The 72,089-nt window shown below is 41.7% G+C and overlaps 1 protein-coding gene and 1 non-coding gene across 2 annotated transcripts; one reads left to right on the plus strand and one right to left on the minus strand.

Annotated features, from left to right (window-relative positions):
* Positions 1 to 15,765: 15,765 nt before the first annotated feature.
* On the plus strand, positions 15,766 to 40,439 carry AGGF1 (angiogenic factor with G-patch and FHA domains 1). The gene is made up of 14 exons (XM_030968491.1): positions 15,766 to 15,960; positions 16,965 to 17,061; positions 17,511 to 17,716; positions 19,027 to 19,173; positions 21,388 to 21,576; positions 30,251 to 30,602; positions 32,144 to 32,255; positions 33,489 to 33,540; positions 35,512 to 35,613; positions 35,963 to 36,128; positions 36,372 to 36,454; positions 37,430 to 37,557; positions 38,421 to 38,520; positions 39,341 to 40,439. The coding sequence occupies exons 1-14, from the start codon at positions 15,766 to 15,768 to the stop codon at positions 39,539 to 39,541; spliced, it is 2,130 nt and encodes a 709-aa protein (XP_030824351.1). The 3' UTR covers positions 39,542 to 40,439.
* Positions 40,440 to 41,594: 1,155 nt separating this feature from the next.
* On the minus strand, positions 41,595 to 41,719 carry LOC115915830. The gene has a single exon (XR_004061530.1). It is a non-coding gene; the product is annotated as a small nucleolar RNA SNORA47 (small nucleolar RNA).
* Positions 41,720 to 72,089: the final 30,370 nt, after the last annotated feature.

The following is a 72,089-nucleotide window of genomic DNA, read 5'->3' on the forward strand; positions in this document are numbered from 1 at the left end:
TTCTGGAAACAACTATCTGAGTCACCGGAATGAAATTTCAGCGTGAATCCCCTGTGATTTATATTTCTTTTTTTAGCCCACTGTATGGAATAATACAGATTGTTTTAACTTTGAATTGTTATTTAGAACCATAGAATCACAGAATTGTTTAGGTTGAAAAAGACCCTTAAGATAATGAAATTCAACCATTAGCCCAGCATATCTAAGTCTACCATTAAACCACACACCAAGTGCCACATCTACATGTCTTTTAAATACTTCCAGAGATTGTGACCCACCACTTCCCTGGAAAGCCTGTTTCTATATTTTACAACTCTTTCCAAGAAAAAAAATTTCTAATATCCAGTTAAACTTCCCCTGGTGCAACTTGAGGCCATTTTCTCTCATCCTATTGCCTCTTACTTGGGAGAAAGCCACCGCCCACCTGTCTACAATCTTCTTTCAGATAGTTGAAGAGAGTGATAAAGTGTCTCATGAGCCTCCTCTTCTCCAGGCTAAACAACTCTTTATATTTCTACACTTAGGAGCTGGATTTTATGCAAAGATTTCTATTACGACTACTTGCTCTCTCAGGTATTCATAAAAATGTATATTTTTTATTTATCACTAACAACTAAAGACAAAAACCTCTTCTTTAACTCCTATTAGAGAAAAACTATCCTTCCATTATTCTGGTTTTGAATGCAATTCCTCTAGATTAATTGCTTCAGGAATTGTTCCCGTTTTCCTGGATGCTGTTTCTACATTCCCTGCCTTTCTTTAGGCAATGATGACAAACACCATCTTCTTTTGCACTGTGACAAACCTACAACAGTTCTCCATACAAGCCTGCACCACGATGCAGCGAAGTTATGCAAAAGCCACCAACACAGATCAGCTCAGCCTTGGTTGTCCAAAATTGATTTTTGGGGTCTGTAGATGGATACTAAAAGTAATGGGACCATTTACAGTCATTCCTCATAAGCACAGGGACAAAAAGATTGCCTGTTAACATTACTGCGCAAAAGGATGGCAACAGCTCCGAATATTTGTGGCCTGCAGAGCGCTAATTGTTTCACAGGAGTTGTCTTGCTATCACTTCTTTTTTTCTGTGCTAAGTTATTCAACATACGTTTTTGTCTTGTCCAGACCATATTTTAATCAGTCCCAAGCAGATGGATAAGAACTGGAGTTTTGTCTCTGAAAAACGTTGAGAGCTCCCTGACATCTGGTGGAGGATAATGATTAAGACTCATGAGCTTCTTGAAATACTTTTTCACACAGGTCTGAGTCATGCTTTCAGCCCAAGATGAGAGCTTGCTTGGTAAATAGAATCTGAAGAATAGGCAAAAGAAGTTGTGTCACTGCTTTCTCCTAACTTCCAGCATTGGTAACTTCCAGCATTAACACTACTTATTTGCAAGCATCTGGCAGCCAAGTCCTTGAAGGCATCTTTGAAGCAGAAGGGGAGTGCACCCAAGCTGCTTCAGTTCGGAGCTCATTCTCCATTTTGATCAAAGATCAACTCCTGCACAGACAGGAAGGAGTAATGATGATTTGGAAATATTTCTTCTGGTATTTCATTAAAGATATATCATTCACAGAATAATAAATGGAGGTATCTCTCCAAGGTGCCTAAAAGAGTAAGATCATCTGTTTAAGATCTTTCCAAGGAAAATTAATGGTGTATTGAAATAGGGTAGCAAATTCATACAACCTTGTAATCAACTGACAAGGTGGACTGTAGTATCAACAACAGACATCTTTTATCACACACCAAAGAAAGGAAGTCTGTATTTGTGGACATGAAAAATATGTATGTGAAAGAACTGGCAAGCCAATTGAAACAGACCTATGACTAGTGTGCAACTCAGAAATATAATTCTGCTGTGTATAAAAAAATTATTTTTCTGAGACATTCCTATCATAGTGACAGCTATGTGGCAAAAATATGGCGCATTTTTGTAAATGTTTTTAATGCAGAAATTGAACGTTACTCTGTGAGAGCCTGATAATGCTGAAGAAAGACGGTCACGCAAGAATCAAAACTAAGGATGAACTGAACCAACTTAATAAGGTGTAAATAAGAGCAGAGGCATTTTGGGTTCCATTTTCCACTATTTTTCTAATATATTGTAGCAGGACTTCTACTATGGAAGAGCTTATCTGTTTTGTCTATCTCTACCATTGAAGAGCTTATCTGTTTTGTCTATCAGCTGGTACAATAACTCAGGGCATTTTCCTCCTCACATGAATCTGCTAACTGGTGAGATAACTGACTGAAGGCTGGACAGCTCTTCAGTCATGAGTTGTCTCTTGCCATGAGAGCAAATTGAAGGAAGGTAAGTCTTATGTTTCTGACTGACCAACACTTCACTTTACAAAATATAAAAGCTACACAAAACTTCCTCAAAGAAAAAGTCTTCTGCACATTCCCAAAAATGTGTGGGACCTATCCTCAAAATGAGGACACCCATCTTGAGTGACTTTCCTGGGAACTGAGTGAAAGGAAAGTCGTGTGCTCTGTCATCAATTCAGTGGTAAGTTGCACTGGTTTCCTAAGTCTGTGCTATTTCTTCGCCAGCTGTAATATAGGTACCTTCATCATGCACTGTTCATGTATGTTTTTTTGTTTATCCTGTGGTGTAAATAGTCTGTTAGAATCTTTTGTTTGTCAATCTTGTGTACATAATTCATTTTATAATAGAGCTAATTGGCCATCCTTAGGAACTTGTGAGAGCAATTTGGTGTGCATGCAGGTCGCCTCAAATAAAGCTACTGCCAGAAATCTGAGCCTAAGGTAGGAGCTCTCACTCCATTCCTAACATATATATATATATATTAAACACACATTCACATAATTTGGTGCAAACTCAGGAGACTCTCATGGAATCATTAAGGTTAGGAAAGACCTCCAAGATCATCAAGTTTAACAACCTTTCTGTAGGAGATCCTCAGATTGTGCAGGAGGAAGGAAGGTAAGGGCAAGGACCAATGGACATTGAAGTAATGTAACAAATCCTGTATAATCTGGTTTGGCCTCATTGCTGACTATGTTCTGGGCAGGAATTTGCTCTAAGGACTTCTGAAAGTCCCTTATGACTTGAATTATCCTTCAATCCCATAATCAGACACCAACTATATGGATATTATTGCTCAAAAGTGGAGATCACTACATTTTCCTGAAATTGGTCACCACAATTCATGCAATTTAAAAAATTCACTTCATTTATAATTTTGATCTCAACATTTAGTGTGTAACTCCACTTCTGAATAAGAGGGATGACTCCAGAGATGGTTATCTCAAAATACAGCATCTCTTAAGTGTTAAGAGTTGGAGTCAGATTTGCATTCAGATGCAGCTTAGCCCATTGGTACCTGTCATGGCTTGACAGAAAAGTTTTACCACATCATAGAGCTTTAGGCATGTGACTGCATTTTAAAGATTATTTTAAGAAAGCAAGACACCTACATCTGGAACCCTCTTTGTACAATATCCTAATTTAACTTTCACTTAAATTATGCAGCTGGGGATTTAACTGGAGTAATTATAAGCTACAGTGGTGGCCTACCTGTCACCCACAGCCTTGAACTCACTTGTGACGGGAAGAAAGTCTCCCCTGCTGATCTTTGATTCAAACAGACACAGCACAAATAATTTCCCTTGGTCTTCCTAAGAGAAGGCAGTTCCCAGCCTGAGCAGCTGGGGTTGGCTTTAAGCCCAAAAAAGGCTGAATGGATGGATTTAGGGACAGAGTCATAAAATGACTAATCGAAACAGCAGTGCCTAGCCCTCTCAATAGTCACATGCTGTACTGACATTTTCAGGCAGGTCAACTCCAGGTGGCCCAGTTACTCAGTGGCATTCAAATCAACCCTTACAATGTGGCCCTATTAGGTCCAATCATTAATACCCATTTTCGCCAATGCTAAAACACTTAGACGAGGCTCCAGGTGACTCTGCAAGATCTCCAGATGAGAACCAGTAATGAATGTACAACCTGCTGAGTAATGAGGCCATTTCTAGCTAGAGTTGAATGTTTTTACTTGGGACCAATCTTATGGTTCACTGCACCTGAAAACCTTCTGGATTGAAAAATGCAGATGCTGCCTTAGTGGATTCCAAGGGGAAACATCACCTAAAGAACTTTCCAAGGCTCTAAATTTTAAAAATTTTTATTTCAAAGGATTTAATAGAGCAATCACTGCAGGGAAAGACATTTACTTGATCAGATTTTCCAGGAAGAAGCATCTTATTAGCATAGTTACTTTTTGGCTATAGGGAAGCATATGTAACTTGTGGGATATTACCATGACCCTTTACCATGGTGACTGAAAAGATGAGTTACAGGCACTGATAACATCTGCTTGGAGTACTGGACATTAAAGTTTTGCAACTTCTTACACCTAAGATGGATTTCAAGCTGCCCTACCATTTTATTTGGAAAAAAACCTAAACAGTCTGGAGCTGAAATCTTACATAACAAAGACAAATGTTTTCAGTAACCTGGATACATATAGAACTGTGTGCACTGGCTTGTGTGGGCTTGTACAAAGTGTGCAATGTCTGCTCATGCCCTACACGTGTAGAGCATGCCTTCTCTCAGATAGAGACACCTTCACCCAGGACTGACGTGTCCTTCCACATCTTGTTCTGTTGGGTTCTGCCAATCTTCTGCATCTGTGGGGCATTTCAGGGGAACTGTTCCTTCTCATTTCTTGTGACCCAGAAGATCTTTTCGGACCAAAGGCCACTGACCATAAAAGTAGGAACTTCCTTTTCCCTCCAAATCCACCCTTCTCTTTTCCTCTTTCAGTCAGTGACTGGCAGATTTTCTGGCTATGATAGAAAGTACAAGCCTGACTACCAAATTACTCACCCTGTTGTGAGCCCATTTAGAACTGCAACTCCGTTTGTGCTCACAGGCCAGGGCTCACTCAGAGGGGCAAAATAAAGCTCATATCACCTTGGAAAGCCATGCTGTCAATGGCATGTGCTTGCACTGCAGTCAATCAGCACCTAACAGGATCAAAAGGTTTTTCTGAACAGAATAGAACAACCATATTTTCAACCACTGTAGTCAGGTATCTGTGAGGTATCTTAAGAATCGCCATATACTTACATACAAAAGAAGCTTCTCTTTTATTTACAGAACAACTCTGAATGCCAATCCTTTGTGAATATCACCATATTTATATATCAATTCTGTGTAGGGGTAACTTAAGGAAACAACATCCATATATGTAACTTCATGCTTCATTTGCTGTTTTGAAGAGAAGTATGCAAAACTTTTCAAAATGCACTTAAACTAGTAAGCAAAGCAGAAGGCAGACACAGTTTGTCATGTCTTCAATACTTTAGCGCTGGCTTTCTAATCTGGTTAGGGAAGCAACTGAAGGGATATCACAGCTGCTCCTGTGTGTGCTGGATGCTTTATTAGATCTGCCTCTGAAGCTTTATCTGTGCCCTAGAGTGTGTCTTGCATTAGCGATTTGCAGAGTGGTTGCTAGCAAGCAGGTTTATTTACAAAGCACAGTGCTAACCCTTCAGGTGTCTGTTACCAGTTCTGGGAGTGGCTCATCTGCGCTACTGTGATACCTGCCCAAGTCAAATTACATGTCCATACATGGACCAGATCCAAGTACATTAAAGGCACCAGCACAAGCTAGCTCTACCTTAAATCTGTCAATAAAGGATTTGAATTCCAGCTACAGGTAATGTGTTGAGTTTTCCTTGAGTGAAGACCTAGAATGAATGCATACAAGAATATGCTAATTATCTAAAGCAAGTTAGTCTCTGGTTTGTCTGCAGTGTTTTGAGGTTAAAAAGTTTGGGACATCCACTGTTCCATATGTGAAAGTTGTGGTTAGTCACAGATGATGGAGGAAGAAGAGTAGAAGAGTGACATATATTTCCTGAGTCCAAACACAAAACCATGCTGTGCTCAGGTCTGAGCTGCAATTCTTCATGGCCACCAGATCCTGCATGTCACCCTAATGATAAGATCATGCAGCTTTAAGGAGCAATACGCTTTTCTCTGAGAGACAGAACATCTCAGCAGCCCTCAAATACTCCCCCCTCCTTACAAATTTTGCTAGAAATCCCTGAAAAAAATCTCATTAATCTCAAATTCTGACCACAACATCTCAAGAAAACTAGTCTCAAGAAGGGAGAGTCACAAGAGTCTTGAAGAGTCCTCTCACATACATTCAGTATTTGCATACAGCTACGTGAGGGCAGGGAAGCACTAGGCTTGCTTGTGTAACTCCAGAAGCTGAGGAGAACCTTGTGGGGCTGAATAGTGATACACCACAGCTGCATTGCCACTAACAAATTCAAGCACCTACAGGGACAGTCCTGAGCACAATTCCCCAGGCCAGCACACTAGTACACCACGCTGGCCGTACCTGTGGCCCCCCCTGCTCCTGCATGGGAAGGAAGGACCCTACCAGCCACCCTTGTCCTGGGGTGGTGGGCAGCTGGTCGAGAAGCCAGTGCGTCTTGGCTCTGGCTGTGGCCAACGTGAGAGCATGAGGAGAACAGAACCGCCAAGGACATGCTTTTCCCCTCCCCATTCAATTTTGGCACATGCCAGAGGCACTCACAGAACTGTGCAGTGGCTGGGGGCTGGGGCTCTGTAGGATGCAGCCACTGCTGCAGCTGTGGCCTTTGCCTGCTCTGTCAGTTCTCTGCTCCTGTGAGGGGGGACTGACTTTCCTTGCAGTTTTTGTTCAGCAAATCCAGGTTTGAGGGCCCAGATTCCCAGTGGCTCCTGATGGCTTTTGAACAAGCTAGCCGCTTGCCCCAGGTACGAGCCCCGAGCCTTGCAGAAAAGATCTTTTCCATTAGCTGTAACCACCTGCAGTGAGGCCCGGCAGTCCAGCTCCCCAGCTCCTTCACATAACCTCACAGGGTATCAGAAAGCCTGGAGAGAGAGAGAAAGGATCAAAGTGGTCAGGGGGAAACTTCACCATCCCATGGAACAAAGTGGTCTGAGATGTTTGATTTTAAGGAAGAATGTTTGCGTTGTGAAATTTTCCGGTTTTCTCTGAAGAGCTGTTGGACAAGGGTGCATGTATCAAAGTCACAGACCTTTGTCACTGGCAGCCATCAGGCCCCTCCAAGACTTTTAATGGCTAGAGAATATATTTATTTCTCAGTACATCGTAGCTGTTGAAATAAGTTGCTAATTCTTGTCCAGTTTCACATCAAAATCATCCACTGTTTTTATCTCTCTGTCCCTCATGGCTACGTTGGCAAAAGATAAATTATTTGCTATTAAAGTATCCTGACAAATCTAGCTAGCACAGAGCAGATTTTTTCCCCCTCTCATCTGAAAAGCTATTAGTATGTTTCCTAGGGTAGACGTGATTAGCTTATACTGGCAATGTAGTAATAAAATCCTCTCCTTAACCCTCCCATTATGCAGAGGAAAAATATAGATGTGTGCCCCAGAGTTATGAACATCATTGGGGTTCTGACCATCATCATGAGTAGAGACTTCTAGAAGTGTTTGTGCTCCATCTGCAGTGAAAAGGAGGACTGCTAAATGACTTGGCAGAGGGAACACTAGCAGCAAGGAAGAGGAGAGAAAGAGAAGGGGGAAAAGTTAGCAGCCTCATGTATAAGTTAGACTTTAATTCAGTTTTGCTACTATTTCAAAGTTGGCTTGTCATCACCAACAGTAGCTGGATCAGGTATCAAAAAACTGTAGTAACAGTGACAAGGTTTGCTTTCTGTTGGTCTCACTTGTAGCCAGTCTCATACTCTTCAAAAACTGGGCAGGCAAACTGGCACTCTGTAGTGAGAAGTCCAAACAGTCAATTTTGGTGTGACTAATAACAAGAGGCAGCTGTTATGCCTTGCAGTTGATGGAGATCTAGACATAAATTTTGTGGTGATTTTTGTATTTGCACACGTAAATCTCAGCAGAAATTAAAGGGAATAATACAGTGGAAAACAAACAGTACAGGCTAGTCAGTATCAGGGAAAGTCTAGCAAAGGAATTTAGTGTATTTGTGCTGGCAAAGAGAGAAAAGTAGCCATTGCCACCTGAGGAACAACATTCTCCTACATGTCTCTTTACACACTTACCCTGAGGCGCCAGTTAAAAAGGGCCGGGTAAACCCAAAGGTTTCAAAGCAGCTGATTTCTAAGAATCTCCACGTGGAAAGAAAGCATTGTAATGGCATCTGGGGAAAACAAAAAGCCATGTAAATTGAGGACTGCTTTGAGACCATGGTCTGGGTGGAATTTTCACAGCCCACCTTCCTGTTTTCAAAACACAGATGCATTCCTGCTTACTTGCTGCACTTTTCTAACACACGGCAGGAAAATAACTTTTTCAGAGCTCATACTAAAAAAACACCAATTTTTGTGATTTACTGATGTTTGGGAAGCCAACTAAGCAGAGTGGTGAGAAAAGAAAGACACCAGAAGTTTCACTATCTCCCCACTTTGGCTTGTCAGTAGTGTTTTCGGAGTTGAGCTGAACCTCAGCTTGACCCACAGTACAGCATGTCCCTTGGAGAGCACAACCCTCCTAGTCATGCCCTAGTGTTTCTTCACAGTAAACACGATTCCTGATCTGGTTTAGGACTTGATGGAATATATTGGGAAAATAAGATAAGAAAACTTCTGATGAGGACTATGTGGGGGGAATAGGGTATGCCCCTTTAAACCGCTCTATTTGAATTACTCAAAAACCTCTGTAGTTTTCATTATAAAACCTCTAAATCCCCTTTGATTCTCATGTGTGTGTGTGTGTGTGTGTGTGTGTGACATGAAAGTACAAGTTAAATGCAGATACAAATTCTGACAGTATATTCACAAATACCTTTTTAAAGTTTGTACCGAAAGACCTGTTTCACATGGCAAACTGAAAATACTACAGCCTGAGTGTTCTCTTTCAGGACAAATGGGCCCCCAGAAGGAGAAACCACAGGAAAATCATAGAGGTATAATTGGGAACAGGATATCATGTTGAACATTGCTTATCTGACACAACTTTTGTTCCATTCCATAGGGATGGAAGCTGTTCTGGATGTAAGGAATGAATCAGACTCAAGAGGCTGCCAAGAATGAAAAAAGCTAAAACTCCACAATCCTCAGTGCTATTTTATCATAGAATGGAAAAGATGGTAATTTTTGCAGAAAAAACCCCAATATATTAGATAAAAATCTGATATATTGCCTATGTCAACCCAAAGACATGTAAAAATTAAAAATTTGGCTTCATATCAAAACTGTGGATAATCTGGACATTGAGTTGCATTTGGTTCTCATTTAATTATCTAATAATTAATATTAAAATTTTTGTTGTTTTAATGAGATTAAATTCCATTTGGCTCCAATTCAGATAACAAAGCTATTATAATAATTTTAACTCATCAGACTTCCAGCAGAATGTCAGGTAATTCCTATGACGTATGTCTAAAGCAGTTTTGGGATCAATACTCCAGCTACTTTTCAACAGATAATACACCTATAGAATTTTACTTGAAATACGAGTCCCTGAAGAAACCTGACAGTTTAATTAACCTGGTGATGAGTTTGCTTCCTTTGCTTCCTAGTTTCCCTCACGAAACTATCTCTTTTGCTTTTTTTTTTCATTTTCTCCACAGTTACCCAGATGGAAATCTTCTGCATTTGCAAGAAAAATTCTTGTAAAGAGAGCTTTCTAATTGTCAGCAATTTGTTTAAGCATTTCAAATTCATACCTGCACATCATCCAGTCTTTCTGTGTTCCTTTTGAGTCTTTACTAAAACCAGAACTTAAAAATTATGCAACCTGTACTGTTGCACGATGAGAGGAAGTGGGACTACTGCAACTTCCACAAATAAGTGTAATAATTAATACTATAAGTATTATGGTATTATTAGTAGCAATGTTTAAACAAGTGTTTAACAATTGCTGATCAAACAGGCACAAAATTCGCATGCTCTTACTGTGTGATGGGCCTTGGAGAGGTGGGCACACTTTCTGCCCTGCTATCACGTGATAAAAAAACCCACACAGGCAGTTTTCTTGGTCTTAGCCATCAGCTTTTAATTGACCTGTGTGATTGTTTCTCTTCCTGTAACAAGTGCTGTCATCTCTGATTCTGAGGCATGCTACAGGCAGAGAAAGGCCCTATAGGCAGTGTGCAGGCAAACCACACAATTCTTTGTCGTTGCCTGGCCATTGTTAGCCTAAGATTTGGCAGAGGCCAGGGTGAAGAGCAAGAGGAATGTCAGCACAGCTGGTGCAGACGTGCAGATGGAGCTGGATGAAGCGGGTTTGCACATGAGTACTTGGAAAGAGCACAGTGGGAAGGCGTGTTCCTTGGGTGAGAGCACATGACAGGCACTGGACACCACAGCACCACACCCAAAGAAAAGCAAGATCTCACCTGCTGCTGCACCGACAAACAGGCATGCATGACACAAGCTAACAAATCCACCATGACTGTCATGCCAGTGGGATCCTTCTGTGATGGGGATGTAGCATTGCAGAGAGGTTCACCTACAACTATTTTGGCATCATTAGCATCAGATGTTGGTTTTTTTCTGGGATCTTCACCCTGAGCCCCAGATATTGAACTCTGCTGTCTTCAGAGACCAGCCTTCATTTACCACTTTGACACTTTCCTGCATTAATCTATTTTTGCCTTTGCAACTTAGCAAAGTTGTCAAAGTTTATTCACAATCAAAGATTTCAAATATTTGGAAGCTTTTTGCCACTGAAAAAATGTTTTTAATAGCCTTTATAAAACATGTAAGCGAAGTTAGCATCAAAGCCAAAGAGCTTAGGTTGATGCTGCCCCTGTGACCTGTCTCTGCTGGCAGGTGGATGGTGAGTCACACATGCTCTGAATCTGCATGTACTGTTTGAGACAAGCTCCTCAGGGGGTAATGATAAAACGCATGCAGTATTATTTCTTGTACAGCAAGAAAGGCACATCCATATTTACTCCTCTGCACTAATAGCAAGTTCAGAAAAGAACATTCCAACTTTGGAGCAGCTCAGGTGTCTGTGCTAACATATGTGTTCACTGTACAGCACTAAGGATACAGGTATCTCCCAGCAGCAGACATTCCTAAGGAGAAGGGTAGAAAGAAGCTGTCCCTTGGAAGCAGGTGATTCACTCTCTCTAGGGTACCAATTCCTACAGACACAATGGGCAAGTCTTGCTCCTTTACTCTGCTGGCAGCCCTTAGATCATCTCAAGGAACAGCCACAAGCCAATTTCAGTGACAGTCTCCAGCAGCTGGAGGGAGGGAAAAAATCAGATTAGCAATCCATTTGGCCTAGTTAGGCAATTTTCAATACTGTATTTCAGAGCATTAAATTAAAAAAAAAAAATAGGAAAAAAATTGAAAAAAAAAGAAGAAAAACCAAACAAAACCACAAATACCACCAAACCCAATCCTTAAATGCCACCTAGTGGTAAAAGCCATTTTAACATCCCTGCTTTACAGGGGAAACACAAGTGGAAAAGGATCACTGCATGGAGTCATGGTTGGGATTTTCTGAGTTCACTTGAATGTCTCAAGGTCAGAAGTTCTAGGAATATTGGAAATATGCTCACAGAGCTCAAGCTCTGCAGTGCTGTGTGCTGTGATGTCTCACTTTCAAATGCCTCAACATGGGAGCAGTATCCCCAGCTGCAAACTGGGGAGCCTGTCCTTGCAGTAGGACAGTGGGTAGGTCTGCGACATGCAGTTAGTGTCTGTGTGAACCCAGAAACCTTAGGATGCTGTCACGGGAGACAGCCACCCACGGTGCAGGCACGAAAGGAATCTCACGTGCAAAAACTTTGAATCCTTATTAATACTGGTGTCTTAAAACTGGTTCAAAGTTGCTACAGCAAGATCGTAGCAAGTAGTTCACTGATTCTATTTGAAATCTCTGTGCGTTGCAAAACAAGCTGTCAACACTGGCTGAAAGGGTCTATATAGCATGAATTCCAGCTCAAATTACCAACTTTTTGCTGGTACCTGCAGCCTTTCACAAGCACTTCCTGGTCCTGCTTGACAAAACCCCAGTACTTATCAGAACAGAGGTCACTGACCAGCTGTCCTCTGTTTGGATACATAATCTTCTGGGGCTGTTTTTCTGCAGAAATACTCCTCGTGTCTCTGAGAAGATGCTGCTGGGACCCCGATCAGCAATCAGCTGGGACCCCAGACCAGAGCAAAGCCAAGCCAGTGATCTGTCCAAGCTATGAGGAACTGCATGAAGTTCTCTGGCATGACACATTCTGCTCTCCTGCAGTATTGACTTCACATCATGGCAAAGGATCCCTTAATACACTCACAGGCAATCAATCTGCCTTCTTCAAAGCAGCACTGTGGCAAGAGGCAGACCATGTCACTCCAGGGGATGTACTAAAGAACTTGTTCTCTGAGAAGTGCCACTCTAAACAATGTTCTCGCCTTAAAAAAAGCTTAGGACCACACCAGAGAGCTTAGATCAAGCTTGGAAGCATCCATTTTTCAAATAATGTACATCCATAAGAAAAGGAGAGTGCTGAGAGGGAAGAAAATCTCAATTCCCTGCTGAAAAGATCTGCAGCTTGATCTGCTTCAACTGGTTTTCTCTTTCCTTTCCGTGTAGCTGATTTCCCTTTAAGATATATGTGTAGGTTGCGATGTGTGCAGTAGTGCTACTATTACTTTAAATAGGGCATTGTCATTTGTCATTGCCTCATCAAATGTGATATGCTAATGAAGGAACCATTAAGTTCCAGGAAGATTTTTGAAGATTTTACTGTGAAAATCCATATCTCAAGGTATGATATCACCACCTGAAGAATGTTTTCAGAATCTCCATGTGGTTGCAAGGCTAAAAACATGTATGTGCCAAACCCATGATCACCACTTCCTAAGAAACTTCAAACCAGAAAAGAATAGCCAGAGATTTACCCCAAAACCTGAAGTGCAGTGGGGCTGGCACCCACATGGAGGAAGAGAAGACAAGACAAGAATGCAGAACTATGAGCACCAAGGTCACAAATGACAAGGAATTTTGAATCACTATATTTAAGTTCATTTTTGCAATAGACAACACATGTAATCATATTCATAGAAGCTTTTACTGTCTCAGAGGTAGGGCAATGCCTTGAAGATGTGATAGCAACGATGGCTTCAAGCACTCATCCACCTCTTTGCATTGCCCTTAGAAGGAGAAACCTGCAAAAAGGAATAGATGAGGACCACATCCTCCCCTGGGGTAGGGGAATGAGGAAACAGAGAGAGCAATCCTGGAGCCATACAAGCTGGGCTGGCCAATGTTCTGCAACTCTTGGTTGTTCCTGCATAGTATCAGTATAGGAAAAGAACAGGCAGCAACAGAGCTCTGTGTCTTCACCATTCCTTCACCACCAGGGCCTGACAGAGTTGGGCTCCTGAATTTTGCTTGTGCAGGCAGCATGCACTGTGGCATTTTCCTTCATGCATCTCTGGGCTCATGATAGCTTCTTGGTGAGGAAAGCTCTTCTGGAGATAATGCCCTTGGCCAGTTTGTGTTTCAGTAGCCTTGCTGTCCCTGCTTCCTACAAGCCACTTCGTCCTTATTCCACAGACCTCTGTCCTTTGGTGGCAAATGCCCCTGTCACCAAAGTCCTCATGTCCTTCTAATACACGAGGTGCCAGGAGCTAAGCATCTGTTTCCTGTCTAGCTGGATTGAGATGTCACCTATACTTCCAAGCACAACTACTCAATCCCAGAGGATGAAGGAGGAGTAAGGACAGGGTGGTGGCAACAGCAGTTCATCAGTCCATGTCAAGGGCCCACTAAGAGCACGGGTAGGAACATGGCATATTGCGAGGCACTGACAGATTGGTGGCAGGGATGCACGTCACCTCCACCCTCTCCGCTTCCGTCTTCTGCAATCCTTTAGGAATAGGCACTGTTTGGAGAACTGGCATCACTCTTCATCTTCTTTTCGCTGCCTAAACTGCAACAACCATTACTTTTACAATTGAATATTTAATGTACAGGTCAAAGGCCAGTCTTTTAAAAAGAAGATAGTGCCGTTCCCTAAACTTCACACAATTTAACACAGGGCAGCGAATGAAATCTGCTCTTTCAGGAAGTATCTCCCTCCAACTCAGGTCTGTTTACTTACACACATTGAGTGAAACAATCCTGATGCGAACAAAAGCCATTATCTAAAATAAAACACTTTTTGATAGAGACAATACACTAATTCTCAACTGATGAGACATACCTTTCCAATGAGGAATATTGAGGTCTGAAACTGTGATAGCTGTTTTAGTATCTCTCAGGACCTCCAGTCCACAGCTGAGCTTTACATCCTTTCACAAAATGTTTTCAAGACAAAATATATGTATTACTTTTCCTATTTCCTTTGAGTTAGGATATGGACAGAAGTAAATTTGCTTCTTGCCTGCTCTTGTAGCCCACCTTACAGAGATCAGGCATTAGATTCTGGTGGTTTTCAGTCAGAACTTGATAAACGGTGCATGACTGCATGTCTTCACAGAGAACAGTAGCATTCTTGTTAAATTAGCGCCGCCAGGTACCATGCTTTTCAAACTCAGGTGTCTTTCGACTGTATTTTTGGAAATGTAATATGGTAAAAACATATGCATGGAAATGAAATTAATACATTACCTAAAGAAACCTGAAGCGTAAAGCTGGTGCATCATTCAGGACATATCTGAAAGCAGATGCAGATGTCCATGTATGCAACACACTCACTGTTGTCAGATCTGAAAGCTATTAGGCTATGACCTAATAGCCTAGGATGATATAATTCTCATTTCTGCAGCAAGACACAAAAGCAACAAAGTGTATCACACAGTTTATTGAAAACTGAGAAGCACCGTGGTCATCAGAGACAAAGCACACTTAAAATAAGAAGCCTGCAGGGTTAGGTTTGGAAAATTATGATATTGAGATGGGGCTCAGGGGGAAAGCCCGAGAACCTTCTGCAACTGCTTCTAGAAATCTCAGGAACAGAAATTTATCCAGGGCTGCAGTACTGCAGCTCTCAGCACTGACTCTGAATGATGTGTAAATGGCTCCAACTGCAACAACCTCCAGACGCGGCAATTTCTAGCCAGGACATGGTGTGGTTTGCCACACTGCTGACTGAGAAGTCTCAAGAAGCAACCCCCTCCCCACTCTAAAACAAACAAACAAACACACACACACACAAAACCCTCAAACAAAAATCGGGCCCTACTTTTGCATGAAAGCACACGCTAGAATTACTTTTCATTTTCTTATGTGATGCAGCTGGAACCCTGGGGCCCACCACTAGCAGCAAGCTCGGCCTGACACGACCAAGCCTAGATGATGGTGGACCTCGGTAATAGACTTCGAGCACGCCCGGCGCCGAGACCGCGCCGCCTTTGGGCGTTGCTGCTTTTCCTTCATCGGATTCCCGACGCCGCCGCCGTACCACGAGCAGCACCGCCCATCCCACCTTCCGGGGTCGTCCCCGTCCCCGGGAACCCCCGCCCCGCCGCGCCCCGGCCCCGCCCCGCCGCAGCCTGTTCCCGCGCGCACGCGCACTGCCGCGTGCGCCGCTTCCGGCTGCTCTCCGTGTTTCCGGGCCCCGTTCCCGTCCCCGCCCCGCGGACGGACCCTCGCGCGCCGCGCGGGACAGCTCGGTGCGGCGACGGCGCGCGCCCCGCGCCGCTTTCTGCCCTCGCGCCCGGCGGGCGCCATGGCCGTGGACGGGGCCGGCGGGCGGGGCTGCGCGGGCGCTGCGGGGCGGGCGGAGGGCGGGCGCTGAGCTGCGGCGCAGGGGCGGGCGGGCGGGCGGCCGGCCATGGCCTCCGCGCCGAGCGCCGAGAGCCGAACGGACCTGGGCGAGCAGGAGGCGGGGGCGGCGGCGGCGGCGTTGGCGTTGCAGGCGGAACTGGGCGCGTGCCGCGAGCAGCTGGAGCGGGCGCGGCGGCGGCTGCGGCGCACGCAACGCCTGTACCGGCGGGAGCGGGAGAGCGGCGAGGCGCTCAGGAGGCAGGTAGGGCCCCCCGCCCCGGATACCGCGGCCTCCGACCCTTCCGCCCCCCGGCCGGGAGCCGCTCGGCCCGCGCTCCGCTTATCCCCTCCTCCCGATGTGCCCGTTCCACACGGTCCCTCAGCTCTCGGAGCTGGCTGGGCTCTCGTGGCCTGCGAGGGGCCAGAGCAGGTTTGAGGTCTCGAGTCAGAGCTGGGTGGTGAGAACGGTAACACTTTCTCTACCACAGGGCTAGATTTGCAGTCAGAAGGAAAAATTACATGTATCAGAGGGAAAGAAGTTTATTGAACGAAGTGTGAGTTAAAGGAAGAGTGGCAAAACTTGTCTGTGAATGCTTATGGCAAAAGGGGGAAGTTTAGGGGAGCCCTCGTTGCGGTATATAGCTTGCTTCCTTGTGAGGGGAGGCAGGCAGGCAGCACTGATTTCCTCTCTGGCAGAAGCCGAGGGAATGGCCTCAAGTTGTGTCAGGGGCGTTTTAGATTGGATATTAGAAAAAGGTTCTTCACACAGGGGATGCTTGGGCAAGGGAAGAGGTCCCGCAGAGAAGCAGTCACAGCACTAAGCCTGCCAGAGCTCACAGAGCATTTGGACAATGCCCTCAGGCACATGGCGTGACTCTTGGGGTGTCCTCAGCAGGGCCGAGAGTTGGACTCGGTGATCCTCGTGGGTTCCTTCTGGTCCAGAACATTCTGTGCTTTGTAAATGCCACAGTCATCAGTGCAGAACAGTGATCGTTGCTTGAAATCCAATTTTACGGGGTGGGCATTTAGGAATAACCTCAGTTAAGTTTCTCTGCTCCTTTGTGAGCAGAAATCATGTGTTTCTTTATGCCAACCGTTCAAGTACAAAATTGTCTCCTGCCAAACAAAATCACTTGAAACACCTGTCATGTCATTATGTTTTGTTTGAATTACGGGATGTGAAATAGACTGACTCTCTTTTCTGAGATGGCAGACCACTAAAATTGGTAGCAGTATTGTGTTTTTAACATGTAGTTTTTCTTTCAGGTAGAAGAACTCACTAAAGAAATCCATAATAGAAAGGAGAAAGATACGTCTAGTGTAGAAGTACAGACAGAGGACTGTTCTGCATGGTCACAAGCAGGTAGAGAGGGTGCTGACTGTTTAAATAGGGATATAGAACAGTATCTTGGTTTGAAAATGTTGTAATATAGAATACATTTCAAGTCTGTATCTTTTGCTGAATTAAATTTCTTAACCTGACATTATCTTTCAGACCGTTTGGTATTCATTCAAGGCATTAATTCAGGATAAAACGTAGTGTGGACTAGCAGAATTCATGGCATTGTAATTTGTTATATAGTAATCTCATGTTGCAAACATACACGCTTTACCAATTTTTGAAGTGTATGAAAACAAGAGGTAGGATTGAAATAAATTCAGAGTAGAGGCACTACCTAATTGATTTGATTTTCATTAGACTACTTAATTGTATAAATTTCCAGTTTAAGATTTAGCATCCTTAAACTGCATTAGTAAAATACTGCCTTGCTAATTTATGCAACTTCAACTTTTCTTTCTCTTCCCCGGCAGATTATTACTACTATGAAAATTATTACAATCACACTGATAGTCAAGATTGTCCATCTGAGCTACCAGTGCAGCACAGTCATGAGAGTGAAGGCACTGAGCATAACTCCACAGAGGAATCGGAGGCAGGTGTTAATATTCCGCTGAGGAAGGATAGCGCCAGAGCTATTGAAGGTGGAGAAGAGGAAAATTTCGTCCAGAATTCACAGGTTTTTGGACTGTCTGGAGTTTTACCAGTTTTGAAATCAGTATTCTGTTAATATTCCATCTAAAAGATGTGCTTGCCGTCCTGAGAGCTTTATATAAAAAGATTTTTTGTGATGTTTATTATTCCGACCAGCTCCCGGCACCGGCAGCACAGGTGGGCTGCCCCCAGAAAGCTGCCCAATCCGGGGTGCAGCTGCAGGGTACGGCAGCTCTGCGGCTCAGGTGGACTGCAGACTGTGCCGAGGGTAGGGCCAAGGATCAAGGAGAGGCCCTCTGTATGGTTTCCAAAGAAGTTTATTCCCGGAGGTTCAGTGACAGAAAGGGCAAACTCAGCTGCCCATGACAGATTATAAGGGGGAGGAGGTCTCAGGGAAGGATACAATCTTAGACCAATTGGGAGAAATTGGGGGTGGAACACAAGGCGGGGAATACAATGTTTAAACCAATAAGGGACTGCAGGGGAGGAGAATAATTTAAATCAGCGGGATTTCAAAGGATGCAAGATTGATAGGGAAGCTTTTAGAAAAAGAGGCAGGCTTGGGTAGGGATTGACATTCAATTGGAGGAGAAAGAGGGAGCAGGGGGGCAGATCTTTGGAGAGATGGGCAGCCAGGGCAAACCCAACAACACAGGGGGGAAAGGGACAATCCATCAAGAATAAAATATGCTATAACAGTACAAAATAAGAACGATTACAAAACTGACTGCTAGAAATACATTACAATTAAAAAACACAATGCTTGTACTTCAAAACTAGTTCTTTTTGTAGTATGTTCCAAGTGGAGCACTCTCTTAGATTTGTGTCTTGGAGTTTGAGAGATCTTGTAAAAAGGCATATATATCCTGCATAGCCATGAAGTGAGATCTTTTTTTCAGCATAGTATGTCCAATATGTCCATGCTGATTTTCTTAAATAGTGCTTTTTATTTTTTCTTCCATTGACATAAGGAAGCAAGCTATAAGGAGAAGAACATTGGTGGTGGGCTTTTTTTGTTTATTTTGTGGTGGGTTGGTTTTCTTCCCTGCTCTTCAGCCTTCTCTTAGGTCAGTCAGTTTACTGAGTTTGTGCATCTAGCATCTGAAATGGAACAGAGGGCAGAAATCTGTCTTAGGGATGCTCTGAAAGATGTTTCTTGTGTGTATATTTGGTGTGAGTCACTTGAGTAAAGCTGGGGAAAAATGAAAGACGCAGGCTGAAGTCTTGGTCCTGTTGAAATAAGTAGGAGTTTACCAGTAAACCACAGCCAGATTTTTGCCTTCTGAATCAATCCAGGTTCACAGAGCACTTATCTTTCTTGCTTTTTGTTATCAGGACACAGAAGAAACTTCAGTACCAGAAGGTTCTTTGGCAGAGAGCTTGAGAGCTGCTGCAGAGGCTGCTGTTTCACAAACTGGATTTATATATGATGAAAATACAGGATTGTATTATGACCATAGCACTGGATTCTACTACAATTCAGTAAGGATCATTTCCAAAATCCTTGGGATTTTTTCTCCATCACAAAAGTTTTGTTTGTAAAAGTTGATAAAAGCAAAGAACTAAGATCCAAGTTGATCTTATGTTTTGAAAAACAGGTTACTGAAAATGAGTAGTGTTAGAAGTTTCTTAATTAGTTTATTAATTATTTCAGTCAAATTAAAGGCTAAGATGCAAGTTTAGATTTTAATTCTGGTTTTTTGATGTCTCATAGGTCTTTAAGTTACTTGGAATTGTACAGATTATATGCTATGAAGCTGATCTGTAACTCTTTCAGACCTAAAAGCTTGAGCTTAAAGATGTCTTATTTAGAAAAAAACCATATTTCTGAAGTCAGTTGCTTCTCCACAGTGAAAAGAGTCTTGGGAGAAAATACACAAAATGTTTGTGCTATTACTGTTACCAACTAGTTTGATTCTGCAGCAAAAGAAACCCCTTCTTTTAGAAGTGTTAGAAGAAGATTAGATGATGGGTTAGAAATTCTTAATGGTTGCTTTTTGATGTTTGTTTTTATATAGCTTTTGCAGAGGTTTTCTTTTTGTCCTCTGAGGTGTGTTTGTATACGTATACAGATCTGTGGATAGATATGTATACACTGTACTGCACTGAGAACAGAGAGTTTGTTTGCAGCATTATATTCAACTCAGCTGTAAAAAATGCATGAGGTATGCGACTGTTTGTGTTCAGGACGCTTCTGGACTTAGTTTTTAAGGTCTTAAAGGATACCATTGGTTTTGACATCGTTTGTGGATATAGTTATACATAAATGTTTGGGGCTGTAGATTACAGTTCATGGTAGAATTATCCAAAAGAATATCTTTTCTTGGTACATAAGTGTTCTGAATTACAGGAAGTGTTCTTGCATTGGGTTTGCTGGCAAAGTTCTGATGATGGGGCCAGGGTGCAGAGGTAGCCTGTCTGAGAGAAGGCCAGGGGCTGCCTGGACATGGCTGGTCCCACTGCAGGGCACAGCACGGCCATCAGAGAAGCTGGTGGTGCCTGTCTGAAACCAGTGTAAGAAGGGGCATAACTGTGCACAGTGGAGTCTGTAGGGGGGGTGAGTGTGAAAAACAGCCCTGTGAACACCAGGGTCAAAGAAGAAGGAGCAGGAGGAGGTTCTCCAAGCAGCAGAGCAGACTGTGCAGAAACAACTCATACTAGAGTCCTTGGAGGATCCCACACAGAAGCAGCTCCTTATGATGCCTTCTTTGGCTACCTAAACACAGAGACCAGACAAAATCAAGGGAATAAGTAGTTACATTTATTGAAGGGCCTTTAGGTACTTTTAGGGCAGCCAAAGCCCCCCAAGAGGCTACACACAAGAAATGGACAACAGGTCATGGGTTTTTATATTTATATTAGTTTGGTCCATTTGCATTTGGGGGTTAATCTTCCATTTACAGTTTCAGGTAATGAAGTCATTTACCCCAAGTTTGCTTCCACCCACGGTTCACTTTTGTTTACATTTCTTGATTCCCAGGCCTGGAGAGGAATTGTTTTGTCTGGCCAAAATGGGAAAGCAGCAGCTAACACTCTATAAGGAAGTTAGAGTTATACACTAATGAACTGCAGGATTACAAATACATGAAAAATATAAAAGCTAAAATCCTAAGGCATCAATTAGGGGACTGGAAAGCCCATGCCAGAGCTCAGAGCACATCTCCCTGGTAGGAGCTTCCCTGGTAGGAGGTGTGGCCTGTAAAGGACCCATGCTTGAGCAGTTCTTGAAGATCCCATGCTGGGCAGGGGAGAAGCAGCAGCAGAGAGGGACTGTTCGTTAACTGACCTCAGCTCTTCTACTCATTTCCCTGCACCACTTGGGTGGGGGAAGACAGGGAGAGGAGCCGGGAATGAAGTAGTACCATTGAGCTTGTGAAAAAAAAGTGGAAGAGATGTTTTTAACTTAATCCTTATCATCCAGCTGTATTTTAGCTATTTCCAAGTCAAATCTGGCTTGCCCATGATAGTGACTTTCATCTCTTGACCCATGAGTTTTCCATCTTATTTTCTTTACCAGTCTTGTGCAGGAGGGAGAGTTGACAGAGTGGTTGGATGGGCATCTGGTAGCCATCCAGGATCAAGCCACCACAGTTCTTTCATTTTATCAAAATTCAAATGTGGTTCTTTATTAATCAGATGCTTCTTTGAACAGTATTTTTATTGATGTGATAACATTATTCTTCATTTCTTATAAAGGAAAACCAACTGTATTATGACCCAGCAACTGGAATTTATTACTACTGTGATGTGGAAAGCGGCCGATACCAGTTTCATTCACGAGTGGATCTGCAGTCTTACCAGGCCTCTGGTACTAAGCACACCAAGGATAAAAAGGGGAAAAAGAAGAGAAAAGAACCCGAGTGGATTGCTGCAGATGAGTATAAGGTAACCTCAGAACTGATAGACAGAAAATGCGAAATTTGTTGAGTTTTTGTCCATGATGCAATTTACAGGCTTTGGGGCTTGGTTTTATGCAGAGAATGTGTGCTTTATTTTTTAAACTATTTAAACATACTAAAACTCTATACAGCAGGTTGCTAACATGTAGTTAGTGTTCAGATAACTTTCCCATTGAGTGATTAAGAATTAAACTTTTAACTTGGATCCCCTCACTTTTTCAAGATTTTTTAAATACTACCCAACTGTAAAGGAGTCTAAAATTGAGTGTCAGTGAAGTTTTTTGAATAGCAGGCACACTAGAATGAATTCAGTGTTTTGTGGGCTGGATTTACATCAGAAATTCAGTGGCAATGTGTTGGGTTTGGGATTTTGACTTATGATTTGGTGTTGTTTTTTATATTTGGTTGGGTTTTTTCAGATTCACATTATGAACCAAAAAAATGTAAATTTTGAAAATACACTCGTACACAATCCTTTCTCTGTGACTGCATTCCAGAGCGTAGTCCATTGCCATTTTACTGTATCTCTGCTATAATTTGGGATTCGTGTTTCTGAAGTTCTATTTCTTTGCATATTGTGTTCTCCTATTGATACTTGCTTACTGCATTTTCATTGTCATTAGTGTGTGGATAAGCTGTACATCTTAATAAATGCCCATTGTAATTAATACGTATTTTAAATTACAAAATTTTTCTGAGTGCTAAGAAAGCATACCATGTGGTGTGCTGTCTTGAAAAACATTACTGACTCCTAAACGCCAAGTACTAACACAGCTATTAAACCTCAGGAAGCATTTCCATTATGAACGCTTTTACTGATGTTGAGTTCTATTCTGTCAATTTTTTTTATCACTTTAAGATAAAATTGAATCTATTGATTTCTTTAGTTTGAATTCTTTTTGGTTTGCATTCTTCAAACCTATTGCTTTAACCATTACATAGTTTTATTATATAGGCCTCAGACATGCAGATTGGTTAAAATCTGAAATAATTACATTACTGTCCAGATACCCATACGTAATAGTCATATAACATCAGTGCACAGTTAAAAATTTTAATCAGGAGCGAGGTCATCTGAAAGACTTGAAAATGGAAACTATTTACATTTAGAAAAAGTGTAATTAGGTTAAATGGATAGTGGTTGTTGACTGATAACACATTTTATAAACAAATTGTGGCTAATGCAGGAATTTCTGCTCAATGAGGAAACTTCAAGCGAACCCTTCCATTTGGAAAGCTTGATCCGGGTACTTAGCAACACTAAACATAACGATTCTTTAGACTTAAGAGAACAGAGCTATTGCAGTGAAAGTGCAGTTTTACCAGCACTCAGGTTCAGGGCCTGCTCTGTGCAAATGCTGAATTAGCATTCTGCCACTCTCAAAAGACATTGGTCAATACAGAACTTTGTCCATCATGTGTTAGGAAATAATCACAAAAAGCTCATAGGAATAAGTCTTCTTCATAAACTGATTAATAGATCTCTTAAGTTTAGTTCTGTGATGAACTGTTACCTAAACCAACAAGAGTGTTTATAAAAAGTTCTAAGTCGTGTATAGTTCTGACCTATCAAATAATGTCAACTACTTTTTAGACTCCCATCATAGTCTGCTTCTGTAATCTCATTATACTAGAAATAGAGGTTTGTCTTACTTTATACCAATATTTTTGTTTAGATAGTCTGTTAACAGATCTTTTCTGTGAGACTTCCACAGTCACAAGGTAGGAGGTAAACATCCATTTTTTTCTAGCCTGTTTTATTAATGGAAAACTGAGTACTTTGCTTTATTTGTGAATTAATTTGTTTCACCAAAAAGGTAACAGGGAAAACATTTAAAGTATACTGTAGTGCACAGATCTTTTCTTCTGTGAACAGGGAATGAAGGCCTGTGTCAAAGAAGTAATCATGGTATTTTTTATTTTTTAAACAAAAACAGGGAGAATACAAAGTGAAACATAGAGCACTCTCCATTTTAAACTTCAAAAATAAAATAATGCCCTTTTATTAGTGCACTTCTTCATAAATGCACTGCTGGATTTAGAAGAAAAATTTACTGATATAGTTTACATAGCTGAGTTAAAACATTTTATTTTTTTTCTGTGGTTATTAATCACTTAAAAATTCTATGTTACATTAATATAAAAGATTAGGATTTTCTAGAATAAAAGACAGTATTTTTCTGTTTTAAAATTGGAAAATTAGTTTATAAGCTGCACAGCGAAGTGCATAGATGCATGGTATTTTTTGGCAGTATAGTTGTTGTCTAGTTTAGTCTTGTATTGGCAAAGGCCCTAATTAGATGCTTTTCTTCAAACTTACTGCCCAGCCTTCTCCCTTTTTTTTCCCTGAATGCTGTTTAAATTATTGAAGTTATAACAGTGCTTTTGAAGACTAGTACATCATTACTGCTTTTCCCAATTGATTATTAAATTGTGCTGCTAGCCCGAAAAATTGCCTCATTTCTTGATCAAAGTAGGTTTTACGTATCTTTCTACAGGTAGGAGGTGGGTTTGGTTTAATGCCTGGGCTGTGGACCACTAGTGTTAAGAAAGCAGGGTGTCCTTCTGGAACATGTCATTCACCCCATGAACTTTATAATTCTTGGGTGAAGCTGAGGTGGTTTATAAGAATATCCATGTAAAGCAGGAGAAGACAGCAGTACTTACAGAATCATATCAAATTTTTCTCTCTTTTTCAGTTAAAGGAATAAATGTGAATAAATATGTATGGATATTTATAATAACTTAGAAATTGTTAAATACAAGAAATAAGAAAATTTAGCAGTTACATTTGTAGATTATCAAGCATATATTTTTAGGTAGATGGTATTAGTAAGCAATGATTTTTACCAAATCTTTTTTGCGTGTGTTTTTTGAATGACTTAATATAAACTGAAGTTAGTACCTTTTTTTGTTTAAAAAACGATTGTAACTGGAACAATCCATTAACTTTCTGTTTCTGGTCACAGGGGGGTTTTTTGTTGTGGTTTAATTTCTAGCTATTGTGAGGAAGTTCATGTACTCAGCTATCTTACATACAGTATTTATTTGTAAGTGGAAAACTAGGATACTTAACACTACAGAAATGGCAAATGAGTTGTCGAAAAATATTGTAGCATTCTTTAAAAAATCCAATATAATTCTGAGAATGCAAAGTATAAAATTAATATGTTAAAATATTATTGCATTTTTTAAAAGGTGAATAACCTTTTGAAAAACAAGAGAATACTCATCAATGTTGGCTAATATGAATGTAATGCTAATTGTAAAAAACAGCAGAGCGGAAAATCGTGTGCTTACTATCACCTGGGGAATGTTCCTAATTCATACAAGAACTTTCCTTAAAGACATTATTGCTTTTCAGTCACAAACTGAAACTATATTACAAATAGTTTTCTTTTGACTTGTGAAACAAAGTATGCTATCTCTACTTGCTTGTTTTTAACTGGCAATCAGGATTTTTTTGCCAGGATGAAGTGCTCGCCTCTGTACAGGTCATGTAAAAACACTGGTAGAATACCTTGAAACTTTTAGACATGCAGTTGAGTTCTAGTATCTTTTTGTAGGGGTAGGTCAGAAAAAAGGTGGGACAAGAAACATGGTATTTTCTTCTGTACAAGAAAAACCTTTAAATAAGTAAATTTTGAAAGGTTTAAAAATTTTTTAAAAGGTGACATAAGTGATAATAGGATCCCTGACCCAGTATCAACATCCAGGGCTTCCATACTGTTTGGAGAATAGGCTGTGTGAAGTAGTGATCCTGCAGTTCTACTTGCTGCATTGGGGGTGTTAGAAATACATAGGAAAATTCAGAAGGAAGTTCTGACACATGCCATTTTTTCCCATAAATTGTTTTTGGTTTTTTTTTTTAATTTTCAAGCTACCACCTACTAAATTTTATTTCAGTGTGGTACTCAAAATTAACTTCTACCGTGTTCTTTTTTATTATAGATTCATCATAGCTACTTCTGTAGGAGAGGCAAGGTGGTTTTAGCAGTGTTTCCCATAGAACTCTTGAAGAAGTGACTTTTTACTTTTTTTATCACATGTAGTTTACTTTTTGCTGATATTCATCCCATCTTTAGGTACGTCAGTTGACAGAAACCATGGCTAATCTGAAGATTTCTTCTTTTGGATTGGCAGCTTCTGGTAAAGGTAGAGTTGAGACAACAAACACACATTAGTCCATGGATGTTTACCTTTAACCTTGATATTTTTATTGAAGAAAAAAGAATATCTAGTAATTGATGTTTGGATATATTTTTTTCCTAAAGGAATTAATAAATCTTTTAAAGCTATTTAATCAAAATACATTTACCTACAAAGTAGCTTTGAAATAGATTTAAATACTTTGTAAGTAACATCTGAAGAAAACTTTGATGCCATTCTAGAATATTTGGGAAGAGCAGTATTTAGCATCCCTGTATAACATAAGGGTCTGGACTAAAGAAACTACTCATTCTTTAGGTACGGTTATTTAATTCAGAGCTGTCCACCACCAGTGTATAAAATGGCTCCTGTATGCTGTAGGAAGAGGGCTTTTTCCTGGCCTTTAATTAGATTTTTTGCACTGGAAAATTGAGTATTGTGTAGAGTGGATGAGAGTAACTGAAGTACTTGTGGAATGATTTTAGCACATGAAAGCTTAGTCATTTGAGTGAAGGAGCTATTTTTAAGTGTTTGAAAATATTTCTTTAGTAAAATACTGAATTTCAGATTAATTTCAAATTGAGGGTGTCAATGCTAAAGGTGTGTTATTCAGTCCTGTAGAAGAGTGCTGAGAACAAATGAATCTGCTAAATTACCTACTGAACTTCTAGCAGACCAAAAAGCAGGCTACACATTTGAGAAAAGTTGTATATATCTATATTTCTCTGCTTTGTATAAAATAAGTTTAGAAAAAATATAGTTTAAAAGATGCAGTTCTTAGAATTGAGCTAATTATGCTCACAGTAATAAGTTCCCATGTATGGGGATGCTGAAGAATTGCATGAACATGCATGGTGATCAGCCATAGTACAGAAAAATTGAAGTTTTGAAAAACAAAATGTCTTGTTCTGTAACAGTAAAGGAAAAAGTATAGTTAAATGCTTAAAATACTTTGAAATTTTCATTAAAACCAGTTAAATGACAATGATAATATGTATTTTCTAAGTAGGACAGTCTGCATTTCAACAGGTCATTGTAATCAGTAGTTTGTGGCATATTCTCTATAAGGTAAAACCATCAGTTCCAGTCACATAAGCATGATTTGTTATTTTTATAAGATCAGTCCTCATGGGATACATAAATATCCTGATTTCAAAGTACTTTTGGCTGACTTTGTCAGGGATGCAGAAATATGAACCAGCTCAACTGTGTAGTTAAAAAATACTTCATTATCTGTCAGATTGATCGCACCTCTCAGCTTCAGCTTAGTGAGAAAAATCCCAGAGATCATGTGGTAATACCCAGTAGATATAAAGTTTTTCAAACCTGGATCACATTGAGTCTATCCCTCAGTCTAACTCATGACTGTTGGTGTCAGTCTAGATGCATTGGGCAAAGCAACAATGAAAAAATGTATGTGTATGAAAAAATATCATGGGGTAAAAAGTGGTTATAATCAGCATCTGCTTGCATACTTTGTGTCTTTGTGGCAGGAGTTTGGGATGAAGAGTTAGATAGTCATTGAGGAATTAAGTACATTGCTAGAATTTACAGCGTTTTTCAGGGTACACTAGTACCCTGAAATTCTACACTAGTATTTACCAAATTTTGTGCTTACTGCCAGTTCCTGGTGACTCTAAGTCATCACTCTTTTAAGTGATGACTCTATAGAGGCAAGACATTAGGTGCTGTTTGCCTAGTTAGACTTTATTACATGCTATGCATGTTCTGTGTTAGTACGGGTAGTCAGCCATAGTTACTCTAGTCAGCAGCTGAGCCCCAGGCAGCTGCTTACTCACTCCTCCAGCAGCAGGATTAGGAAGAGCATTGGAAGGACAGGAGTAAGAAAACCTGTGGATTGAGATATAGCCACATGCGCAAACAAAAGAAAAAGCAAAAAATTAATTCACTGCTTCCCTGCCTGGGCAGGCATCCCCAGGAATGCAGGGCTCCAGCACAGGTAATGGTGACAAAGGCCAAAGTCTCAACATCCCTCCTGCTTCCTTGTCCCTCCCCCAGCATTTATTGGTAAGCATGATGCCATGTGGTATGGGATATCCTGTGAACAGCTGGGATCAGCTATATAGATTTTGTCTTGCTTCCAACTCCTTGTGCACTCCCAGCCTACGTGCTGGTGGAGTGGTGCAAGAAGAGGCCTTGGTTTTTGTAAGCGCTGCTCAGCAATAAACTAAAAACAAATCCCTGCATAATCAGCCACATCTTCAACACAAATCCAAAGCACAGCCCTACACTAGGCACAGTGAATAAAATTAGCTTTACTGCAGCCGAAACCAGTACATAGTCACACACAATGGAAAAGGATTTCTGCAACACAAGATTGTGTCAAATGCTATAAGGTTAATTCAGTATCCGTATGCTTAATGTTTATACACTTTTCCAGATGTGCATTTTAATACAGATCCTTGAAATCGTGAAGTGCTCAAAATCCATATTCAGTTTCAAAATTCTTTATTTCATACAAGGTTTTCAAATGTGAAGACTGCATTTTTATCAGTACTTAACTATTTAGTTTATTTGGTTTTTTAACAGTTTAATGCAGCAATTGTGAAAAAATAGAGAAACTGCTGAGAAGAAGCTTAATGGTCATATTGGCAAAATCATAGAATGAATGTATGTGTGGAATCCTTGGTCTGTTTATAAGACTGTTTTAAAAATTCCTGTTTTCAACACAGAACCGAGAGTCTTTTCTTTAGTAGCCAGGCTTTGAAACACCACCTTTTTACTTTCTAGTTTAAAATATCTGAAATTATGCCAAAAATCACAGAATGTCACGGGGTTCACTGTGGAATTTAGTGGTTGGAACCTTGTACTTGGGCATCAGTGCATCACAGTCATGTCTTGTTTCACCTTGTGATTTGAGCAGATGGTGTAGCTTCTTTGTTTTCAGATTAGATTAGTACCCTGAGCTACTTTGTTAGATTACCCTGTAATAGAAGTAATATGTTTCAGAGTGCAGAACACCTTGGTATGTTTGGTATCAATATAATACCTGTACCAAACATAAATATAGACAAAGACAAACACACTGAAAAATATAAGTCATAAAAGGAAAAATCAGATTTTCCAAAAATATTTCTAATGGAATTAATGTGTTTGACATGTCTAAACTGTGTAGGCTTATTTGTGGCAAGACTACTACTTTTTTTAAAATAAACAATGTTACACAGTGACCTTCCTATCCTGGTCCTTTCTATTCAAGAACTTAAGGGGTTCAAGGAGGAGGGCTAGTGCATTATAGAGAAACCACGAACAAACCAATAGTCTTTCAGTTAAAGCATAAAAGCATTGGTTTTACCTGAGAACCTGCTGTCTTACTGAAGGTGTTTCAAAGGTACGCTCTCCTAACCAACAGCTGAGAGGAATTCTTGTGTTTGTCATAGTCTGTAGCACTGATGCATTTTAACAATTCTGAAAGTGCTTTAATTTCCATTATATTAATATTCACATTATTTCACTTATCTTGAAATGGAAACACATGGAAGAAGGTCAAGGATGTATTTTTACCTGTTGTGTTGAAATATTTGATACAATTCAAGGCAATTGAATACATTTACTCTGAACTCAAAATGGCACATAATTTCATCTGAGATTTTATTTATCTTTTAAAGATACTTCTGTTCTTCTTTCTCTGTTGTCTATTTGTTTTCCTTTTATTTTTTGACATAGTTGTCAAGCTACTAGATTGAGAATTACATTTTCAAGGTACTCTGGCAAAATTAATATGAAACCTCAGATTTCTCTGTTAAAAAATGTTGGGTTTTTTTTTCTTTCCTGATGATGAATTAAGTGGAAGTGGAAGAACCTGTAATGATCCAATCTGTCTGATATTCAGGAGAGAAATTGAGAAACTTTTTGCAGTAGAAAATGGATTTTTAGTATAACTATTTCACATAGCATAAGTTAAGCTTGTACTCTGTCTGCTGTCTTGATCAAAGGCTCTGTTAAAGATGTGGTTTTGAAAGGAGGAAGAACAGGTCTATAGTTAAAGCATGAGTGAGCATTCCAGATATTCTGTACTCTGGTAATAAAAAAGAAGACAAAAACAGCAGGAAGATACAATGAAGATCAGTTTAAAGACCTTCTAAGCAAGTTGCAAGAATTTAATGAGAGGGACAGAAGTGAGTATCATAAAAGCGAAATAGGAAAATATTCAGAGTGATGTTGTACAAGTTTGAAAATGAGGACAAGATTCTAAAGTTTCTAAACATTTCTAAAGTGTGAGAAAAGAGTGACATTTAGAAGAGGAGTAAGTGAAGTTTAGAAGAGGAGGGCAGTCACATTTTCCCAAATAGAAGATGGTCTCAGACACATCTAACAGGATATGAGAATATTTTCACTGAAATGTAAAAGTTCTGCTGACTGCATGTGTGAAATAACTATTTCTTAATAGTTCTAAAAATAATTCTTCCTAAGTGAAGAATTTACTTCCACGCTATTCTTTAGAAAAACTCAATCTGTAAAGACTGTAACACTGTATAACTCCCCTCCAGGATTTGGACACAGAAGAGCAGAAATCATCTAACAGTCTGAATTGCTTTTCCACCACCGAGCAAGTAAGTTCTACTGAAGAAGATGAGTCTCCAAATATAAGAAAGAAGACTAAAATGGACACAAAACCATTAAACAGTCTAACAGCCAAAGAATCCATTTCTACAGATGGTATAAATTCACATTTGCACAAAAGTACGCCAGATGCACCAGTGTGTACAGATGACAGTAGAACAGCAAACACAGAGAGTGAACCAGAGGAAGGTGAAATTACAGATTCTGAGTGTGAAACCTACAGTGAGGAGGAATTAACAAGCGAAGAAACTGGTGATTCAGAATACTCAGAAAATGAAGGTGAATTATTGTGGATTATATATGGTATTACTGTATTTTTCCAAAAGTCTGTTAAAAAAAACAGTTTGGATAATTTAAAAAATATATATATAAAAGCATGTTACTTGAGGTGCTTTGAAAACATGCTATATGTTACCAGCATTTCTTTCCCTCTCTTCACTTGTACAAAAGTAAGTAGTAGTTTCTGTAAAAGCTGTTACTGATGTAACGTCTGTGCTTGTGTAAAAACCTCAGGGATTCCAGAAATTTTGTTTGATTGGGAAAGTGAAAGGAGAAAAGAAACTCTAAACCCTGCTAAAATAGGGGTTTTAGACCAGTAATTCACAGTAATTCTGTGTATTGACTCTCTTAAATTAATACACAGTATTTTTTTATACTGTTTGTAAACCATTGTGTGCAATTGAATGCAAAATGAGTCTACTGTGGTGAAAAGCAGTATGGAGTAGTCAGTACTAGTTGAAATGCTATTTTGTGTATATTCCAGTGGCAAATTGTGAGAAATGGATATAGACAGGAAACCTGTATACTGTTTTATACCAAAGTGTTCTACTAGATCATTAAAAAACAAACAAAAAAATGAAGGTAACCTGTGAAAGGCTTGAGGCAGCCAGTCAGAGCTATGTATGTGCAAAGGATATTCCAAATCACAGAATCCATAGAAAACTGTATTGTAGCCTGTGCCCTGCTCACAGTTTATTGTCAGTTTGTTTCTTATGTTTTCATTACTTTACTTAACTACTCAGATTGTGGGTGATTAATGCTAACCAAAATGTGTTTGCTACCATCAGGCTTTCAGACTAAATTGTCTTTTCTTAATATGCAATTTGGCAGTAATACTGAAGTAATAAAAACTGGGGACAGTTTCTCTTCCTCTAGTACCTTTTAAGGTAGTGTCTTCTCATATCTGTCTGCTCCTAGCTGAGGTCACTGGAGATTGATTTACAAATGTACATCCAAGTACAGAATTCATGCAGTTGTCAGAATATAGTATCTTAATATAATAATCAGGCAAAAAAGATATGCATCTGTAGGTTCTGTCGATTATTTTTTCTTATCCATGTTGATGAATGGCATTCCTAAGAGAAAAAAAACAGTAAAAATGCTTTTGACATAGAAAGTGTCAGATACAAAGTTTGATATGCAGTAGGTCTCTGATGTGGTGAACAAAAAGGTGCTCCCTTATCTCAAAGTAAAATTGTTTTCTAATCTGTAACAATTAATGATCCATAAATTTATAGTATATTAGTAAATTTTGTGAATGTATATATATTTTACTGCTGTAACTAAAGAGTTGTCCACATGTAAACCAGAATTAGGAAAATATTTTTAATACTTCGGTGTGCACTCAACCTTTGAAACCACAATCTCATCAAAGTTTTCTCTCAGATGTTGTTACATATTTTTAATGAAAGTTGTATATTATTCAGCCAGCTAAAGGCTGAATGTTTTTCAGTTTTTTGAAAACTATAGACCATAAACTTAAAACTGAAATGTGTTGGTAGTAATGGTGGTGGTGATTTTTTTTTCCTATATAATTATAGATGAAGAAAAGATCTGGCCTCCTTGTATCAGAGTAATTGTAGTAAGATCACCAGTTCTACAGACTGGGTCACTTTATATTATCACTGCTGTGAAACCTGCTACAATTGGAAGGTAAAACTGAATGAAATTTTTTACATATATATATATATATCTCAAACTACCTCTCTTTAAAAGCGGTGAAAAGCACTTAGGATTGCTTGTCTCTACTCTTCATGCTTGTCTTCCTAGCCTGCAGCAGTTGTGAGGAACTCTGAGTTTGGTTAGTCCACAGTAAGAAATTCAAATCAGGTCACATAACATGTCATCATGATAATGTAACAGCATACATACTTAATGCAGCTCAGCACACCTGAATAGTGATAATTTGATGTTGTGACCGAGTTCCAGTGGCAGTACAACTGCAAGCCCTTCTTTGAAAACTTGTTTCCTAGAAAGTAAGTAAATGTTGTCCCAGGCCACTGAAGTACATTTTTTTTCAGAAATGGAAGAATGCCCTTCAGAAATCTAGGATCACTAGACTTTCTCACACCTTCCAATTTCATTAGGGTTTGTTCATTGGCTTTAGATAATAAGCTGGTTTGTGCTAGACTGTATGCATTCTTACAGTTCTAAACCTGTTTTTTTCATTGTGGATGATGAATTTAATGATGATGTAAAGCTTTCTTCCATGCTTACATGAGAACCTTACCCTGGAAAAGCTGTTTCTGTCTAATGCTGATAGACACGTTTTGATTTCCTCTTAAAGGTTGAGTCATGTATGTGAAGCTCAGCAGACAACTCTACTTTGGATTTGCATATAGGTCTTTTACTAGCTGTATTGCTTCTTAATCCCTTAGTATAAGAATGTAATACACAAATCCCTTCTTCCTACTACTGCACTGTTCTGATAACAAAAAATGGAAACAATCCAAAACTCACCTTGAGTTGTAGAGATTACTTTGTTTACTTGTATTACCTGCCTAAAGCGACCAAGAGTTCAGGTTCACCATGGAACACGGACACCAAGATGCACTAAAGAGCCTGAAGGATGCAGAGTTCAGACTGTTAAAGGCATTGCATGACAGTTCAGATAGAAATATCAGGTTTATAAATAAGAATTTATTGGTACTCTTTACTCATTTACTAATCATCTGCTTGGTATCATTTATACAAATGGCAGAAAGGACCTAAAGCAAGTCTTTACATTGTGTATACAGCAACACAATGTTTTCTATCTGTAAAAAATTCCAAATAGCTTTGAAGAGAAATATGATACTACAGTTCAACTGAAATATACCTTTCATGAGCCACTTAAAAGACTTACTTATACTTTGTTGTGATTTGTATATCAACTTGCCTTTCCAGAGAAAAAGATGTTGGACACACACTTCAGATTCCTGAAGTTGGAGTCAGTAAGGTAACTCTTGTTCATGTCTGCTGAAAGGTAGATCAGAAGACATAAATGTATAAATGAAGCTTTAGATTTTGTGGCTTTAAATTTGGAACATCATGTTAATTTTTTGAAAGAACTTTTGGAATGAGATATGGGTTTAGCCAGACTCGAATTTAGAAAAAATGAAAACATATACTATTTTACTGAATGGGAACTTAACACAAACAACAGTGTGTTTTCAAAATCTTTGAGTCTTTAATTTTGTAGTTATTGAACTTGAGGACAAACCCTGTTATGTACTAATGGTATATAAAATTTTGATGTCAGATAGTAAGAATTTCTTTACCAAGTAATGCAGTCCTTGCAGTTACGCTCAAAGTGGTTTCTTTTATTTTCTTTCAAGCAACTGTGGAAATTATGTACAGGGAGTTTGAAAAATTAACAGAATTCCTTTCAATGGTAGATTGAATGGAAATTTTTGTTATAAATCTGTGCTCTGTTTTGCTAAATATTTCAACACAGACCCTAAATACAGCACTCCTAATAAAATAAAACTGTAGATTGACAAAGTTGTGTCATGCAAACAAAAAGTTAGCTAAAAAAAAAATCTATGAATGCAAGTATCTCATGAAACACACTTTACTGTGTCTATTTTAAATGCTAGTTCTCATTAATCAGCTGCTATATTTCATACAGAAAAATTTCTGGAGTAAATATTTCCCTGATATTAATAACTTTTTCAGGCATGTGTTTGAAACTGGGCAAATAAAGAAGCCAAAAGACTTTCATTTTTCTGTGATGTTACCATTTTAGTACTTTACAGGTACTGACAGTTTATATAAGAAGTTACTTCACTTTTTAGATAAGGAGTCAAAGGTGAAAAGATAAATTACATATCTGCAGAAATAAATAGTTAGGTAATAGTTGTTTTCCTCACTGTTCTTACTTTTTAGCTGTGATCAACTTTGGTGTTTGCTTTTCTTGAGTGGAAAATGAGATTTTAAAAAAAGCTACACCCTGCAGATTTAACCTCTTTAGATGTTTTGGTTCTATTCAGTAAAGCAGAAGTAGAAAATAAAATGTCTATTGAATGAACTAGTCTGCATCATTATGGGAGTGTAGTAAGAAATGCTAGCCAATCTTCAATTTTTATTTTTTCTTAACTGAAAAACAGCAACTACAATTGCTCTAAATTGTCAAATTTGAAACAGTCACTTTTCAACAGCCACTTCTCTAGACTTACTGTTTTTATTGGAAGTTCTAGTAGGTTGGAGAAGTTGATACTTTGGTTTGTTCAGTGGCCTTTTTTGGAGGTAGTACATATCTTTATGAATTTGGCTAGGAGTTGCATCTTTTCTGGTCTATGGGAGCAATACCTATACAGAACTGCAACAAGACTGAAAAAAAAAAAACCAAAAAGAAAAAACCCACCACATTATTAGTCTCCATATCAGAAAGGAGATAAAAGAAACAGTAAAAGATTGGTATATGGATTGTGTCCTAAGTATTAAGATGCAGGAGAAGGTGAGTTATGTGAAAGTTACAAAAGCATGGTATTTAGGGAGTTATTTCAGATACGAAAGACCAAGTAAATGGAAGCAGAATGAGATCTGTTTTTAAACGAGAGTGCTATAAAATAAAGAGCAAAAAGCCTATTATTTAGAAGAACGTTAAGAAGGTTATATTACTGAATCTTGCAGTTCTTTAAGTAAAGCATACTTGTCATGTTGGAAGAATACAGTTGTCCAGTAATGAATCAGCTTATGACCAAAGTCATTACATTAACTGTATGCATTAGTTCATAATGTTGTGGCCCATTCATTTACATTTCACAAGAATGAAATCATAAAATGTGAAAACTTTATTAAGTTAGAGTACCAGACCCACTCATTTTAAAGGTTTCAAAATATATTCTGAAGTCTTACTGTAAAATAACATTTAAATTGTTAAGTATTCACTTAACAAGAACATTTAACTTAGGCTTCTATGTGTCAGTTTCATGCAGAAGTGTATTTTGACCACGATTTGCAAAATTATGTTCTTGTGGATCAAGGCAGTCAGAATGGAACAGTTGTTAATGGAAATCAGATTCTCCAGGTGAGTACCTACTGTTTTAGTGCTTTTTATATTGCAGAAGACTAATCTTGTGGTCATTTTAAATGTTTTATGGCAAATCACTTACAATGCCATTGTATGTCTTCTTTCATACATTAATGCCTGCCTTGGTTCCCTTCTGATTTTAGCCACTTGGAGTACTTAATGTTTGGTTATGCTAGGAAAAATCCGCTATGGTTACAGCTGTGCTAGAGTGAAATACCCACCCTAATTAAACAGTTGCCTATGTTTGTGAGACCAAACTGAACCACTGAGTTGTAAGCAGTGTGCATGAAATAGTGTGTCCTTCATGAGTTTTTAACTTGCCTGCTAAAACTTTTGTTTGCTGTAGCCTAAAACAAAGTGTGATCCCTACATCCTGGAGCATGGAGATGAGGTGAAGATTGGCGAAACTGTGCTTTCTTTTCATATTCACCCTGGCAGTGATACTTGTGATGGATGTGAACCAGGACAAGTTAGAGCACATCTTCGCCTGGACAAGAAGAAAGAGTCTTCTGGTTAGTAATATTATCACAGGTTATATTTTTTATTATGGCTGTTTACTTTATAAAAAGAAATTCATTCAGTTTTCATATAATTTTCTTGTCAGCTTGTAGTACTTGTACATAATGATGTATTTTTTTCTTGGTGTATGTGTCTATGTATAATAATGTCAGAACAAAAATTCTCTCCTTTGTTTTATGATTCAAAACATTGTTACCTTAGTAATTACAAATTCAGTCCTGTGTTCTTCCTTTTAGTTTGTCCAGCACTTAGCAAAGAAGAGAGAGAGCTAGTCAGAAGAAAAGCATTAAAACAAATACGGGTAAAATATGGTTTACAGGTGAGTTTACAGTAGAAGTTGATTAAGTTTTTGTAATCTTGTGGTTCTTACCTTTTTTTAAGTACTTTGTGATTCCTATTTTAAGCCAGAGACTTTGTTGAATAAGGGACATTTTCAAATTCCCTTAAACTTATCCCTGTTTGTCTTTTGTGCCCTAAATAATTATTCTTTACAAACCTCTACAAAGAAAGATGATGATAAGAGGACATGAAAGTTCCATTGAAAATTGAAGGTCCTTTCAAAGTGTACAAGATTTCTGATCCTGTGTTAAGATTTTGCAAGACACTTCGTTTTTATGTCTGTAGACTAAGTTTTCACTGAGTTGCAGTCCTGTCTTTTATTTGGAAAGAAAACATAATAGCAACTGGAAAATTATGGAAGGGAATGGGAATTTTTTCAGGTTTTTAAGTCCATAGAGGAATAGAAACATGAACATACAGGCAATATATGTCTTCAAATTACTTCTGTTGTAGCATTTTAAATGCTTCCAGCATTTGTACTAAGTATTCATGTAAAAAACAAAATGCCGTCATTTCTATGAAATTCTTCAGGTACCAAAATAATACTGATACAGAATCCATAAACGTACTTAATTCTGTCATTTATTCTGGAAAAAAAAGTGGTTGCTGAGGAACAGGCTAAATGGTTATATAAAAAGCCAGTGTCATGTGCACATGATTTTCTGCTTAATATGGAGAGACTGACTCTTTGTACCAAGAGAAGATTCAAAAGAATATTATTTTATTTACAGCTTCTGAGAAATGACTGAATTTGGCAATGTTATGTGATTATGGCAGTAATATGGTTTACAAAGTATGCCTGTAAGCTAAGAAAATACTGAGGACTGCAGATTTTTAGAATTACTAAAAAAGGCTGAAGCTCCCATACTTTTGGAGGGAAAGAGGGAAGTTAACAAAAATAAAGAATTTAAACCCCACTCTCTTTGTCTTAATGTGATTAAATCTGCTCGGAAAGAACACAGAATATGAAGACAACAAGGCAGTGAAAAATCCAAAGTACAAAGACAGAGCAGGAAAACGCAGAGAGACCGTTGGAAGTGAAGGAACCTTCCAGAGAGATGATCGTTCAGCTTCTGTTCATATGTAAGTTGGGGGTGGGGGAAAGTATCCCCCATGTTCCTCTCTTGTGAATCTTTAAAAAAATAATAATGGAATAAGTATCAATTTGTTAGTAGCATGCAATTTGTTAAATTACAAATAACCTGTGTATGTTGTGTTAGGAAATCTAGAAAATTTTGAGTTTTTCACACTTCCCATTTCACGTGCTTTTATTTATTAACTCATCACCTTCCATATAAAAATATATGGAAAGTGAGGACTTAAGGATGGCAGTAAGGACACTTACATCACTTCTTTACCAACTCAAAAAATGTAAAGGACTCCCCAGCTGCATTAGTGACATCTTCAATAATGTCTGTTTTTCAAGTGGTTCAGTCTTTATTTTTCCTATTCAGTTCCAGTAATAGTGCACATGCAGATTTTTCACCTGCAGCTTCTCTTGCTGTCAATATCCAGCCACTCACAGGAGCTGTATTTACATACCTCTCAAATGACACTTGATGTTCCTTCAGTTGTTACTTTGCCTGTGTAGCTGTAGTTGGGGTTTTTTTTAAGAAACATAAACTTGTAGGTGCGTGAGAATTAATAAAAGGAAGCGTGAGATGACAAAATAGGTGGAGGAGGATGATTTGGCAGCGATACCCCTTTTTCCATATTGTTGTAATCCTTACCCTCCTACCTGTGATGTATCTTTTAACTCCTAAAGCAAACAAGTAGTTCAGGAGGTTTAAGAAAGCTGATACTGACCTGAGGCTTGTTCTTCTGTATAGCTCTTGATGGACTGATTCCTGATTTCTATATGTATGCACATTTCTGTTTTTCAGTATTTGAAAGCATACTCTTTATATTAACTCTTGCTCATCAGTTATCTTAAACTTTCTTCAAAGTGAAATCAGCAACAGCAACAAAGGACATAAAATGTTGGAGAAGATGGGATGGAAGAAGGGGGAAGGTCTGGGAAAGGATGGTGGTGGCATGAAGGATCCGGTAGGTCTTTCTGGTGTTCACTTGAGACAAAAATAATAGTAATGTATTTGTAGTGAAAAGTATCTAATTGTATGCCACTACTCACTTGAAACTTACAAAAAGCCTGGTTAAGAAAGAATAATCTCAGTGGGACTAATCTCAAATTCTTTTTTCTTTGACTAATGGGGTATTTTGAAATTTTTCAGTAGTGTTGTCCCTCCCTACGCTGTGTTCACTAGAAAAGTAAGCAAAGGAAGACAGCTTCTAGCCATTGAATTAATAATCTCATATTTGAATACAAAGTCTGGAGGAAAATTGGAATAATTTAAGTGATGCAATTTGAAGATTGGTTTAGGGTGGAATTCTTTCTCAGAGGCTGATGTAGCACAAAAATCAAGCTAAATGATGGGCATTGCAAGAGGAAAAGCTGGAAGAAGTCACTGTAGCCAGCAAGTTATGGGCCTCTGTGGCAGCCATGTTAGCCCCATTTTTGTCACCAGAGATGTATGGTCTTCTGGCAGTAGTGCTGCTCAGAGCCACACCACACCCTGTGTTGTCAAACTAGCCAGCACAGGGATCACATGCTGCTCACTCAGTGAGGTGTATTATACAGTTATTTTTGTGGCATTTTGGGACATTATTCAGGACTCTAGATCATAGTTCCAGAAATGGTGATGTGATACATCATTTTCATGGTACTGTTCATGTATGATCTAGGGGTTTTAGAACATAAAAGAGAAGTGCTTGGGGAGAGGGGGTGGCATGTGTATTACAAAACCAGAATTTGTAGTATTTAGAATACCTAACTTGAAATTACAGCAGTATTTCATGTATTTGACAGATCCAGCTGGAGTTACATCAGAAGCATGCAGGTTTAGGTACTAGGAGACCAGCCTCAATTGAAGATGTTCAGCTTGTCCAGAGCAAGAATAAAAAGAACTGGGATAAAGCAAGAGAGAGGTTTGCTGAAAACTTCCAAGACCCTAAATCACAAAGGGATACAGCTAAGAGTACACTTTGGGTTAGAGGAACTGTAGACTGACTTTCTAGTCCCACAGCAAGGTAATTCCTGAGTATAAATAGTTGGGAGAGAATTTATTTTTGTTCTTTCTGCTTTTGCTAAAGCAAGAGTTTGGTTATATGTAAAATACAGTTGTGGAAAACCTTATTCAATATTAACTCTGTTATGTTAATTGGTTTTCTGTAGTCTTCATGCTTTTATACACATTTTTAATATGAATGGAGTTTAGAGGGATATTCAAATTTAAGTACTTGAAAATTATTTTCATCAGAAACAGGAATCTTCTATTGTGTTTTTACACTTCACAGAAAGTTACGCAAAACATCTGTTACACTTAAATATGATACCTTTAACACTTGAACAGTGGTTTAAAAGCAAGATGAAAAAATAAATTCCCCAGATCCCTAGTAAAAAAAGTACCATATTGCTGTTTCTTCATGTTTGCCATGATGTGCTCAACAAGAGGCACACAACTCTTAAATTCACACAGTTCAGTACTAGCTACATGTCTCAGCATACATTTGGCAAAGGAAAAGGGGGTTAAGGCTTGTTTTTAAATGATTCATCATTACTGTTCAAAATACCATATTCCATGAAATAAACTACCAGCATTAGTGAAGAAAACAATGTTCAGAGACAGCTTGTAGCAAAATTTTCTTCTGTGAAGAACTTCTTTGAGATTTGTTTAGTAAATCTGTATCATGCCTTTAAAAGAGGAGGTATGTTCAGAAAACTGCCGTCTGTTTGTATTTATTAATTTCTTTTTCTGATACATCCATTGCTGGCAATGGAGTTTATGCCAGAAAAAAAACAACACAAATAACTGATTTTTGATGGGGAAGGATTTCCAAACTGGAGCTAAAAGACTGGTGTTTATTGAATGTTCCTAAACACAATAAATCATTGTCAATTTAAGCAGTGTGCTTCTTCAAACTGTCTTGTCCATATGTTGGATGGGAATGCTCTTCTAAAATGAGTAAAACTTAATCCCACTTTGTTCAAGTTGAAGTTCTGATACTTGTCCAAGGAAATGTGGTAGTCTCACCATCCTACCAGATCATGCACATAACTGTGAAGCACTGTGGAGTAAAAACAGAACAACTTACCAGCCATTTGTCTTAATCTAGACACACACAGTATAAAGCAAAAGGTCCAATCTATTATTTAAATCATGAAACTTGCCCAAGTTTACAATGTGAAGCACACCTTACTTCTGCAGACAGAGGTGAAGATAAAATTATCCGCACTAAGCGCATAGAGCAGCATAACTAAAATGAGGTTGCTGTTTGCCTTTGTAAGCAGTTAGTTTTCTACTGATTTAGTGATAGACATTTATTGCTTTGGAATAATATCTAAGTATTGCTGTATTATGTACTTTGCTGTTGCATTCCTTTTTATTGGCAACTTCACATTTTCAGAGGCTTTTTCTAGCTGTGAAAAAAAATGTTCTGTAAGTTCTGGTCTGTAGTTGTTTAGTTCACCATATATCTAAAAACCTCTTCCTGCTAGCAGAAGGAAAAAACCCCTCTATGCTAAAACAATATTTTTGCCCTTTTTTCTTTTTAGTTCTGTAGTCTTCAAAGTAAATCAAACTATAAACCTTATGTGGTGTTAGTAGGAACCATAACTTTCCCACTCCCCACTTATTCAAGTGTAACAGCTCTAAGAAGAGTAAATCAACAAGTTTGCATTTCATGAAGTTTTTGAGGTAAGACAGCATTTGCCTTCTGTGAGAGGCATGGTCTCACACAGTCAAGACTGGCTGCTTTCAGTACTGCAGCTTCCTCTTTCAGCAGTTCCATATAAAGGGCTGAAGCTTAGTCTTGGTTCAGTGTTGGTGCGACAAATCCTATTTTCTCTTGATTCTGCCTAGGGAAGTGGAAAAAGCAGTACCATTAATACACAGATTGTTAATAAAACAACTGGAAGTAAGTTTGAGTAATCCTCATCAAGCAATTGTGCGCCTTTATTGAGTAGGAAGACTTGTGTTGTGCTAAATATGACTTTTCATCCTTCAGTGACCTTTTAAAAATGAGTGAGGTGAAAACCACCAGTGGTGTGCAAGCCTTATGTGCAAATGCAGTACTGCTTTCCCTCATGTCAGAAGGGGAACATGAGTTGCTATTGCACTATTATAATTTTGGAGGCTATAACCAGTAAGATACAGCATAAAGGTTAACTAACCTTCTCAGTCCTCCAACCATCCCGTTGCCTTTCCCAGCTTATGACACTTCAAGCTGCTTTTTTATACATCCAAAGTCAAGCTTTAGCAGTTTGCTTTATATATAAATACTGTTAGTGAATGCCTATAATCCTAAAATTCTTAAGGATAAAATTAATCAGTTTATATAAACAGTTTTCTGTAGTCCTCACAGTGAATTTTGTCAACTTAGCAAACATATTTCTGAAATATAAAATAAAGAGTAGTAGGTACATTCTTATCTTAAGAGCGGAACCATCCAGCTGGCACAGAAAAACATAGAGTGCAATCAGTGTTGTGTGCAAGGCCCTGAACTATCTGCACATGAACTGCTTTTACAAAACATAACATAGGATGAAACCAGAGTGCTTGTTCCAGCAAAGCTGCTGCAGCTGGTTGTGTGAAGTGAAAGACTGAGTCTTTCTGCCAGCAGATGAATCCACAACAGCAGGAAGAGAGGTCAAAACCAGCATCTTGGTCACCAAGAAGACTGGGACTGAAAAGTCCATTCCAGTGGATTTTTTTCTGTGTGATCTTTTTCCAAGTGCTCTGATTTCTTAACGTGGGAATTTTTTTCTCAGCGAGTTTCTGATTTCTAAACGAGTTTCATCTGTGTCCTAGTTTAGAGCAAATTTGGGAGAGAGTCCCCAAAGGGGCTCCGGTAGGAAAGCAAATTCAATCGGCCCCTCCCCCCAACTGGTCCGGGAGAAAATACCTCCTTGGAGAAAAGTGGAAAAAAGCTGTTTATTAAACAATAGAACCTAACAATATTAAACAATAAAACCCCTTACCGCTCTAAAAGAGATGACAAACTGAGAAACCCCCCATCCCCAGGTTGCAGCTCAGCTCACTCAGTCTCTGATCAGTCCTTCTGGTGCTGGAATGTGTCGCAGGCCAGGCCCGGTCCGGCCCGGCCCGGTGGCCACAGGTGCGAGCTGCCGGTGCTCCCCTGGGTGTTCAGTCCAGAGCAGGTTCCAAGAGGTCCAAAGAAAAGGGAAAAAACCACAGTCCAGGGAACTTCTTTGCCTCAGCCAGCTAAAAACTAACTAAAAGCAAAGGAGAGCTCTCTGTCCCGCTGTCTGTTCATCACAGACAACACAGTCCAGGGAGAGGAATGCGGGAGAGTGAGTCCAGTGTCTGAAAACAAACTGCACACTTCTTCTCTCCCCCTTCACTCTCTGCAGCAAGTCTTAAAGGTGCAAAACTTACTATGATTCAGCATAAACAAATGAGATTATTTGGGGATAAAAGGATCATATAGTCAACCCAGGACAATCTGCACCTTATTTTAATCCAGCACTGCCTGTCTGCTGATGAACATACCTGCGTACGGCTTTACACCAGCAGTGATCCTTGTTCAGCCCTTCAGCGCACCGGGGCACCATCCGCTCTCCTCCGTCTGTGCCCAAGCATCCTGGTGTCATTTTAGCGCTGCAGACAGGACACATGCTGCCACTCCTGCCGCTCCTGCCGCTCCTGCAGCTCTTCGTTAATAGGGCAGGGGAAGAAACGGCGCTGACGGCCTGGCTTCCTGCGGTGCGCGCGGGAGGCCGCGCACCGAGCCGCACCCAGCAGCGCCTCCCGCCGCAGGGCCGGCCCGCACCGCCCGCCAGCCTCCGCCCCGCCACCATCTTGTCTGCCCTCACGGCGCGGGTAAGAGCGGAGCGGGCCCGGCGAGGCCTCGGCCAGCGCCGCGCTGCCTGCGGCTTCCTCCGCCGGGCAGGGCACAGGCACGGCGCCGGCATGGCCCCAAGCTGCCCGCTGGTGTGCTGCTCTGCAGCTCAGGAGCAGCGAAGGGAATAGGGAATGTGTCACATTACCGGAGGACAGGTAGACAAACGAAAACGGCAGCTGTAGATAGTAGTTTAAAAGTACACTTACATTACTTTTTTAACATTTAGACTTGAAAATGATCCTAAGAACGAATGAGTGGCGTCTCAGAAGTGATCTTGAGAAAGATGCCAGGAAGAGCTAGCGTGGCCCATCAAGGGAGTCAGCAGAGCATCTCATTCGCACAGAGCTGACTCTTAAATTGAATCTGCCTTGCTCTGCCTGTCTGCTGTAAAAAGCCTTACAACCCCTGCTCCTCAGGCTACCCAGGCCCTCTGTTCATCTTCCTTCCCTGTTCTGTCCGAGGACAATGACGTTGCCTTGATAGTCTTCAGACAAGCCTGGTTCCTACTGCAGGTGGTGTGCTTTGGCCAAACCTCAACTGCTGGACTTCATGAGACTGGAAAATGCACAGGTTGTCGAGCTAGAATGTGTAGCGGTCTGAGTCTTGCGCAATAAGCTGCTCACCTCCAACATTTTTCTGCTTCAGTCCTTTATTTCTTCCTTTGTTCCTTCCTCTGGCTTATTTTTTTTTCTAGGTCATCAGATTTCTTCATTTAGCTGCTTTCTACACATGGAAAACAATGTGCTGAGCAAATAAAACTGTGATATTTGAATTACCACCATCAGATTGCTCACTGGACTTGTTTTTTCAGCATTTTATCCTTTTTACTCAGCCTGTACCACCATCAGGCAAGAATAGTCTAAAGTGCCCAGTGATATTGAGTAAGGCTTATTGTGAATCAAAATTATAGTTTCTGTTCTGTAAGTTCCTTGGCAAATCCCTAATCATTCAGTTTGATTCTTCAACTATGCACTAGAAATAAGACTATTTTTTCCCTTTTTAGAGGTATTAAAAAAGCAACCAGTTCTATGTGGCCCTGATTGAGCAGGGAGTTGGAAAAGAGAACCACCAGATGTTCTTTCCAACCTCAGCTGCTTTGCAACTCTGTGATTGCCATAGAAGGTACAGTGAAGAACTCATTGGCATTTGGATATAGCTGGGGTAGAGGCCATAGGCATATTAGGTAAGCAGAAGGAAGTATTGAACTCACAATAGTAAGAAAACCAGCAAAGAGCCTAAGGAGAGTGGGCAGTTGAAGTCCTGCCAGCAAGGAAAAATCTGCTGACCACTCTACCTTTCACCAGCTGTCTTTGAAGCTGTGATTCATAATAATACAGAGGTTAAGTTGCAAGAACAAATGAGCATGTGATGAGTGTGAATGGTATTAATGGTAAAGATTAATAGTAAAGATTAAACCAGAGTTTTGGAGATGGCTTTGCAGGCTGGCAAGTCCAGCATTCCACTACTGAGCATAGCAAACAAGCATAGATTAAAAAAAAAAAGGTGATACAATCAGTAAGTGACGCCGCAGTTGACCATTTCAGTTTTTTAAATGTTGTCACATGGTTTTAAATAGGCATTCTCTGTTGTAGAGTGTGCAAATTTATGGTGATCCCAAAGATTTGCTTAGAGGCAGGTCTGCATACAACTGTCTGTTAATGGATGGTTGCACAGTGTAATGTAGGTGCACTCATCCTCCATGAAGACAGTGGCAGGAAAAACCCCACTGAGGCATATCTGGGGTGTGTTTTCTGTTTGGAAGTCTTTCTGAGAGACTTTCTGACCTTTGTTGACGAAGAGGTTTGGGGTTTTTTGATTGTGATTGACACAAGAGAGCAGAGCTTCTGTCTGGGTGTGTTACTTGACCATGAGCAGTTGTTATCTACTACAAAGTCAATGTGATGTGAACATGGTTACCAGGGGGCCACTAGAAGTGGGCTTCTTCTCTTTGTTCAGGTTGGGCGCAACATAACTGGCTGGACAAGTTCCCTATCCAACAGTTCAGAGCTTTTTAAAGTACTTGATGAGAAGGAGGGTATAACTGGGGTGTTCTTGAAAAGAATACTTTTTTAATGCAGTAGTTCAATTTTTAATTTTATCATATAAATGCTTCATTTGAGACTTCTCCCTTTATATAATAAAGACTTGACTTGGAAATTGCTTACAGTACAAAAGTTCCCTAAAATACCTTTATCCATGTTTGTCTTTAGTGTATTTAAATAATATATCTTCTGAGGAATTTACAATATGTGGGGCTTCATTACAAATGGAGATAGTTTTTGTATGCTTTGACTGATTGGGAAATACATATGAAAGATGGCTGTGACTTTCAGTTTTATCTGTTTTCCCTCATGTCTGTACACATGGCACCCTGCAGACATCCTGCCGTTAGGGTGATGATTGAAGTCTGCACCTTGCTTGCTCAAATGCCCATTTACGTTGAATTTTGCCAGAGCCAGAGTTGAGTGAAAACCAAATGTGGTTTTAATGCTTGTAACCTTTCACACTTCGGAAGTATGAGCACGCTTGCTACATTCCTTCTTCCTCAGGTCTGCAAAATCCATGTCTGTTTATTTGGAGTTATTTGAGTGATGGTGAAGCATTACAAACATGTTTAAACAACTGTCTACAACATTGACATGATGCTCACCTCTTTCCTTACTGTCCTGTGACTTGCATTCAGTATTTTCTTTCCCCTAGACACTGCTGACACCTGGCTACAGTAATCTGCCAATTCCCAGTATCCACCATTAAAACTAACGAACTGTTGAAGCCTAGATAAATCACTTCAGTCATTACAAATAAAGATTAAAAAGGCTTAACTGAGTGTAAGGCTCATTTTTAAAATGCTGCAGTAGATGTGTTACCAGGAGACCTTTAAGTGGAGATCTCAGTATACTTCAAAGGCTTCCTGTAACACCTGGCAGGATTATTAATAGCTGCCACTGCTGATTTAGGTAAAGAGTATGTTTTCTTGGGGGATTTTAACTAATGAGTCACGTCATTTTGTTCGCCATAGTTTTTATTTGTTTTGCTTTGAAAGAAACAAGTTTCTATTCACTATACAGTGTGCCTGGCTTTGACAGCTCAAAAGAGAAACCTACAGATTCTGGAATGTAGAAATAGGAGCCTCAGCTGGGATTTCACCCTGACTTCAGTGAGTGCACACTGGCTGCCATCACCTAATGATCTGACTGCTGAAGCTCATAGACCAGTGTTACTAAGTAGATAACGGCTTGGATGCTGGTACAGACCTCTGCACACATATACACCTGCCCCAGTTCTTCGAGCTGCAGGAGAAATCAAAATGGTTGTGTCAGATTTTGCAGGAACAAGGTAGTGGTTGGATGCTAGCTTGATGCCAAGCACCCACCAAAACCACACTCACTTCCCTCTGCCTGTGGACAGGAGAGAGAAAATATAACAAAGCGATAATGGATTGAGATAAGAAGTCGCTCACCAAATACCGTTGTAGGCAAAACAGACTGAACTTCAGGATCTCACTTGAATTGATTACTAAAAAATCAGAGCAGGATAATGAGTGCTGGTGTTCGTCCCCGAATTTCCCGGCTAGCAAGGGGGACAGCACACAGCCAGCAGTCCTCGGGGGCAGCGGTCAGCGGCGGTGGGCAGTAGCTCAGGGCGAGAGACGAGCCCAGCTGGACCGCAGCCTAAGGTAGCGACCTCCCACGGCAGAGGTGGGAGGCTTCGCACCTTCACCCTCGGAGGGAGGGAAATAAGGCCACCAGCCACAACGGCAGACGAGCGAGAGAGAAGCAGCAGACACCCTCTGCGGGAACAGGTCGGGTTTATTCAGGAGGGTAACAGGAAGCAACCGTCAGGGAGGGGTACAGAGGATGTCTGCCAAGGAGAGCAGGGCGCAGCCTGCTTAAGTACCCAAGGGGTGGTACTGGAGGGTACAGTGTGGATTGGTCAAGCATATAGATGGGCAGAGCATGAGACCACTGGATTCTCTCTGGGGGAGGGGCCTGGGCGGAACTAGGTTCAGGGAACCAGTCACGGCCCTGCCAGAGAAGAACCCTCTGGAAACAGGGCCGGACTGGAGGGAAGACGGACAGGGTGAAAGGGGACGGCCAACAAGGCAAAGGGTACAACGATTGGCTTTAACAGAGGGAGAGAGGGAGACTGGCAGCTGGGGCTTGATCGCCCAGGGGAGGAACCAACTGGGGACAGAACCATCAAAAATAACTGGGAGGGGGGGTAGAACATACCAAATAGGGTACAAAGAACTGAACCCGTACAATATAACTTAACATAAAAATGTGCGCACCGCAACATCTCCCCCTTTTTTACACAAAAAGAAGGGGAGGGAGGTGCGGTAAAACTCAAAAACTTAAAACTTTATAACCTTAGAAACTTCAAAGTCCCAAAGCAGTCTTTCATAGTCTATAAAGTTCATCTTTAGAAGGCAGCCGGCATCTCAATGGCAGGAGGTGGCGGAGGAGGAGGCAGTCCCAGGAACGGTGGGTCCATTGGGAACAGCAAGTCTGCATTTGGAGGAGGCAGGGCTTGCATCTCCATGTATTCGGCCGGGTCTGCATCTGAGTCTGATCTCTGGCTGCTTACAGCTGCTCGATTCACAGATATAGCTGCTGAGGTAGACTTGGTTATTATAGTTTTGATAATCACCCAGAAAATAAGGAAACCAAAAATTATTAGGGCGATTATAAAGATGTCTTTTAAGATGGAGCTCAACCACCCCGAGGCACCCCATCCCTTGAATATGTCTCCCAGCCAGTCAGATGTTTCTTGTTTTATGTCATGGACCATATCTTTCATTTTACGTATGGTGATCCTTGCGTCCTCGGCCCTTGATGTCAAATTAAAACAACAGAGCCCCTCAAACTCCTCACAAGTGTGATGGTGAAGGAGGAGGAGATAATCGATGGCAGCCCGATTTTGTAGGGTTGCGCGCCTTGTTGTCTCCTCGTCTGAAAGGAGGTCCGCTAAGGTCGCTGAAGTAAAATTCGCCTGTTTCACTACCCAGCACTCGAGTGCGCCCAATTCCCCGAGTGCTTTTGCTATTCCGGCCCAAGGGAGCAGGATAGTAGCAGCCATGCTCCGAGAATAGCTCCAATGTGTGATGTTCGAATCGCAATCGGGACCCAGGTCGGCAAAGTCCCTTTTTTGGCGGGCCAATCCGGTAGACTCATTCTTTTTGATCCAATCAACGACCTGATTTTTTGTGGGCGAGAACAGGGACAGACGACCAAAGGTACAGGGCCCTCCGACAAACTGAGGGGGGATGCCAACCCATGCTCGGTCTCCACAAATAAAGAAAATTCCACGGGGTAACTGAAAAGCCGGACCAGAAAGGGAAGTGGGAGAACTAATCAAGATCGTGGCAGTGCACCACTGCTTGGCCATAAATTGCGGCTTGTGCTGGCGAAAAATGATAAACGAGCCATTAGCAGGGTTCAGCTGCCACGGGGGAGAAAACTGAAAACATAAAGAGGCATTGGCGGAGCCGAGCAACTCGAGTTCTTGGGGGTCGGTGCTAAGGGGGGGAAGGCTACCGACTCCAGCTGACCATGCGCCCCTGGGGTAGTGCCCATAAGTAGGGTTACCATGTGGTGGCAAAAGTGGTATGAAGGCAGACCCCAGGGGTTCAGGCAGCTTCTCGGGCAGCAATGGGATCCCCACAAGGCACGCGGTGAGGGGACTGTCGGCCGAGTTACTGTCGAGGCAGATGTGGTCTTGCCCCATAGATGACGCAAGGATCGACCATACATTGGCTCCAGGCTGGGAGACGACCCATGCAGCGCCGGGTGGAGTGATACTTCCAAGAGCCGTCATTACGGTCCATATCCAAGTGGCGGGTAAAGGGGTGGTTCTCTTTCCCAGGGTGGTGAGAGCTGCCGAAACAAAATCAAAACTTGATAAAACAATGGTTCTGTCTCTTGAGGTTACTGCAGGTCTAAATCAAGGGAAAAGGGGCCGGCTCTCCTCCGCCGCCGCCAGCTTGCTACTGCCACTTGGGCCGGAGTGCTCGGTGTTTTTGAGCAGCGTGGAAGGTAGGGCCGCACAAATTTAGATGGAACCCACCGGAGACCTGAGGGGGTGGACACGCAAGCGTATCCCCTCCCCCAGGTCACCAGGTCGTACGGCCCTTCCACCTTCCACGTCTCCGGGTCCCTGACCAGTACCGGAGGCTTCTTTTTGAGCTTAAGATCCTCATGGAAACCAAAATGTCTTATGATAGGGGGATCGAAATTATCAAAGGAGCAGTTAAGGAAATTTAAAGTAAAAAGTGCCCGCGCAAGTCTGGACTGTGGGGACTCCACCTTCATCGCTTGGTTTTGGTGGTCTAAAATCTTCTTCAAGCTCTGGTGGGTCCGCTCCACGATCGCTTGGCCAGTGGGGGAGTGGGGGATGCCGGTGGTATGTTCCACTCCCCATTGTTGCAGGAACTCCCGGAGCTCCTTGGAGCGGTACGCCGGCCCATTGTCTGATTTGATTGCCTTGGGGATGCCCAGCACCGAGAAAGCCTGGATGAGATGTTTACGGACATCCGAGGCTTTCTCGCCTGTGTGGGCCGAGGCGTAGACGGCACTGGAAAAGGTGTCGACGGACACATGCACGTATTTAAGACGACCGAATTGCGCGACATGTGTCACGTCGACCTGCCACAGCTCGCAGCTAGATAAGCCGCGAGGGTTGACTCCAGTGGGCAGCGAGGGGAGCTGGTCCCGTTGGCATTGGGGACATGTCGCCACAATCGCCCTGGCTTGCTCGCGGGAGATGTTAAACTGACGGACAAGGCCTGGGGCATTCTGGTGGTGGAGCTGGTGGCTGATTTTGGCCTGGCGGAACACGTCTGGGAGCGGCGCCATCTGCACTGGGGCCGCAAGGGCATCAGCCCTGCGGTTACCCTCGGCTATAAAGCCGGGCAGATCCGTGTGGGACCTTACATGCATTACATAATAGGGTTGCTCTCGGTGGGAGATCAGCTGAACAAGTCTCGAGAGCAACTGAAAAAGGGCCAAATTCCGAACTTCCTGTAGGACTGCGTTCTCTGCTCTTGATGTCACTCCTGCCACATAAGCCGAATCGGTAATCAGATTAAACGGGGTCTCCTTAAATCTTTCGAATGCCCTAACGACTGCATCCAACTCAGCAATTTGAGGTGATCCTTCAACCTCTTGAATGTCTGACTCCCACTGCTGGGTTTGAGGATCCTTCCAAGTCACTACGGACTTGTGGGATCCTCCGGATGCGTCAGTAAAAATGGTTAGGGCTTTAAGGGGGACACGACTTTGGACAGATTTTAATGATAATTTAAACTGGACGCTTTTGTTGAAAATCGGATGGGCCGGACAGCCCACCTCAATGCGCCCTGTGTAACTATCAAGAGCGAACTGAAGGCTCTCGTTAGTCCTCAGGAGTTCGTTAAACATCCTAATTTGGAATTTCCCATCTTTCAACTCAATGGGAATATGAATGCATGCAAAGTCCACACCAGCCAGCTCCCTGATCCGAGATCTCGCCTTCCGGATCAGTTCCGCTATCAGCTCCTGTGGCGTAGTGATTCTTTTGGATCGATGATGGCTGAGGAACACCCACTCTATTATTAAGAGGGGGTCACTCAAGCCGCGATCCTTCCTCCCTTTGCCTCCTGATGGTTTGGGGGCCTCAGGGCGCTTGTCCCACTGGAAGATCATACCGTGTAGATGTGGCAGCTTGCCTAAGATAATAAAGCAGAAAGGCAATTCAGGGCGGCAACGGTGGGCTTGCCTAGTGGATAACATTCCCTGAATCTTTTCCAGTGCCTTCTCAGCCTCGGGGGTGAGTATCTTAGGAGAACTAAGCTCCTCTCCCCCTTCCAATAATTTGAAAAGGGGGGCCAGGTCCTCGGTGGTGATCCCCAGCCAAGACCTCACCCAGTTCAAAGATCCACACAGTTGGTGGACATCCGCCAAGGTCTTAATATGACATTTTATAGCCAATTTCTGCGGCACAATGGTCCGCTTATGAATTTCGAGGCCGAGGTACTTCCAAGGCGGCATCCGTTGAATCTTGTCGCCCTGGAGTTCGAACCCTGCAGCAATTAACGCATCGGTTACACGGCCAAGGACGTGGCTCAGGAGGTCGTCATTGGGGGCACAAACCAGCACATCGTCCATATAATGGTAGATATAGACGTTATCAAATTGGTCCCGAACTGGAGACAGCAAGGAAGAGACGTACCACTGGCAGATGGCTGGGCTGTTCTTCATTCCTTGTGGAAGTACTGTCCAGTGGTATCTCTTCCTTGGGGCTTCACGGTTTAAGGTGGGCACCGTGAAGGCAAAGCGCGGGGCATCGTCGGGGTGTAGAGGAATTTGGAAGAAGCAATCTTTTATGTCAATTACAGCCAAATTCCAATTTTGGGGTAGCATCGCGGGGGACGGCATCCCTGGTTGAAGAGATCCCATATCTTCTATAATTTCGTTGATTTTTCTGAGGTCGTGAAGGAGCCTCCACTTGTCTTTATTAGGTTTTTTGATGACAAAGACTGGAGAGTTCCAGCAAGACGTGGACTCCGCAAGGTGACCCTTGCGGAGTTGCTCCTCCACGAGCTCATTGAGCGCCTTTAATTTCTGTTTGTTGAGCGGCCACTGCTCCACCCAGACTGGTTTATTTGACAGCCAATTCAGTTTTTGAGTGGGGCGCTCTTCAGTGGCCGCTACTGAAAAACCTGGGGAGCCGGGAAGTCAATCTTGGCTCCCCACTGCGCAAGGGTATCTCTTCCCCACAGGGGCTCCGTATAATCCAAAACGAATGGACGCACTTGAGCCAATTGTCCATTCGGCCCCATAATTTGAACGATGCTTTTTGATTGTTTAGCGAATTGGACACCCCCTACACCGCGCACGTGTCCAGGCGCGCTTTGCAAATCCCATTGTGACGGCCACTCCCGAGTGGGAATGATCGTCACATCTGCTCCAGTGTCGAGAAGGCCTCTGACCGTTATTTTTTCTGTCCCAAGTCTCATCGTGCATGACAACCGGGGCTTCGCAGACCCAATTGCCTCCACCCAAGCTGCTGTAGGTGGCTTTGATGTTTTTCCCTGACTCTCTCCCTTTCGGAAGGAGGGGAGCCCCGAGCGTTCCTCTGGGTCATCGAGGTCCCACTCCCCCATCTGGATGTAATCTATGAGGTCCACAGGGATTGCTTGGGCTATTATGGTTCCTTCTGGGAGGAACAACGGAGGGTTAACACAATATAGTTCTAGATAGAAGTGGTCTCGGTCAGAGGCCGACAGTGCTGGCCAAATGTGTATGTCAGGTGGTGTATGTTTTGTGTCCCCAATGACGAGATACCTGTGGTCCAGACGGTCCCAGGTGTCTTCCTCATCATGCGGGGCGGCAGACAAGCAAACAGGGTTCTGATCTCGCAGATGTAGTGCGCGAGTCAGTTTGAGTCTAAAAGGGGAACATAAAGAAGAAGTCGTTAATATAGGTTGGTGAGGTCTTTTTATAATAAAGGTCACGTCCGGTACAAGGTCAGAGCCAGTAGCATTAGGAAAGGTCTCAGCCTGTGATGGAAGCGGCTGGGCTGACGGCGGCGGGGACCCCCTTACTTTCTCCCCCCTGCTTGATGGTAATTGTTTTTCCCCGCCTAATTTATGTTTTCGCGCAGGGGGGGAACTGCGCTTCCCTCTTAGTTTTTTTGAATCGACTGCCCTCCCCGGGCCTCCCCCAATCTTTTATTCTTTTTAAATTCTTGGAATTCTGCCCTTAAAGGACAGTCCGGCATCCAATGTCCAGATTTGCCGCACAGGTGACAAGGCGACACTTCGCGGCGGCCGAGTCCTGGGGTGGTGGCGGGAAATGCTGCAGCATTTTGATCTTCGGTTCCCTCAGGGATGGAATCTAGGACAGCGGCTCTTCTCATAACTGGCTTTCCCGGTCCTACACTGGCAACGAGCAGCGGTGCTTTTTGTTGGCAGGCGTCTAGCATGTCTTGAAGGGTCGGCGGGGGGTGCACCGGAAGGCCCAGCAGGATGGTTTTGCAGATGCTGTTGGCCCTCATCAACACTAGTTCTTTCACGAGAGGCCCCCTCGCCGGCTCCTCTAACACCTGCTGTTCTACTGCTCTGCGCACAAGTTCTACAAATAAAGAAAAGGGCTCAGATTCATGTTGGAATATTTCAGTGTAGGATGGGAGGGACACCGCTTGGCGTAAGGCCAGGAACGCCGCTTCGGCGGCTTTAGCTGACTTTCTCAAGATCTCAAAAGGGATCTCGGCGGCTGCAACATGCCCATCTGACCACCTCCCCCTCCCCAGCATGTGGTCCTTAGAAATTGTTTCCCCTTCACTATCTGTTGCTGTCATTGGGTCACCCCAGATGGCTGGCAGCATTTCCACTACTCTCTTCTCCCACCCTCTTTCCCATACAGACAGGTCTGTGGGATTCATCAGGCAGGCGAAGAGAGAGCGGAGGTCTGCTGGGGTGACGACTGTCTCGATGATGGTGGCCTTTAGGAGCCCCCTAAAATATTCATTTTCCCTGCCAAATTCTTTTTGGGCTTTACATATCTCACGCAATGTGTTATGTGGAATGGGACTCCATTGCGTGGTTACTTGGCCATCCAAGCTAGGGAAATAGGACACAGGGGCTGCAGTGATGTCTTTTGCAGCTTTCAGCTTCTGCTTCCCTTCACCCCCCTCTGCTCCCTCCGGGCCTGCCAGTGGAACGGGCTTTCCCTCAGTTCCCGATCGGGGACCGTGGGAAAAAATGGCCGACCCGTGGGAACCGGAATCGGGACCGTGGGAAACAGGAAGCTGGGGGGCGTGACTGATAGTGACGTCACTGTTAGGGGTGGGGCTACAGGGAGGACAGGGTTCCGCCTTCTGGGTGGTGTCATGGGGCGGTGCCGGAGGAGGAGCGGGATCTGGGGGAGGAGCCGGACCTGAGGGAGGGTCCGGACACCACGTGGGAGGAGCGGTGGGAGGGGCGACAGTGACTGGGGTGGAGTTAGGGGGCCGGAAGGGGTTGGGGTTTGGGGAAAAGGGATTTTGGGAAGAAGGTAGGGTTTGGCGCCATGCTGCCATGTGCTCCCCACCATCTTGTGAGGTGGACCAGGCGCCATTTTGTGTGGTGGGGAGCTGACGCTGAGGGGTAAAGGGATTAGCGGGACTTGAAACTGGGAATGAAGGGGTTTGGAAAGAAGGGTTCGGGAGAGAGCCTGCAGCGATCCGGGCCCTTGGATCACTGCAGGGAGGGGGTCCCATTCCTTGAGAGGGGCCAGGGGAGGGGTGGACTCCCTGCCCGGTGGTGACGGGGGCTGCACCCCTCAGGGGCTGGGATGGTTTAGGAACAGGGAGGGAGGGATAAAATCGAGGGTCAGGGGGAGCAGGAAAACTGGGGTTAACAGCTTTGCTTGTTGGATGTTCTCTCCTCTCTTTCTCTTTCTTTTTCTCTAAGATTGTTTTAATTTGGGTGGCCCAATATAGAAGGGTTACGCTGGAAGCCTCCCCCTCTTTTACTGACTGGTCCAATTTTTGCAGAACTTCTCGCCAAAATCTCAGGCTTTGGAAGCTTTCGGGGGAGGCATTTGGGAGGTGAGAGAAGATCCATTTTACTAAAGCTTTTATGTCTTTCTTACTAAACAACAACTCACTATTAACTAACAAACTGCGAACTTTAAGAACAGCCTCTCTCTGCGGAGTGGAAAGATGTGCACCCATCTTTCAGATTTTAACAAACCACCCCGAAACCAACCAGCAGCACGACAAAACACGAAAGCAAAAAACACAAAACCGACAGCTTCGAAACCACCCACCAAGGGCACTGCAGTTGCCCAGAACCAGCTCATACACTAACAAGTGTGAGCTGTAGAAAATTCCCCTCAAACAGGGGATAAAAAACGGTGGGGGGGTAAAGGGGGGAAACAGCTCATTCACAGCAGTGTGAGCTGCAGAGGGGAGGGCAAGAGAGGGGTAAGGGAGAAAACCCGCGACACCACCACCGCTTGAGGAAAGAAGGGGGGGAGCGCGGGGGAGGGAGGGGGACCACTTTACCACTCCGAAGCCTCGGGAACTGAAATCTGCTGCTGGTGGAGTCTGCCGTCTGGATCTGCTCCGCGGTGCAGGGGCTTGATCCAATCTCCCGGAGCGCAGTCTCTGGCACAGAGACCTGCTACAACGGGAGCGGGCGGGAGACCAGTGGACTCCTCGAAGTCCGTCCGGGGGTCCGAAGTAGTCCAAGAAAGGGGATTCTTGAGCTCTTCAGGCCCCACGTTGGGCGCCACGCCCTGCTGGTGTTCGTCCCCGAATTTCCCGGCTAGCAAGGGGGACAGCACACAGCCAGCAGTCCTCGGGGGCAGCGGTCAGCGGCGGTGGGCAGTAGCTCAGGGCGAGAGACGAGCCCAGCTGGACCGCAGCCTAAGGTAGCGACCTCCCACGGCAGAGGTGGGAGGCTTCGCACCTTCACCCTCGGAGGGAGGGAAATAAGGCCACCAGCCACAACGGCAGACGAGCGAGAGAGAAGCAGCAGACACCCTCTGCGGGAACAGGTCGGGTTTATTCAGGAGGGTAACAGGAAGCAACCGTCAGGGAGGGGTACAGAGGATGTCTGCCAAGGAGAGCAGGGCGCAGCCTGCTTAAGTACCCAAGGGGTGGTACTGGAGGGTACAGTGTGGATTGGTCAAGCATATAGATGGGCAGAGCATGAGACCACTGGATTCTCTCTGGGGGAGGGGCCTGGGCGGAACTAGGTTCAGGGAACCAGTCACGGCCCTGCCAGAGAAGAACCCTCTGGAAACAGGGCCGGACTGGAGGGAAGACGGACAGGGTGAAAGGGGACGGCCAACAAGGCAAAGGGTACAACGATTGGCTTTAACAGAGGGAGAGAGGGAGACTGGCAGCTGGGGCTTGATCGCCCAGGGGAGGAACCAACTGGGGACAGAACCATCAAAAATAACTGGGAGGGGGGGTAGAACATACCAAATAGGGTACAAAGAACTGAACCCGTACAATATAACTTAACATAAAAATGTGCGCACCACAACAAATGAGGAGTAAGATAAAATCTTTAAAACTCCTTCCCTACATCCTTTCCTCTTTTCCAAGCTCTACTTCCCACCTGTACAGGGAGACAGGAAATAGGGGTTACAGCCAGTTCATCACAAGTTGTTCCTGCCACTGCACAAGGAGAGGGGTCCTTCCTCTGCTCCAGTATGGGGTCCCTCCCACAGAAGACAGTCCTCCACAAACTTCTCCAATGTGCGTCCATACTACAGGCAGTGGTTCTCCATTAACTGCTCCAGCATGGGTCCCTTCTCACAGGGTGCAGTCCTTCAGCCACAGTCTGCTCCAGTGTGGGTCCTCCACAGGGACACAAGTTCTACCAGGAGACCTGCTTCAGCTTGACCGCCCCTCTCTGGGTTCACGGGTCCCTGCCGGGACTGTGCTCCAACAAGTTTCACAGGCTCCTTTCAGGTGTTCACCTGCTCTGATGAGGGACTCCTCCTGGGGCTGCAGTGGAAGCTTCTGGCAGTTTTTCACAGCAGCCACCTCTGTTAGCTCCTCTGCTACCAAAATCTGTCCATGCAAACTGAATATATTGTTGGTATAGAAGTCTTCACACATATACATATGCCCCCTCTCTTCAAGCTGCAGGAGAAATTTCACAGACTCACAGAATATTCTGAGTTGGAAGGGACTCAAGGATTATCAAGTCCGGCTCTTAAGTGAATGGTCTATATGGGGATCACACCCACAACTTTGACATTATTGGCATCATGCTCTAATGAACTGAGCTAATCCCATTTTGTGACTTAAAATGGTTATGTTGGACTTTGCAGGAACATGATCCCAAACTGAGAAAATGTGTTCTCATCTTGCAGCACCATCCTCCTGCCAAACTATGTGTGTTACACTACTGCAGTTAGCCAAGGATTTCTGTTGTCATTGATTTAGATCCCCTATGTTTGCTCACCTAAATAAAGCATTTACTGGCTGTTTGTATTCAGCATTTTGTTGGATCACCAACTATTAGTGCAGTGACAGCTGCACTAATAGTTGGTGTTATCATAGTGCCAGCCAAATTGCAGCAATGTTACAGGTGTCAGGATACTTGCTTATTTTGAAAACACTGCACTTTTCAGATTGTTTAATTTTCTTTCAATTGCATGTTTTATATTCTACATACTGTTAAAATAGTCTAGAGCCTTGAAATACCTAAGTCTTGACAGCTGCACTGGCATGATATTTTCTACTAGCTTCAATTGGAGTGACTCAATTGACAGTTAGAAATGGTTTTACGAAGTGTATTTTGGAATCCATAAGGCTCATTTGGAGTAAAAAATCCTTTTATGCAAAGTAAAGATAACAGTCTTCACTTTAGGCTTTCAGAATGGTATTTTTTCACCAGCTACTTGCCACTTGTAAGTTTCTGTTGATTACATAAGAATATGATGTTATTTCATTGATGGTTACATCTCTTTGTTTATTGGGGGTTTTTTGATGATGACACCTCTTTGAGTTCAGTTCAGTTACTGGAATTTAAGTTAGAATTAATAAGAACAGAAATATGTTCCTAGCCCTAGATCCTCAGAATGTGAGATAGTAACCAAAGCCAAAATATGGCTGAGCACATTGATACGTCACAAAGAAAATCAGCATGAAGAGAACATTGTTATCATTGCAGTAAGGCCCTCAAGTGCTGCAGAAATGCGAGAGCTATACTTTCCAGTTGTTAAATGCTTGAACTCCACTGTCATCTCAATGATGTTTTTTTGCTTTATGATTTAATGTATAACTATATTCTTGTGCCCTCTTTACTCTCAGAGTCCCTAGCTTTTACTGCACAGGACAGAACGTATTTAGCAAGCAAGCAACTGGATCCCATTTTCTGCCTTCAGTTTCCATTTCCCCAGTCATGTCTTCTATTCATATCTTCTGGCCTACAGCAAAAATCTCATGCCGTTCCTTGGATACACACGTTTCATACTGGGATTCCCATGCTTCTGGTCTGCACTCTACATCAGCACACTTACAACCAGTGCATGAACATGAGGCTGAAGAAGCTGCAGTAAGTGGTGGCAGCAATTGAATTAATGATTTTTAGGATTTAAAATATAAGCACATCAACTACCTACTATTTTCAGGTGATAGGATCATAGGTTCATAAAATAGTTTGGGTTGAAAAGGACCTTAAAGTTCTCCTAGTTTCACTCCCTGCCATGGACAAGGAAACCTTCCACTAGACCAGGTTGCTCAAAGCCCCAAACAATCTGGCCTTGAATACTTCCAGGAATGGGGCATCTACAGCTCCCCTGAGCAACTTCTTCCACCATCAAGAATTATTCCTAATATCTAATATAAGCTGTCCTCTTTCATTCACCCTTATCCTACAATTACACTGATAAAAAACCCTCCCTGTCTTCCCTGGAGGTCCCCCTTAGGTACTGGGAGGTCTCCCCATTACCTTCTTTTCTGCAAACTGAACAACCCCAAGTCTCTCATCTTTTTCACATAAGAGGGGTGCTACAGCTCTCTGGTCAGTTCTGTGGCCCCTCTCTGGATCTGCTCCTGCAGGTTCATCTCTTATGCTGGAGGCCCCTGCAGTGGTGCTGTGGCCCCTCAAGCAGTTGTGACATTGCAAAGCTGGGGGTAGTAAACCCCATGGACCTAGGTAAAGCCCCATGGAGGATCAAACAATAGGAACTACTGAGAGAGCAACATAAGTTCCTGTCTTTCTGACACCCACCCCAAAGCTTATCCCTGTAACCCTATAGGCCACAGTACTTAAACCTTACTATTGGTCAAGTCTGGATCCCCCTTAACCCTATAAAAGGGGCATACTTTAGCCCATTCGACAGAAGAGGAGCTGTCGTTGGACCCTTCATGGCCTCCCTTGCAGTAAACATCGCTGTGGAACCCCAAGGCGCTCCCTTCTCCTCTCTTGACCGTCTGCTGCAGCCTCAGCCAGGGCACCCTACCTAGCAAGCAAGAGCTGAGATCCTAAGAGAGTTGATACCACTAAAGAGCTGATAATCACCAAGCTTGCTAGAGGGTAGCCCCGCGGCGATCAGCCTCGAGCTAGCCTAGATTTCGGGCGCCCTGTCTCCCTGAGGACTGTGCTCCTGAGCTATTTTGCATTGCTTGATAATAAGGCCAGAACAGAGGCTTTATTATAGCTGGGTGTCATCAGCCAGCCTGCTGATGGTGCACCCAGTCCCACTGGCTGTGTCCCTGACAAAGATGTGAGTAATCCTGACGCTAGTGCAGAGCCCCAAGGAGCACCACTTGGCACTCCTCTCCACCCAGACTCCTGGCCATTGGCCACAACTCTTTGAGCCCAAGCATTCAGGCAATTCCTTACCCACTGGGTGGTCCGCCTGTCAAATCTGGGTCTCTCCACTGTAGAGTCAAGGGCGTGCAAGGAAGCATCAAGTGCTTTGCACAGGTCCACTTAGATGACATTCCCTTATCCACCCAGGGTGGGAGGCCACCACATATGTCAGGCATGATTTGCCCTTAGTGAAGCCATATTGACCACTATGTTGATTATTGACATATGTAAAGTCAATGAACAAGCTTTAGTGCTTTGATGCACAAAACCAATCTTTGAAGGCTCATATAAATACATGGTCAGTGTATTACTGTGCTACAGTCTTCCAGAAGAGGTGAAAGTCCAAGATCTTCTTTGGACTGTTAAAGTTACCATAAGGCATTCAGCACACTTGGAAGAATTTGACCAAGTTTCAACCTTGAGGCCTGCGATTCCCATTGGATAAATTTTCTCTATGTTTTTCCTTGTTGTTTCATGTCAAAAGGGATTGTGCTGTAGCTGTGCACTGGCGTACGATTGCCTTCCTCCTGTGTGACAAGTATGGCTCCTTGCACTGACATTATCACCAGGGCTGCAAAAGCTGGAGACCGCTTTATTTCCAGCATGGCCACATAAGTGGGGATTATGATCAGAGTAATGTCACAGAGGAGCACACCCACACAAAATCTCCCAAGAGCAGAAAGTATTTCTGCCTGGTCTGACACAGCCTGTTAAAGGTTGCTGAGGTAGAGGTGCCCTGAAGGTACGCAGAGAGTCTGTTATCACAAGTCTGGTGGTTTCAACACTCTTTATAATTGCGATCACAGTTGAAAATTCAGCTGCCTGTTTGGCTGATGGGACATGAGACCTGGGTTTTCCCAGATTGGAAAAGTGACTTATGCACTCTGCCCTCATGCTTCTGCAGAATGAAAGCCTTGGTCTGCATGTAGGAGAAGTGCTAGAAATTTTTGAAAGACTGATTTCACCAAGAGAATGGCAGTGGGTTTTGTGATTATTTACAGCTTCATTTAAGTAATCTAAGCATTTCTTTGGCATTCAGAAATCTCTTTTTCCGTGCATACCCTCCTCTCAGCTCCTACTGTGCCAGAAGTTGGAAGTAGTCTGAAGGACTATAAGAAGAATGACTAGAGGACTTGAAAACATGGTTGGGATGACAAGCTAAATAATTTGGTTTATCAATTCTTAAAAAAAAGAGTGCATGAACAAAGAGTTTGCAGGCATAATGTTGAAGAGAATGATAACCAGTTGTCTACCAAATTTATGAGGGAAGAAGCTAGTATGAATGAGTCTAGTGTGCAGCACAAGATGACTGGATTTGGAAATTTTTCCCCTTTCATGGGTGTCATGGAATCTCCAGGTGGAATGCACATTTATTGTAGCAAGTTGCACAGCTGTCCCTGTGCAATGAGTTGTTGTTTTGTACAAGGTCTTTTGTACAAGGTCCAAGAAGGCAGCCAGGGTAGATGTCCAGGAGCTCCTTCCAGCCCTATTCTAATTGCTGTTGTGCGCTGCAGGGAGCATGTACAGGACCAACCTTGTAATGTTGTTGGGCCACTTAAGTAGGGAGTCAGTCAGGTCACCAGCAGATCATGCCACCTCTTGAAGTGCCCTTTGCCTGCAAATGTAAGTTATAGAACACTTGTGTTTGGGTGTGCTTTTTTTACCATGCACCTCATCCTATTATCAGTACATCTTTCAAATTCAGGCATTTGCAAAAGCAACAGAAACCTTTACTTTTCTGAACTTACTTTTCTGAACACTTTTTCAGTTAAATAAGTTCACATGGTGCCACTGACCTCCATACTGTGCAACCTTTACATCTTGATGGAGTTGGACTCCCCGTTTTGCATTTTATTTCAGTGTATTCTGTGAGACTAAGTGGAACTTACTAGGAAATTGATTTTTTTCCTAAATGATTTTTCTAATTTATGTCTCTTGTTCAGGTTTTCCATTTCATCTCTGATTTCATAGATCTCTGTGTTCTTGGTCTCAGTTTTTCCTGCTGAGAAGTGCTGACTGCTGTGTAGCATACGCTTTCCTTGCAGCTATAATAGTAAAAAAGGAAAAAAGAAAATTACTATCTTCATATTAATCAGGAAAGAACGTGTCCCTGGCAGCTTCTGTTCAATCTGAACCCAACATGGAGGATGATATAACAACTTGCAGTACTAATTCAAGTGCCACATCTGTTACTGAGAAATAAAAACCTGATAAGTGAGATTTTGTCAAGACCTATTTACACATCTAAAAACTTAACTGCATTTTTAATGTATAAATGTAGATTTAGATGTAAATCAGCATAGATCCAGCCATGCAGTTTTACATCACCTATTGTGTTTTTGCATGAAACACTGTCCTTCATGTTGGCAATCTTACCTCTAGCTATGTAAGCTAGAGGTAAGCTAAGTCCTCTAGGACTATAATTCATGCGTATGTGGATTGGCACATGTGAATAGAGCTAAGCAATCCTCAGCAGGTCAAAAGCTCTGGAGCGTGGTTTTCTTTAAGGTTGGCCTCATTCTCCAGGTCTGCATTGCTCAGTTTTGATGGTTTAGCCTCCCAAGGTTATTCAGTGTGAACAAATTGAACAAATGTACATTCTAATAAAGCTACCAGGACTCATGTTGCTGAGGTCCTCCATGAATCTAATACCTCTTCAGATTGCTTTCAGAAAATTTGGAGAAAGTGAATTCCAAGCAATGGATTAGCACCTATTGTGGCCTGATGTCTGTCACACCTACAACTCCTGGGAGCAGGTGCTGTCTTCACATAACTGATGTGGGCTAATTAGAGTACTGTAAGCCTAAATGCAAACTTTGCTTTGGGCTGAATGGCTTATTTCAGCATAAGCCTGTGTTTCTCTGACCCAAAACTGATGAAAATACTGGGTTTAAACTAAGGGAGGACTGGTTTTTGCTGGGTTTTACACTGAAAAAACTACAAGGTTGAAGTCACTTCTTTGAAAGAAGACACCAGAGCTCTGCATGTGGACAAGCCTTTAAGCTTCAGTTTGTTTGCGTGATATACAGACCAGAGAATACAAAGGGCATCCTTATTCTCCCAGCAGTTCTGATCCACACATCTCTCTTTACTTGTTGTTCTCTGCTGAACCCATGAGGTCATCTCAGTTTCACTGTTCATTTGTGGCTGCAATAATAACATTTTAGAACATGACACATGTGGTGAGAATACCTGTCCTAATACCATTAACAACATGGTGAAAGACAGGCTGATCACCTGGCCAGGCTGAAAGTAGACTCCAGAAGTGTTGTTTTCCTTACCTGGGGCTGATTTCATTCTCATGTCTGTTTGCCAGTGTAACATGCTGACATGCCATCAGATTTCCAAAATACTCAGAGGAAGGATTTGCACTGACAGCTGCACTGATGAGTGCCCCTTCTGATTCCCCTCCCCCAGCTCATTAACATTCATGTCTTCCCTTATTAGTGTTCGTCATTATGTGAACAGCTGGTAACTGTTCTGTTTTTCTTCTCATCAAAAAGAGGGCTTCACAGCCATGAGGAAAATTAGTATTAGGTACAAGCAATTTTTAATACTGACTCCAGGTCCATTAATTTTTTCATTATCATTCTCATCATCATCATGGCAAGGGTGGGCAGGTAGGCTGCAGACCTGATTCTCATCTCACTGGGAGGAGTATGAAGGGAGAGAAAGTCTTTCAAAGGCAGCAGGCTTACACCAATGAAAACTGGGGTAAGTGCAGATCAGGGTCTGGCTCTCATTACATTTTTCATGGCTGCCTTTAAAATATGAGTAGTTTCTCTTCCAAATCCATTTTAACTGTAATTAACTGTAATGAAGATTTTTTTTCTCTGCTTGTATTTCTGCAATACATGCTCCACCAAAGGTTTTAAATGACCCCTCTGCTACATATCTTATAATCAAGGTATAAATTATTCCCCTCATGTATTTAAGGAGAAGATGAGAAACTAAAAGATAATTGGTAACTAGACACATCTGCTGGGGTTCTCACTTTGATTTTTCTCTCAGTAGATGACTGGTTAAGAGGGAATATACATTTTTAGTGGACCTGTATTCAGGACTCCAAGCAAGGACAGTCAAAATATTTTGTGAACAGTCTGAAATACTCCAGCATTTAGATATCCAAGTTCCAGGCTCTTAACTATTTTGGAGTGATATTTTGCCCTGGATTTTTAAATTACTTAGGAGGGTTATTGTCTTCCATGCTTTTCATCCGGCACATAAGATATTTTCCATTTTCTCTTCTCAATCCATAAGCCTGAGAAAATAGTCATTTTCCATGTGAACCCAAGCAATATATGCATGATTTTTTTTCTGTAGTGGGAAACTTAGTTAGATAAGCTGTAGTAGAGGTAAGAGAATATAAGAGATGGACTTTTGTCTGACAGCACTAGTTAAACTCTTTCTAACTACAAGTGCCTTTATTATGGCAAAAACTCCAGGAATAATGTCTGGTGGATCTAGAAATGTGGTAAATATATGAAATTTCCATAGGAAAGAGAGGTCTCATGCTATCTCAAGTGACTTTTTTTTTCTTTTAATAGTGTTTTTAAGTTCAGGTGGGCTTGAAACACCATGTAGCCACTCCCTCAAGACCCCCTCCCTTCCCCTCCCAATTCATCTCCCAATGGGGAGAAGAATTGAAATAAAATGCGTATGTTAAGATAAAACCAATTTAATAATTGAAAATAAAGAAAAACACACTAATAGTAGTAAATAATAATAAACAATAGTAATAAGAAGGAAAAAAAAAACAAGTCCTGCACTCTGCAATTGCTCAACACCCAATAACCAATGCCAGGGCACACTTCCCAAATTCAGACTGGCCCCTCTTCTGAATCACTCTCCCCAGTTTATATACTGGGCATGATCTTCTGTGATGTTGAGTACCCCTTTGGGCAGTTTGGTTTACCTGTCCCAGCTGTGCTCCCTCCCAGTTTGTTTTTTTTAATCTCCTCACTGGCAGAGCACGAGTCAAGGGGAAAAAAAGAGTCTTTGGCTTAGGATAAACAGGACTTAGCAAAAAAGCCAAAACATCAGTGTGTTATCAACACCATTCTCATTCGGAATCCAAAACACAGCACTGTCAGAGCTACTGAGAAGAAATTAACTCTACCCAGGCTGAAACCAGGACAAACAGTACACTGTTCTTAGACTTCTTGAACACTGAACCCAACTGATAACAGACTGTAAGCCAAATAATTGCAGAAAAGAGCAAACATGACACATATTCTGTACATAGGTAAAAATACTCTCATATGTAAAATTAAGGGTTTTTTTTTCCGGAAAAATAAGGAACTATAAAGCTCTGATGTATGAACATGACAGATTAGATAACTCTGCACTATTTTTCCAGGTTAAATACAAGTGCAAAACAGTGAATAGCCTTGCATTGAAACCAAGTAAATTCAGTATGTTCTGCAATTAAATTAAAATATACTTTGATACCATCAGTCTATTGGAAAGCACTTCAAATTTGATTTCTGCTCCCTCCATATTTCCCTCCCAATATTATTATGCTGTCTTATTTTTTTCAGTTGATGCTGATCTCACATTCTGAAGCAAATTAGTTTAAAACAAATTGGTAAAATAGTTTTAAATGAACACAAGTTTTTAACCAGTCAGATGACATGAAAATTAAGGAAATGCTGGGAACAAAATACATGAAGAAAAATAATTAAATTGGTTTTGAAGTTTGTTGTTCCCCTGTCTTCCAGTGCTGACATGCATACAGTCATCAATTGTCCAAACAAAGTCGAGGGGACACTGCAGTTCTCCTGCGTCCTCCCCTTGCGGGACGGCGTTTTCATCTCTGGAACTGCTCATTCTGGGCCACCAGAGGGTGCTCAGACAGCAGCATTACTGGGAATTCGTACGTCGTCCTTTCCGGGATTTGGGGCTTTTATGCAGCTAGCCTTGCCTTTAATTCTCATGTTCCTACCTGTTTTGGCTGGTTTGTTCATTTGCTTGTTTGTTTTCTCTGGGTCTCTTTATTTAGAGCTTCTGCAAGGTGAGGGGTTCTTGCTGAATGGCTTAGTTCTTCATCATCTTGGAGTTATTTTAATTTTTAATGATCAGCACAGCACAAATACTCTTACTGCGTCCCTCCTCCTATGGCCAGACATGCCTTACTACTCTGCAAATGCGAAATCAGCATTAAACAACAGCTTCCAGGTGATTAAAGTAGATGTGGTAGAATTCAGGAATTCAGGACCAGGATAAGCAAAGCTGTAGTACATGGCTCACTTCCTTCTCTGTCCCCTTCTGAGAAATAAGCATATATATCTTCTCCAAACATACCAACTTCCACTTCCAATGCAAGGAGGCATTCCATGTCCTAAAACTATTCACTGTGTCACCAGTACTAAAAAGCCTATGAAAATGCACAGAACTTGCATAAGCCTCGTGCATGATGAGTGTTGCCACCCTTCTGTAAGTAAATTTCACTGCATTGTATAATGTTATCCTGTGTTAAAAACTTCCACCAGGTCGGAGCATTTGTGGTGACTTAAAAAACTTTGTGTGTAGACTCTTCCATACTGTCCAGGGTCAGAGATAGGAAATTTTACATAATCAGAACATCTGAGCAGCTAGCAACCAGCCTCACAGATTAACTAGGCTTTGGCAGTAATTGAGTAATCTGTGGAACACCACATACCTAGACAGTGCCAAGAAAACCCAAATAACATTATTTTTATTCCCCATTTCTGCTTCAGTCTACAAGATAGGTTGAGAAACTGTAAAGAACCATTATTTAATTAAAAATTGGTTTGAGAGATTGTAGGTCAAAAAAAACCCAAACCAAAACCATACCCCCCTTTTAGGGATCCCTAGAATGAATGGAAAAGAGCAAGAAGAAGAGTATGTATGACTGTAGGCTATTGGCAATTTTCAAAGATGGGTGAAGAAAAGGAGATAAGGTCTCTAAAGAAAGCACTCCAGAAAAGTGCCTGACCAGCCTGTGGATACAGAATTGAGTGCCTTTGCTGTATACAGCTCTGCAGGCATATTGTGGATGAAATTGTTCCAGAGTAAGCCAGAGTTTTTAGTTACTTGGTTTAGAATGTAATTTTTCAGGGACAAAGACAAGGAGTTTTCTTAGAGTTTCAATGAATTCACTCCTTTTGAGAACAGATTGTACTTCTGATTCTTTTTCCATTGTCCTGTGTAGAACTGGGTATCACAATTTCTTCAGAGAGGTTTTTCTGACCGGCTGAAGCAAAGGTATAATTGTGGTTGTATTAAGTACTGATGCTAAACTACTTCTTGTACAAAGGAGGATGAGAAAGTCATCCATCTGCCTTCAGTATTTTTGATCTCTATTATTTCAGTCATGTGAGTAAAAGACCAGCAGTAGCTGTAGATGATGATCTTGCAATGGGCAGAAGTATGGTATGTATGCAGCTAGATTAATTTAATTTTGATCATTTTAATTTTGACTCTTGGTCATAAGACAGGATTAATATGTGGTGATGGTCACAGATAGGAGAAGATAGAACTGCTTTGGGATAATTTTTCTCTCTTGGTTTTATTTGATAATTTCTTTTTTGATTGATCTTCTTCATATTTAGAGTCCTACTTCGGGTTGCGTTCAATCAACTGGAAATCATGATTGCCCTGTGAGTGAATGGTCACTTTCACTATTAACTCTTCCAGCAATATGGAGGACTCTGATAGAGGGGGATATTATCAGCCTTTAAAAGAACTGTTTGATGGATTAGTGAGAAAGCAGAAAGCTGATTTAAGGGGTCACCACTTAATTGCAGGAGAATTAGGTAGCAATAGCAACAGCATAATCCAAAATCTTGGAGGTGAGAGAAAGATTGTGTTAGAAGGCAATAGTTTTACAAACTATTATTGCTATGGAAAAGGGTTTGTTTTAATAGAAAGAGATGGTGTGACCCTGTAGGCAGGCGGGACAAAAGGGCAAAAACTGCAAGAGAGAAAAAACTCACAGAGGTGGGGAAGGACACAGGGAAGGGAGAAGCAAAGGGATGAATTTGGAAGTTTGAAGGGAAACTGAGGCAGGGTACTCTCTGCAAAAGCATATTTTAATAAACATTAGTGGGTACTGTCATAAGTCTAAGGCAGCACAGCTTTTTACTGGGGTTTGTTTCTTTCTTTCATTGAAGTTGTGGCATTTGTTAGTATCTGAAATAAGCCACTATGGAAAAATAATCCCTCTCATACAATGCACTAAGAAACCCATTATGTCATTTTAAAGTCAGATTTTAAAATGGATTTGAACTTGATTTATTGCTACAAGCCTGTAAACATTGCACACAGAGATTTGCAGCTGCAAATAAAGAATATTTTACCTACCTGACTTGCAGATGAAAATGGTTTGGGTCAGCAAACAAGTTGCAAGGAGTTGTATATTGTTGCAAATGGTCTTCCTTCTGTAGGTTTTTCTAGGAGTGTTTTCCAGAAGTATGTTGGACTGCCCTCTGATCTGCAATCTCATGTTGCAATCTCAGTTTATTCTGCTACCAGAAATAAGCTGGCGAAGAGTGGCAGCGTTCATACCTTCTGTCCTTGCACGAGAACTTATCACTCAACTGAGTAGTACGTTTACCTTTATCTGTGAGTTCTGTGAGGAGTGCTTTGCTTCTGGAGATCTCACAGTCTCTGTGATGTGTGCGCCTGTCTTTCTTTCCCACCAATATAAGACCCTCTAACTTTATAGATTCCTACAATGTGATGTGATTTACCAGGCTAGGGGGGCTGTGAGAAATCAGTCTGTCTCCTAAAGAGGAGCACATTCAGCTGTTGTAAGCTCAAAAGCCATGCAGAGCAACCCAGCACAATGGCAAAGAAGATGGTAAAATAGGTAGGACCTGGTTGCTACTCCTCCAGCAATCCACCCAAACCCATGTGGAGTCTACAGACTGGATGAACTGCAGACTGGGAGTTCTTGGCTTGGCAGATAGCATGTTGCCACTTTGTGAGTTAAACTATTGGTATGCAGCAAGCAGTTCAGTGACTCTACCCCCGAGGTTTATGAAATTTCAGGTTGCCTTCAGGAATGAGGTGCAAAGGGGTAGCTGCACCTCTTTGTTGCTACCCTTAGAGCATTATGCCTTGAACACACCACAGCTTTTTATACTCTCATTTGCCATGTGCAAAGGACTTCTGTGCCTTTTGTGCAGGAATGTTTTTAACACACCTACTAGCACAGCTGGGAAGAAAGTAGTGAAGATGCTGCTTGGATGCTTCTTGGAGGGCAACACAAGTCATCTTCATTGCTTGTGGAAATAAACTGATTGCAGCTGTTGTACTAAAGACAGGACTGTGCAGCTCAGAGAGAAACATGTGGTTCTGCCACCACCAGATCCTTCACAAAATGGTATGCTTATTATGCTCTTTATGGGGTTTTGTTGGGTTGGATTTTTTTTTTTGAAGTGTTGCTTTTGAAGTGTTTTCAATTCCTGCTCTGGAAATTGTTTTTCTGCAAGCCTGACATAACTACAACTAATTTGTAGATACCCTGAGACTACTGTATGCAAAGGATATGCAATTTTAATGTTACATGAAATAGAATGGTTTGGTTGCTTTTTTCCCTGCCAACTGCTGGACCTAAGGAGCCTTCACAGTATTTCTAAGATTAAATCGCTTTAGACATTCCTAGAGTAACTCATTCTTCTGTGTGCTACATTAATTCATCTAAATGTAGAATAGAAAGCACAAATGCCAAAAAGAGAGTCAGACTTTCTAGACTGTGTCTATTTGTAGAAAGCCTGACTTGCACATCTGTATACACTATTTTTTTGGTGCAATGGCTCTGCGTTAGACATTATAACAGGCAACAGAAATTATTCATTCTGCTGTGTCTGTCTCACTAGTTGTTTAGAACCAATTGTGTTTGTGCATGTTCATTGCATTATTGCAAAGAGATGAAAAAATTAGCTTATTTCTGTACAATGAGCTGGGTAGTGTTTTAAGCAATAACATTGAAGAGTTCAAATGCACCTGTTAAAATATTTGTATTCTTGCAGGTGCAGAAGCATTCATTTGTAACCATCGTATTAACACACGTTTTGCACAGGTATATTGTTTTTTTTGTCCCAGAACTGATGAGTTTTTAAAATGTCAGTGACTCACGTGAAGTTTGTATTCATCATAGTTACCCTGGCATGAGCCCTGTGCCTGTCCATCCATGCATGGGTGTCACACAAGTACCCAGTCTGTGATGTAATAATCATCTTTGACAAAGGATTGCTTACAACATGGTCCTGCTGTGGAGTGCTCTAAAATGGTGAATTCATGTTTGTGTGTTTGAAGCGTTACCCTGAGAGATTACAGGCACAGAGTGATTCATGCCGATTCCTTCCTTTGTGCCCTAGCCAAGTAACAGGATTTTGCCAAGTATTTGCAGCTCTTGAAAGCCATGTTCATGTCTTTCCAGGATGGAAGATATTCTCAGTAAGTACACAGAGAAAATGAGAAGAAGAATTTCCCTACAATGGCCAAGGTGAATACTCCTAATAGTATTTTATAGCAAAATTTATGTCAGTGAATACTCAACAGCAAATTCCCAAAGCTATTACTTACTGTTCATTTGTGGAAGACAGTAAAAAGTACAGAGAATTCTACTTGAGCTAGAGAAGATTTTTTTATTTTACACTACTTTTAATATGAGTTTTTTCTGCAATTCCTTTTGTTTTAAGAATACAGTGCAAATGAGGCATTACAGAGTTCCTTTAAACTGTTTCCCAATTAGAGAATGTCTCCTTCATCAGATTCTATTAGTAGCATGGCTTACTACAGAACCAGGACTGGACCATGTGATCAACCAGTGATGCTTAATGATAGAACAAAACAATGTCCTCATGCTGACCAAAGGACCTGTCCTTAGGTGTCCTAAATATACTTGAAAATAAGAAAAGCTCATCTGAAATGTGTGGTGAAATGTATGTTCCCTATTCTAGACAAAAATATCTTAGAATACTTAATTTTGCTAGTCTGGCTCCTTGAATTGGGCATTTCACTAGTTGTAGTTCTTCTTCAGTGTTGTGTAGACACTCTTCTGATTTGTGCTAAATGTAGAAATAAGTAATATCCCTTATGAGTATTTGCCTTGAGTGATGTTCCTGGCTTTCTAGGTTGTAGTTTACAAATTTTTCTGTGCTGTTTCTATACTATTTTTATATTTAATTACTTTTTTTTATTCATAAGAATATAAAGTAGTTCCATCCGACCACATGTGTAACAAAAAATGGATTGTCTATCAACCAATGAACCACTCCAAGGCAAGAAAATAAGCTACTGTATATATCAAATGATGCAATTTATAACATCAGCTGATATGTACTTAAAATATCATGGAATTGACTGTATGCAAAGATTACACTGTGAAAGGTTAACTATGGCAAATTGAATAATTGATACATTCTGAAGCCTATATATAAGAGGATTAGTGAAGTATGAGACCAGCCATCTAAAAAGCAGCGTAAAGCCCACAGCTTTGTCACCTTTGTATTTTATATAAAATGGCAGTGAATTGTCCAGGAATGTAAATCTATAACTATTGTTACTATTTATTAACATTATTATTAGTAGTATTAGTATTACTATTACTATTACTGAATGGCATTTGCTCTCTGAAAAAATTGTTCCTTCTTAGCCACAAACAATACTTTTCTGAGCACGCATCACTTGATAAATCTCTGTCAGGCAGTCCTGTTCATCCAGCTGTGCTCTACTAGACAGTATTGTTAGATATCTGTTTACTTCAGCTCCTAACATCAACCCTTAATGATTTTTCTTTTTCTGTTTGTTCTTGTGATGGTCTGAAAACCTGTGGAGAGATTAAATTCCAGCTGGTGTGTAAGGACTGCATTAAAAAAATAATGAAGGAGAAATGCAAGGAAAGGACTTGTGAGGAAACTGCAAAACGTCTATGTTCTGTATCCAAAACATCATGCTGAGGGCCCTTGGAGCCTCTGTGTCCAGATGAGCACCCTGCCCTTTTGTGATGCCATGGCTGGGTAAGATACTTCTGGGTTTTTATTGCAAAGACAGCATGGCTGCACAGAATGGCAAGAGTAATTAATTAGTCCCTAATTTGTCTACTTGGGGAAGCAGGGTACTACAGGGCAGACTGTGATGCTTTCTTCTCTGACAGTTACTGGAAATAACTGGGCTAAGTTTATTCTGAGATTTCCAGTTGGCTGATACCTGGCACTAGTGCAGAGGTTCTGAAGAAAGAAGGTTATGCCTCCTCTGAGACCACATCAGGGCTGCAGTGCCAAGTATCCAAGAATACGGCTGTGTGCAGCTGAGGCTGTAGCTGACCTTCCACCCAGCTCATCCACACAGGACAAGGACCTTGAGAAAGTGTCAAGGTCTCTCTGTCACATGAGCTCCCAGACAACAGCTCTTGCAGATG

The sequence above is a fragment of the Camarhynchus parvulus genome, chromosome Z (assembly GCF_901933205.1).
Source record: "Camarhynchus parvulus chromosome Z, STF_HiC, whole genome shotgun sequence".
Lineage (NCBI taxonomy): Eukaryota > Metazoa > Chordata > Aves > Passeriformes > Thraupidae > Camarhynchus > Camarhynchus parvulus.

Coding starts and splice junctions, on each gene's coding strand:
- AGGF1 (XM_030968491.1), top strand. CDS start 15,766: ATGGCCTCCGCGCCGAGCGCCGAGAGCCGAACGGACCTGGGCGAGCAG. Junction 19,174..21,387: donor CTGGATTCTACTACAATTCA/GTAAGGATCATT, acceptor TTTCTTATAAAG/GAAAACCAACTGTATTATGA. Junction 33,541..35,511: donor CTGAAGTTGGAGTCAGTAAG/GTAACTCTTGTT, acceptor TCTATGTGTCAG/TTTCATGCAGAAGTGTATTT.